The following is a 71802-nucleotide window of genomic DNA, read 5'->3' as shown; positions in this document are numbered from 1 at the left end:
TGATCGGAATGTGCCGCAAGGGGTTAAACGGTTGCCTTTTGTGGACCCCCACTGAATCAGTACTGGAATCCGGGTATCCCCACAGAATCGTACTGGAATCCAGGGGCCACTGGAGTAAGCAATTTCTATGATTTGAAGCTCAAATCAATACAAAAAAAATACACAAGCAAGTATAAACCAAACACATGCTCAAATATTGTAATAATTTGTGCAAATCACAATCAAATATACAAAACATTCAAAACATTTCAATTTTGCTTCTCTACTTGTATATCATTTATAAATATTAATGTTAAATTATTTAATTTTGTAAAACATTCGCAGAACCCCTCAGTAGACCTAACAGACCCCCTGGCGTCTTCGGCCCACAGGTTAAGAACCACTGGTTTAGAGTGATGCTAGTGCATTACATAGTGTTTCTAGTTTCAGGTACACTAAACAGAGTTCAAGGTAACTTTTTCAATTGTGTGTGAGTAAATAACAGTAGAGATTAATGTTTCCCTGTGCACATGGGACCTGCAATAGGTTGCGCACTTTACAGCTGACTTCCATGGGAGCGGTGTACCATGGTGGCACTTTCATCTCACAACCAGTTGTGGCTGCCTGGAGGGAAAATTGGTGAGGCAGCGTAGGGTACAACAATAAATAAATTGAAATTAAAACGTACCTGCCGCCTCGCTGCCTGCCGACTCTATGCTCTGTTCCTGATCACAGTCTCCCAGAACCCTGTGTCAATACAGATGCTGCTCTCATGCTGGTAAAACTATTACCCAAAATGAGAGGAGCGCCGGGATTGGGCAGTGCGGACTGATTTTACACCAGTGGCGTAACGAAACTTGAGGGGGCCCCCCTGCAAAGTACATGGAGGGGCCCCCCACGCTGTGAACCCATTCAGGAGCTCTCAGGCCAGGGGCCAGCCACTCATACGCAGTGCTGGAGGGGGCCCTCTGTAAGTTGGGCCCCACCGCACTACTGGGTGTACGAGGGCTATTGTTTTGTCACTGGTGAGAGGATAGGTGAATGAGTGGGTCTGGTAGCTCAGTGGACTAATCCGTCAACTGTGATGTCAAACTGTGTTTGACCTCATAGTCACAGATTCAAATCCCAGCAGGTCCACTCAGACTTTCATCCTTCTGGGGTCAATACAATGAATTCCATTGAGAGGGTAACAATAAACATCTGTTATTCAATGCCAAGATACCCTTCTGCTTGTACGTGTGCTTTAGAAATACATATGTTTTATGAGAGGATAGGTAAGTCAGAGGATAGATACATGGGTGGATGAAGGGTGACAGAGTAAAGGGAAATTTTAGAGGATGGATGGATGGCAGAGTTAATGGAAATCTGAGGAAGGGTAAATAGATAGTGGAGTAAATGACAATCTTAGAGGAGGGATGGATAAAATGGCCAATGGATGGAATGGTGAACGATTGAAAGTTGGATGAAATAATGAATGGATGACAGAATGTAAAGGTGAAATGATTGATAGCAGAAGGTGGATGGGAGGGAGAAAGGATGAATGAACAGTTGCGTGGATGGAAGAGACAGATGAGCACTTCTAGGGTGTTTTTGACTCGCTTGCTTGGTGCCATCAGAGCTTTTGTTCGAAGTGGTAGGATATTCTAATTTTCTGGCTACTGCGTTACACACAGGCATGTCTCTCACTGCATTCTCCCAGCCGTTCCTCTTCCCATGCATTCAGACAAACATGCCTCTCACCCTGCATTCACACAGTCACACACTCCCCCTGAACTCACATGACTCACCCTGTACTTAACCTCTTCGGCGCTCATGACGAGCTCAGCTCGTCATGAGTTACAACGCTCGTACGCTCATGACGAGCTGAGCTCGTCATGTAACGCGGCTTTTAAAAAAACGCAGCACACAGCGGGAAAACCGCTAGCGCGCATGCGGTTAAGCGAGCACACCTCCTACTTTGCACTCACGTGAGCACATGACTCACTCTGCACACACACACTGACGTGACTCACTCTCTGCTCACATAGGCACCCCTCTCACCCTGCACTCACATGGGTAGACCACTACTCACTCACAGAGGCACACCCCTCCTTGTGCACTCACATGGGAATATCCTCCCCCATGCACTCACCAAGGTTTATCTTTCATCGTGCATTTACAAGAGCTCAAATATCCCCCTGCATTCTCCGTTGTGCCCATGCATTTACAAGAGCTTAGATCTCACCATGCACTCACATAGGCTCACCTCTCACCATGCACTGTCACACACTCACCTTTCCCCATGCACTAACATAGGTACGCCTCGTCCCCCTTAATCCACACAGACTAATTTCGCACATAGGCATGTCACTCACCCTGCATGAACATCAGCTCACGTCTCAATCAGCACTCACAGAGGCACACCCTGCATTCACAAGGTCTGAAATACATTCACAGAGGCCCCCCTTTCACACTGCATTCACACGGCTCAGCTGTCACTCAGCACTAACATGGGCTAAAACTTCACTTGGCGCTCGGACAGGTACATCCAGGGCTTTTAGTGGGCCGGGTCTCACCAGTGCTGAGCACCAGCAGTTTTTTAAAGAAAGCCTCAAAATGGGTCTCTGTTTTGTGCCCTGGCGCAGGCGGGCTGCAGTGACAGCAGGCACATCTATGTGTGCGTGCTCACACTGCTCACTTCTTACTAGTGGAGAAGTTATGGCAGGGCTTTAAGTGGGATGAAAAAACTGGGGGGTCTCTCAAAGGGGCGTGGGCAATGTAATTAAGGGCGTGGCTTAAAAATACGTATGCTAAAAATCTGTTCTTAGCATAGTGTGTCAGCCGACTTTTATTTTGCTGTCTCTGTCATTGCATCCAGATATGTGATAGAACAAGTAACATCATACCTACAAGAAGTCAGGACTATTGCCTTTGTCAATGTTTGTTAGTTGCTTAAGATAAATAAGCAGCAACTATGACTTGTTGTTTTTAATATTGAAAAAGCTTCCACTTAAAGCCGTGGTGACACCATGGCAATGTTGCTGCTCCTGAGTTTCAAAAAGAGAAGGGAAATCCAGAGAGAAAATTACTCTCTTTAAAGGATTTCCCTTCCACTACAACGCTCACAGGGCATGGCGTCATGCCATAACTTCTCCACTAGTGAGAAGTGAGCAGTGTGAGCAGGGCACATTGATGTGCCTGCTGTCACTTCAGTCCAGAAAAAATCGCAACGCCTGTGCTAGAGCACAAAATAGAGCCCGGTAGAGACCTGTTTCGAGGCCCCCTTTAAAAAACTGCTGGTGCTCAGACCTGGTGAGACCCGGCCCACTTAAAGCCCTGAGTTACAGCATGACATCATGCCAGGGGAGCATTCATGGGGAAGCCAAATCCTTTGAAGTGCTGTGGAGCGCTGAGTGAGGCCGCTCTCACCAATCCTGGCGCTGCTGACATGCTGCATGTGATCAGCATCAGGATTGGGCAAGGGAGTGCCGGCATTCGGTTCCAGTAAAGAAGAGGTACAGAGCGAGGATGTCACGTCAGATATGTTTTATTTTAATTTTTTTATAATATTTTCTCTGCGTGTGCCCCGCTCCCCCTCCTCCTGGTAGATGCCTGACACCACTGGTGTCCTGCTGCAGCCCCGGCCCAACAGGTGCCACTGCAGCTTTAAATCGAAAAGAACTTTAGGGTTCCTAGCCACATATAGCTTGCAGATGCACCTGGCTCTGATGAGGACTGTGCTATTATCCCGAGTAGGCTGTCGAGATCAGGGACAGGTGCCTACCCTTAGGATCATCGGTTCACTCACTCGACAGCTGGTAGCAGGTAACTAACTGCATGTGATCTACGCACCACCGCTGTATGCAAGAGACGTTTCTGATCCTTGTAGCAAACTGTTGTTTTATCTCCCTCTATTGCAACCTCATTTTTTTAAAGTGCGCATTTCAGAAAGGAAAATTGTCTTACTTAAGAAATTCCAAATCGCAATTCCAGAAAAAAGCACAGAAAGTGTACGCAAATTTACCAGATTAAAGAACAACTATTCTGTTTGGATTATGGAAAAAAAGTTGGACATCCTGCATACGTGGCCAGTAGAGAGAGAGTGCATTAGCGTCTGTTTCATGCTTGCTATTGTTTACATAGTAGTTTTAGCTAAAACGAATGATATGAACGTATTTCTCGAAATATGACATGTCTGCCTGCTACACAGTGGTTCAGATGTGAAAAATAACTCGCCATGAGGCAACTTCGACGGAGGGCCCCCCTGGAAGTGCTGAAGGAGCCCCTCACGCTAACACCAGTAGGGGCTGAGGGGGGCCCCTCCAGTGTGGGTAAGACTGGGGGCCTCCCCGCACTGCGGGGGGCTGCGGGGGCCTTTGTTGCGGAGGGACTGGGAGTCTGGGCCTGCTGTTCTCCATGCAATAGCCTGGAAACATCTAAGTGTGCATGACGGTTTGGCCATCCTAAGACAGCCAGTCACACCGTCATGCGCATTTGCAGTGCCTACCACTGCAAGTGTCCTCCCTGCTTGCCTGTTAGAGGATGGCCAACACCCAAGACTCAGCTCGGCATCAGCTCTGGTCATGAAAAATAAAATGGTAATAAAACTGCTTCATTATCATTTTATTTTGCAAGTTTTTAACTGCTGGCTGTGGCAGTGGGGCAAGGCTCCTCTGCCATGACAGAGGAGCCGTCGCTGCTCACCACAACAGTCATTGCAGGGACCTGATCTTCCTCTTCTAGACACTTTTGCTTATTGCCACCTGCAGGCCGCCGCCCGGGTAATTCACAACTCCTTCCCAGAGGCTCCACCTACATTCCAAGTACTGGAGGCGACTCTTTCAAACCTCTCCCACGCAGGCTAGTCACAAGACTTTACGCTGGGATGCAGGAGGAGTGCGTGTTCCTGCCAGCCGGCTGGTGTGAGACGCAGATTTAGGGACCCTTCTCACTGACGGCTAATGAAAGTGCTCTCTGCCAGTTATGGAATGCGCTTAGTACATTTTAAATATCTACACAGACTACACCGAACCCCGGAAAAGATGGTCATAATGAATTTGATTGACAATGCGAGCTGGGTGCATTGCGCGGTGCCTCATGCTGACTTCATACACCTTGCGTGGGACTGCCCTGAAGTGCAGCACTTCTGGAGCACTGTCTTTGGGGCACTAGAGGAAATAACCGGGCATTTATCTGAACGCTGCATCTTAGGTTATGTGAAAGACATCCCCCCAGATGTGTGCAAATTGATTGTGCTTCTCCTTTTTAGGGCTCGGCCTACATCCCACGAAGTGGGTGTGGCTTGAGAGTCCTTTAGAGAGGACTTCGACAAGCTAACCTACGAATTCCAGAGAAACGCGTGAATTTTGTTCGTTATTTATGGCAGCTGCATGGCAATTGGCCCTCGCATGGCTGTGTTTTTACAAGCCAGCACGCAATAGGCCATAGTCTGTAGAGTTTCTCCACTTCCTGCATATTCCGTGCGGACACGCGCAGCAGAAGGCTATAATTCATCAATTACCAGCTGTCAGGAGCCGCGGTAATTGAAGCCAGACGCTGGGCGCGCATTCAGCACTCTCCAGTAAAAAAAATGTCAGCTGTGTGTGCGCGCATGCCAGCTCCCTGCCAAAGCTTGTGGACCCATGGTAATTGAAGCCAGATGCCGGGTGCGCATGCCCCATTCTCTGCTGTGTGCTCCTTCACCGTGCATTTTTTTAACAATAGCGATCGCGAAAGTGATCGCTTTCAATGCTGCTTTATTGCCGTCGCACGTATTTATTTATTTATTAACATGCCGGTACTTAGTAAAGTACATGTCAAAGGCTAAGAAAAGTAGGTTATTGCAGTGAACTATATTAATAATGGACGTTTCGCAGGAACAATTGCACAAGAAAACTGTTCCACCCTGTTATACAGTTTTTTTTCATTTATGCGTAACTATTGAATTGTGTCTACAATGGCACACAGGTACACGCTAAGCTGCTCTTGATTAGTTTTAGGCTCTGTAAAGAACGTCAGCCCGGATTTGTACAGGATCAACAAATCTTTGTAGTTTCAATGCCCCCTCCCTTCTCAGCCGGGACAAGCCCCTGCCCTCAGAGCACACTGTGTTCACTTTGTTGTGCGGCGTCCAAAGGGGCACTGAACCGCTGGTAACTGGCAGTGCTGGAGTGTATTAAACACACAAACCATTGGTTACAGGACATAAGGATTATTATAGTGTGAGTGCAGAGTGCAGAGTGCGCAGAGTGCAGAGTGCGCAGAGTGCAGATTGTGAAGTAGTGAGTGCAGAGTGAGTGTGCAGAGTGTGAGTGCAGAGTGCAGAGTGCAGAGTGAGTGTGCAGAGTGAGTGTGCAGACTGAGTGTGCAGACTGAGTGGGCAGTGTGCAGAGTGAGTGTGCTGAGTAGTGAGTGCAGAGTGAGTGTGCAGAGTAGTGAGTGCAGAGTGAATTTCCAGAGTGCAGAGTAGTGAGTGCAGAGTAGTGAGTGCAGAGTGCAGAGTAGTGAGTGCAGAGTAGTGAGTGCAGAGTAGTGAGTGCAGAGTAGTGAGTGCAGAGTGGTGAGTGCAGAGTAGTGAGTGCAGAGTAGCGAGTGCAGAGTAGCGAGTGCAGAGTAGTGATTGCAGAGTAGTGAGTGCAAAGTAGTGAGTGCAGAGTAGCGAGTGCAGAGTAGTGAGTGCAGAGTAGTGCGTGCAGAGTGAGTGTTCAGAGTGTAGGGTAGTGAGTGCAGAGTGAGTGTGCAGAGTGCAGAGTAGTGAGTGCAGAGTGAGTTTCCAGAGTGCAGAGTAGTGAGTGCAGAGTGCAGAGTAGTGAGTGCAGAGTGCAGAGTAGTGAGTGCAGAGTAGTGAGTGCCGAGTAGTGAGTGCAGAGTAGTGAGTGCAGAGTTGTGAGTGCAGAGTTGTGAGTGCAGAGTAGTGAGTGCAGAGTAGTGAGTGCAGAGTAGTGCGTGCAGAGTGAGTGTTCAGAGTGTAGGGTAGTGAGTGCAGAGTGAGTGTGCAGAGTGCAGAGTAGTGAGTGCAGAGTGAATTTCCAGAGTGCAGAGTAGTGAGTGCAGAGTAGTGAGTGCAGAGTGCAGAGTAGTGAGTGCAGAGTAGTGAGTGCAGAGTAGTGAGTGCAGAGTAGTGAGTGCAGAGTGGTGAGTGCAGAGTAGTGAGTGCAGAGTAGCGAGTGCAGAGTAGCGAGTGCAGAGTAGTGAGTGCAGAGTAGTGAGTGCAAAGTAGTGAGTAGTGAGTGCAGAGTAGCGAGTGCAGAGTAGTGAGTGCAGAGTAGTGCGTGCAGAGTGAGTGTTCAGAGTGTAGGGTAGTGAGTGCAGAGTGAGTGTGCAGAGTGCAGAGTAGTGAGTGCAGAGTGAGTTTCCAGAGTGCAGAGTAGTGAGTGCAGAGTGCAGAGTAGTGAGTGCAGAGTGCAGAGTAGTGAGTGCAGAGTAGTGAGTGCCGAGTAGTGAGTGCAGAGTAGTGAGTGCAGAGTTGTGAGTGCAGAGTTGTGAGTGCAGAGTAGTGAGTGCAGAGTAGTGAGTGCAGAGTAGTGAGTGCAGAGTAGTGAGTGCAGAGTAGTGAGTGCAGAGTTGTGAGTGCAGAGTGCAGAGTGGTGAGTGCAGAGTGGTGAGTGCAGAGTGGTGAGTGCAGAGTGGTGAGTGCAGAGTAGTGAGTGCAGAGTAGTGAGTGCAGAGTGAGTGTTCAGAGTGTAGAGTAGTGAGTGCAGAGTGAGTGTGCAGAGTGAAGAGTAGTGAGTGCAGAGTGAGTTTCCAGAGTGCAGAGTAGTGAGTGCAGAGTGCAGAGTAGTGAGTGCAGAGTGAGTGTTCAGAGTGTAGAGTAGTGAGTGCAGAGTGAGTGTGCAGAGTGCAGAGTAGTGAGTTTCCAGAGTGCAGAGTAGGGAGTGCAGAGTGCAGAGTAGTGAGTGCAGAGTGCAGAGTAGTGAGTGCAGAGTGTGAGTGCAGAGTGCAGAGTAGTGAGTGCAGAGTGTGAGTGCAGAGTGCAGAGCGTGAGTGCAGAGTGAGTGTGCAGAGTGCAGAGTTGTGAGTGCAGAGTGAGTGTGCAGAGTGAGTGTGCAGAGTGTGAGTGCAGAGTGAGTGTGCAGAGTGAGTGTGCAGAGTGAGTGTGCAGAGTGAGTGTGCAGAGTGAGTGTGCAGAGTGCAGAGTGCGAGTGCAGAGTGCAGAGTGAGTGTGTAGAGTGAGTGTGCAGAGTTTTGAGTGCAGAGTTTTGAGTGCAGAGTTTTGAGTGCAGAGTTGTGAGTGCAGAGTTGTGAGTGCAGAGTGGTGAGTGCAGAGTGGTGAGTGCCGAGTGCCTGTTCCAGAGAGAGCAGGGTATGATTGTGCGCTTACACGGTGCACTGACACACAGGAGCTAAAACAAAGAACAGCTGAACACGTGGGAGCTTCATGGAGGCAGCCGGCCCTCTGTGAAGGGAGCAGCAAGGAGGGGGTGCCTCAACCAATCAAGCGCAGCTACTCACAACCTACTGTATGATTACAACACAGGCCAAAGGGCAGAGCTAGGTCTTTTCGCATTACGCAGGGTGAGCAGTGTGTGAGTGTGTAGGGTGAGCAGTGTGTGAGCGTGCAGGGTGAGCAGTGTGTGAGCATGCAGGGTTAACATTGTGTGAGCGTGCAGGGTGAGCAGTTTGTGAGAGTGTAGGGTGAGCAGTGTGTGAGTGTGTAGGGTGAGCAGTGTGTGAGTGTGTAGGGTGAGCAGTGTGTGAGTCTGCAGGGTTTGCAGTGTGTGAGCCTGCAGGGTGAGCAGTGTGTGAGCGTGTAGGGTGAGCAGTGTGAGTGTGCAGGGTTAACAGTGTGTGAGTGTGCAGGGTGAACAGTGTGTGAGTGTGCAGGGTGAACAGTGTGTGAGTGTGCAGGGTGAACAATTCCAATCCAAACCACATAATTCCATTACACACCACATGCATACACTCCATAACACATGGCTAAAAGGCATTGCCATTTACAATGCCATTAGCTCTAACTCAAATAAATCCGAGACCTATTGCTTTTCCAATGCTTGTTTTAGCAAAGCAACGAGTGGGAATACATTGGGGTTGGTGCCCGGTGCCACAGAAAGCTGGACAGCTTAGGAATGAATGCGACTTACTGCCAAGAACAACTGAATGCCCACTGGGAGTCGATGCAGTTGAAATCCCACCCCAGGGGTTTCTGGTCCCCCTTGGAGTTATAGCTCAGCTCCCAGACAGGAGAGGAAAAGATTTTGACTGTTGCTGGGCGTGACCTCCTGACGAACCCTCCTGCCATGTGGATTTTGACTCTTTAGGCATTCTAGTCCGGCTGCAGTGTGATGCGTCTGCCGCCATGCACTAGCATACATACTATGAAGCTCCCCTTTTTGAGGCTTAATATTTTCTCCCTTTGCTGAGTGGTCCTCCTCCAGTTGTTTGTCGGAGCCAAGCAGCCATTTACAACGCCTGCCTTAACAATGTGGTCCGAACCACAAATGCATCTTTACAACGCATTCCTTTACCATCCAAGTCATTAAAATGACTTGCCTTAGAGAAAGCACTGGACTTTGGAATAGTATAATTTACTATTGCAACTCCAGTCTGCGCAACAATAGGGAAAATGTTGGACTTAAAGTCAACATCAGTAATACAAAGCTTTCCTCAAGGCAAGTCATTATAACGACTTGTGTGGTATAGGAATGCGTTGTAAAGAAACATTTACGTCAGTAGATAGCTTTTTGTGCCTTTTTTTCCTTTCTGTGCCCTTGCTGCTGCTCGTCCCCCATGGCCTTATCCCTTCCATTGCCGTTTTCCCACTTTACAGCTGTCCAGCCCTCCCCAAACACTACTTAATGACGGCTGCTGCACGGTGAAGGAGCAATCTTACTGACCTTGTCAGTAAATTTCTTCTCTTGTTGCACAGCTCCACCTGGTAGTTTCTTCTCCCTGAACATTTGTGGTCCTAAGTCCGAGGCCCTCCTCCGCCCGCAGGCACCCACCTGCGCCTCATCCCTGGTGGTCCAGTAGGGAGCCTCTCTGCTCTCTGCCCACTGTTTTTCTGGTTTCTGCCTTTGTGCTCCTCTGCTCTTTTTTCACCTTCCTTTCTATCTATTATTGCTTCTTTTCAGTTTCTCCACTTGTTTGCGCGATTTTCCCCTTTCCATGCCCTCGAAGCTGCACGTCCCCTGCGGCCCATGCCCTCCTCCAGCACAGGTTTCGCACTTTGTGTCTCCCAGCTGTCCAACCCTCCCCTAACACTACTTAATGGCGGCTGCTGCGTGGCAGTGTAGCAGGTGTGCCAAAGGCAAGTCCGTCTGCGCCTTTACAGCACCCAGCGACACAGACCATGGTTCTCGGACCATCCACCACTACGACTCCAGCACCCACCATGCACTCAACCCCAATTGTCCACCTCCTGCCACCTTGGGCACCTGCTGCAACAGCATCTTCTCTTCCCTCCTCCCTCCGCCCTCTGCACACTAGACACACTGACTGCACAACCTTCAAGAACCGGATCTGACCACATCAGATGCATCCTATTCAAAATCCGCTCCCTCATAAGACACGGCATGGAGATCTGGGACCTGCTTGACTCCATCTCCCCCGATGTCGCCTTCTTTATGTAAACCTGGATGAACCCCACCCCATCCTCAGACATCGCAACCTCCATCCCGACAGCTACAAAATCATCCACAAAGATCGCATCAGCAGACCGGGAGGAGGCATCACCATCATACACAAAAACATCCTCTGCTTCACAACTAGCTCTGATGACTGCATGGAGCACCTCCACTTCCAGATCCAGACCAATACAAACGCCACCCTCTGCTGCACCCCCATCTACAGACCTCCCAGACCCCGTCACCCTTCAGCAAAGTCATAGTCGACTTCATCTCACACCACGCTCTCACCTCTACGGGCCACATCTTCCTCTTCGACCTCAATTTCCACCTGGACAACCTCAAAAACCACAACACCTCATTCCTACTGGAGAGCCTCGCCACCATCGGACTCAAACAACTGGTCCTAACTCCAACCCACTCAGCAGGACACATGCTCGACCCCATCTTCTCCACAAGCAACAACATCTCCATCAGCCATACCTCCAGGCCACACTGGACTGACCACCACTGCATCCACTTCTCCCTCACCAAATCCACCATATGCCACCATACGACCCGATTCTCGCAGAAGCTGGAACAAGGTTACTGAAGATCAGATCACCACCTCCCTCAGCAAAACTCCACCACCAACATCCACAGACGCCAACACTTCAGCCCGCAACCTCCACTGCTTAATCTCCGACTGCGCCAATATATTGACTCCCTTCAGGAAACCCTGCTGCAAGAAGCCCTCCAAGAAAGCCAGGTAGGTTTCCCCGCACTTCAAGAGTCCAAGCACACCTGCAGACAGCTCGAGAAAAGATGGAGGAGCAGCAAGATTATGGCAGACCACGCAGCCTTCAAACCCACCATCACTGCACACCACCACCTCATCTAGGAACACATCAATGCCTATGCACACAACAGCAAAGTAACTTCGCCGTGGTCAAAGAATTTGCCAAACCCAGCAAGAACACTGCAGATATTCCCCCTCTCAAGACCTCTAAGACAACCTCGCCACCATCTTCCACTGCAAGAGCATGGAGCTTGCAACCAAAGATCCACCCACCACACCCGCAACCACTGCACCCAACAGCTCCAGACCCCAGCAGACCTTGCCAACATGGAACACCCTCACCTCTGACGATACCCTCAGGATCATGAAGAGCATCCACTCCGGAGCCCCCTCTGATTCCTGCCCTTACCACATCTTCAACAGAGCCGGCACCTCCATCGCACCCAAATTCTGCTGCACCATTAACTGCTCCATCGAGTCCGCCACCTTCCTGGAAAACTGAAAGCACGCAGACATCAATCCCCTGCTGGAGAAACCCTCTGCCTACCCAACAGACCTCAAGAACTACAGTCCCATTTCTCTGCTCCCCTTCTCAGGCAAAGTTACCAAGAAACCCTTCAATGCTCTGAGTTCATCGAAACAAACCACATCCTGGACCTTTCCCAATCGGGCTTCAGAAACAACCACAGTACTGAGACCACTCTCCTCGCCGCTACAGAGGACATCCTCACCCTCCTCGACTGAGGCAAAACTACTGTCCTCATCCTCCTGAACCTCTCAGCTGCCTTTGACACCATCTCCCACCTCATCCTATGCCCAACACTCCACAATGCTGGCATCCACGACAAAGCCCTAGAATGAATCCGCTGTTTCCTCACCAGTCAAACACAGCGAGTCAGACTTCTACCATTAAACTCAGAACCCACAGAGATCAGCTGCACTCCGGAGTGCCTCAGGGATTTTCCCTGAGTCCCCCCTCTTCAACATCTACATGGCCCACTTTCAGACATGGTCAGAAGCCACGGACTCAACATTGTCTCCTATGCTGATGACACACAGCTGATTATCTCCCTCACAGACAAACCCACTGCAGCCAAGAGTAACTTCCACATCAGGATGAAGACAGTAGCCACCTGGAAAGACAGCTGCCTCAAGCTTTACTCAGACAAGACCTCATCCTTGGCTCCACCCCTCCTCCTGGGATGACTCCTGCTAGCCATAAGTGCTCGGAGCCCCCCACACCCACGGACCATGCACGAAACCTAGGCCTCATCCTGGACTCCCAGCTCTCAATGAACCGCCAAATCAACGATGTTTCATCGTCCTGCTTCCACGCGCTCTGCCTCCTTTGTAAGATCTTCAAGTGGATCCCCACACAGTCCAGGAAAAGGGTCACCCAAGTGCTCGTCAGGAGCAAACTCAACTACGGCAACACACTCTACGCTGGCACCACCCAGAAACATCGAAAGAAACTGCAGAACATCCAGAACGCCTCCGCCAGACTCATCCTGAACATCCCACGCCACAGCCACATCACCAGCCACCTGAGAGACCTTCACTGGCTACCTATCAACAAAAAATTACCTTGAAGCTCCTAACGCATGCCTACAAAGCACTCCACAACACTGGACCAACATACCTACACCACTGCCTCTCCTTCTACATACACTCCCACCAGACATCTCTGATCCGCCCAACTGGCCATGGTCACCATCCCATGGATCTGCAAGACCAAGGTTGGAGAAAGATCCTTCTCCCACCTTGCTGCGAAGACCTGGAACTCCCTGCCGCTGCACCTCAGGAAATCACCATCGCTGCCTCAATTCTCGAAGGACCTCAAGACCTGGCTCTTTGACTGAACCGCCGACCCACCCCCCTCTGAGCACCTCTGGACCATTACTTGTGAGTAGTCTTGCTTTATAAGAAACCTGATTGATTTATTCGTGGTCCAGACAGCATTGTTAAGGCACAGCATGTTTCAAGCCGCAATTTACAGGCTGCCCCCCTCCTTTGCTTCCCTCTCCCCCAACATTTAGAAATGTAAGCGACAGTGCAATAAATGCAGATATCATTTGATGAATATGTGGTATTGCTTGTCAGTCAGTAGGAGTTCAAAAGATAATGGGTGGGGCCAGGAGCAGCATGCACATCATGTACCCAGAAGATACCTTCAAGCAGGAACTTCCTGTGGTAGCTCTTGATTTAGTGCATTGCTCAGGGTCTTTCCAGGTTTTGGTCTGAGGGATTCATGGTTCCAATCCTGACCATAAACTAGGTTTGGTGAACCAAACTCCTGTCCCCATTTTAAGAGCTGCACAATGAGTGCGGAAACTTTTTGTATTTAGTGTGCATAGGTGAACTATCAGAATTCCATGTTTTGGCAGCATTGAAGTAATTGAGCCCCTTCCACCCCCACACCTTTATTGTAACAGAGTACACTTAGTGCCTGATTACAACTGGGTGGCTAATTCTAACCTATGCGTAAACTCTTCTTTACGCATGGGTCAGAATTATGAGTTTGAAAGTATTTAATACAGCAAAGATTATTGGATGCATTAAATAACTCAACCTTCTTTACATTTCGGTAGGTCAAACCTACACAAATGTAACTGGGGAAAAGTATACAGAATTTACTGTATCATGTGGATCTGGGTGCGTTAAACATCAAAATCTGCATGTTATTCCCCACAAACTCTTATAGGTGTTATTTATTGTACATGCTGCACCAATTGAAGCTGCGTCCCAACATTCTTTCCTTCTTTTTCTCCATTTGGGACTTTTTTTTACTAAGACTGGCTTCCCATCTCTGACCATTTAACTTTCTTTGTGTTTTAAAAGGATTTTTTTTGCAGAGCTGCAGACACCACAGGCTCATAAAAAAGTATAGGTGTTAACACCACCCCTTCTTAAGCTGTGAATGTGGGGGCTTCACAACGCCATTGGCCCTTCTGACTGGATGCAAGCCTCCTGCCTTGGTTGACAGAACCTGTTCCATAGAGCTGGTCGCACATTGACGGGTCTCACACACTAGGTGTGATTTTCACTTCATGGAACACAATGACACATAGGTCTTGGAGCACACTATTACTCACTAGGTTTGAGTCTGTTGTTTTCCTGCTCAGTTTCTCTCATTTAATGAGTCACACTTCATGGAGAACATTCTCATTTTTAGGTCGAGCATTCAAGATCTCTTGTAGATACTTTAGTATATACTTATATGTGTATGTAGTTTGTGGGCTCTGGAGATCAGCCCTAGGACTTTTCTGCTTCCGCTTAGGGACTTTTTTCTGTTCAACTGCCACTATATAACTGTCTTGATAGAAAACGACCAGTAGAGGTCAGTAAAATACCAAAATTGCTTTCTGCTGAGGGACTTTCTTTTTTTAAAATGTTCTGCCAACTCTCTCTATGTAACTTTCTTGATAGAAAAACGACCAGCAGAGTTCAGTAAAATACCAGAATCACTTTAGCCTTCTCTATATTCCAGTCCATAGAAATTGTTTTCCACAAGCACCCACGGACAATAATATTTGTGATATGACCACCGAAGGCCCTGATTTTATATTAAAAACAGAGATTTGAACTATACCATTTCCCGCTGAAAGTCAATATTTCTCGCCATGTGTTCCCATACCTGGCGTGTCGCACAGTTTGGTGCTTACTTTCCCTCCATGTTAAAGAACAGTAGATGTTTCAGCACCCAGGCTAATGTGCTGCATAGCTAAATACATATAAGAACCCAAAGACAAGACCAATTGCATTGCAAATGCTTGTTTACCATTCTCACTGTTACCATTGACTTTAATGAGGCCTGCACCATCGATTTTAATCCAACCCAGGACCCTCAAATCTCACTCTTGGCCTCGAGCTATCGGCTGAGGCAATGCCTAGGGGGCACAGGTGGTGTTTAGCGATGGAACACAATGAGTTCAAGCTACTAAAGGACCAGGGCAAGAATGAAAAAGACACCTTCTTGAAACAATCTGTAAAAAGTACAAAAGGTTTAAAATATCCTGTTGAGAATGTGTTCATAGCCGTGCTTTCTGTTAGTGCTTGATGGGTGTGAACCATAATAGGAGAGAGACAGACAGACAGACAGACAGACAGACAGAAAGAGGAAGACTAAGAAGAAGAAACAGAGCAGGAACATTGGAAGGAGAGTGGAAAGAGTCAAGAAGGAACAAAGGAGGAATGAAAAAATGAAAAAATGAAAAAGACAGTGAGAGAGCAGAGAATTGACAATGTAGCAAATACACATTCAGCACGCATGTCACAAAACTGCCTGAGGCACAGGTAGCAGGCTGCTACAGAGTAAGTGGTTGGTATTGGGTGTAGCATCAGCTTGCGCTATGCAGGGAAACTTACCCAGGCTTCTAGTACTCTGTTCACTGAGATCTATCCATAACTATCATGTGGGAAGTGGCTGAAAAGTTGCACCAGGAAGGCTTTCATGTCAATAATTATACCAGCACACCTCAAGATCTCTACTTGGAAGAACATGCCCACAGCTGTGTTTAATTGACTATATGTATTCTCAGACTGTTCAAACCAAAATATATGCTTATAAAATCTTACATGGAACTAGTTCTAACTAGATAATGATTGCTGTAGTATTGAAGGTTGCTGCTTCCTGTTTACAGGATCCAGGAAAAGTGACCTCATCACTCTTAGACTCAAGGATCTCTACTGGTTTCCACTCACAGCCACAATTCAATTCAAGGCTCTGTGCATGTGCACTTGTTACAGTAATGAGAGGGTAATGGGCTCTAGAAAATCCATAGCAATTTGAAGGCAATTATTTGAAAAGAAAAAGTGTCAGATTAAACACCAGGACCAAAGCCTGATCTCCCTCTGACTCGCATCTTGGCTAATCAGTGCCAAGCATCTTCCCGTTCTTCTGGATTTGGCCTCCTGTCCTCTCCTGGGATTTGTGGCAGCCAGGCGCTAAAGTCGCTTTCCTGCCCTTTATCCCTTAAATGTAATCCTAGTGGCGGAAATATCCAACTCTCTCATGTCCAGATAATACTTCCCAGCTATGTGCTTATATATCCACATCTAAATCACCCAGCCTAATCTGTTTCTTTAAGAAAAACAAAAAACAGATGGGTTGAATTCTTGAATTCATCTCAGCCAAAATAAATTACCTTAGGTCCCATTGCAGTGCATCATTTTGTTTGCCTACTATGTCACTCTAGGCAGAGATCAGCCATAATCTAATCAGCCTTGGTACTGCTCCAATAGGAACAGTCCAGTCTGTATTGCCGGGCTACGTCCCCACCAGCTAAGATCAAAAGCAACTTCAGACTGGGATTGGCCAATTTAGGCCTCATCAGTGAGGTATAGCTTGAAGCCTATTGCACAGTGAGAAGTGTCCCCTTGACTGGTTAATCCTTACTCCCTCCTTACATGCTCATTCTAGCCTAAAAAGGACAGTGTTGACACATCAAGCCAGACTTGTAAGAACATCATCTTATACCCATTGTTTGTATAGACCACTACTGTTTTCAAATGGTACTCCCTGTGAACCATTTTTTACTTCCTAAATTAAGATCCACAATAAATTAACGCCAAATAATATTCAGTACTGATTTGAAAAGTACTATGGGAAAGAGATTAATGCAAATAAATGATGACAAAACTAAAGGCATGTCTAGAAAGAGACCAGAACATATATGTTAATGTTTAATCATTTTATTTATTTATTTTATTTGAAAAGTTTTATAAAGCGCAAACATGACCTAAAACGGGTATTAGAGCGCTGTACAAAGGAAGGTACATGGCAAGAGGTAAAAACATGAGTACAGAACAAAATAGAATACAAGAAGTCCCTAAGAAAAGTTGTAGCAAGCAGTACATTACAAAGGACCTGTGAAGAGAAACATAATAAATTTTGAGCAAAAGGTATAAAAGTCTTTCAAGCAGGTGATGGAAGAAGATTGAGATGGCATCAGGGCTATGTTGTTTCCAGAGGTTCTAAGCACAGATCATGAAATAGGAAGAAACCCAGCTAGGTAGCATTCCCAGGTAACTATCAGGGATTGGGTTTTACGGTTTCAGCCAGAATCTGCTCCCCCATGATAATCAGCATTTCATTTGTATTCCTTTGTTATTGAACTCCTATCAAAAGTTTCAATTTGCTTGTTATTTGAAATTCGGCCTGTAGAGGATGTGAAAGGACAACATGTCTTTCAAGAGTGACACACCTCTCCATCTAGCATTAACAAGGACTTCTGTATTTTTTTTACATGTCAGTGGCATGAGTCCTGCACTTCACTAGGCGGGAGAATTACAGTACCTGGTCCGATTAAAACTGGTTTCTGACACTTCAGAGGAAGGTGCTCACCTGCCTGTATGTCTCAAATTTAGGGTCCTCTCCCAGTTCCCAAGCTAGACATATGACTGGGAAATTCTGGTGCATGAATAAGAAGCTTAGCCTGGGGAATGCATATATAGCCGAAACACATCAGTATGTAGGTTACAGGATGTAGGTTACAGTATGTAGGTAGCACACCTGCATTCTTGCATTGAACATGACCTGAACATTGTAATGTTTCTCTCATTGAAATCATTAGCTTCTTAAACAACAAACGTCGAAAAAAATAATGCTAAATGAATCCCTGGTGGCGCCATTCGTAGATGTTGATGTTGATGTTGAAAGTATTTGTAAAGCGCTCTGTGACCAAGCGGTTTCGTACGAGCTCAAAGATAGGTTGGGACTGATTCCTGCAGCACTCCTGATGCAGACTGCCTTATCGTGGCACCTTGCTCCATCGCTCATCTATGGTTAAGCTGAAAAACATAGACATTGGGTATGGTTAAGACCCTGAAGTTATTTTTAGAAACAGCGCCCCATTGGGGTCAGCAAAAGGTGCAGCTGCGCCCTAAAGCCAGCCCTTTGAGGACATTTCAGTGGCGTAACGCAAAATAATGGCGCCCCCTGCAGGATGTGATGAGGAGCCCCTGAGTCTCTCATATCTCACAAATATTCATTAGCCTTTGGCTGAATGGGGCCCACCTGAATGTTTGAGGCCCCCTGAAGATCAGACCCACCTTGCGGAAGGACCTGCAGGGGCTTCTGTTATGCCCATGGGACATTTAGGGCGCCACCGTTCAGTTACTCCCATAAGCCAATGTGGAGCAGAAACTCATTAAAAATGTTTGGAAGACAATAATTAAATAGACCAGAATAAAAACTAGATTGTAGCATATGGTAAATAACATTTTAGTGGACCTCTTGATTAAGTTATAGACCTAATTACAAGCATAGGTGCTATTTATCACACCTGGTAATTAACAATATCCTGGGGTTCATTATTTATCAGGTGCATTAAACAGCACCTATTATGAGTTTTTGGGGAATCACATGCAGATTTTGGTGTTTAGAAAACTAAATCCGCATGGTCTGTAAATACTGTACATATTTCCCCTGTTAAGTTTCGTCAGGCTTGACCTGCCGAAATGTAATGAATGGTGGGTTAGTTTATGCATTCGACAATTATCGGATGTGTTACATAAAACTAAACTCATAATTCTGTCCCCTGCGTAAACAGGGGTGTACATACGGGATGGAATTAACCACCCAACTTGTATTGAGGGCCATAGTATTGTGCAGTTGGATATCTTGTGATTTCTCCCCCTGCCTAAAATGGTCTAATCTTGACATCATTTTGGGGTTCTGGTGACATGTACAAATCATCTAGCCTTTCGCCTGTGGGATATGATTTCCATAGAACCCTTTGATGGCAAAATTGTACCATATTGCACAGCTTCCCAATATGTGAGGGACCTCATAGACCGTTTTCCTCCACCCTTGTAATGACACAAGATTGCCTTACAATACTTTGGCAGATTTTGTTACAGTCAAAAACTACTCTCATTCATCTCCATATCTATACAGTCACTATCTGAGGACTTTCTCACCATTAAGTTGTACAATAAAAACATTTACTGTGGGTGGGGGCAGATAATTCCCAATATTTCCAACAAGGAAGGTTGTTTTCTTGCATTTTATGGTAAACTATTTTTATCTAAGTGAGACTTTCTCTCCTTGTTGAAGTTACCATGTACAGCAAATGGTAATTTTTAAGAGGACCTTACACAGGATACAGGGGTAGTTTAGGAGATAATGGGGACTATGGCTTGGTTGTGAGTTCTTGCTTATGAGATCCAAGCAGGCTTCTGATGGCCATGCAAGTGCATCCATTGACCCAGTTACTTAGGCCTCTGCTTTTAAGCCGAGTACTTACCCGTGAGAATATGAAACTGGTCCGCTGACTCGCAGAAACCTGGAGGCAAGATAAAAGGTGACATTGTTAATCCTAGAATTTAATTGAGATTCCAATCTTCAGCAAGAGGGATTTCAACATTGCTATAGCATTTCACCTTTAGGACAGGATATCTCAGGGAGCGGCACAAGCAGATATCATTTCGCTATTGGCCAAGAGTGGATCAGAGGTCTGGAACCAGGACGCAGAAACCCCCAGTTTATTGGCAAGATATCCCAGAGGTTTGGCACTGACGAGTACAATTCTTTCATCTCCATGATTCAACATCTAAGGGATTTGTACAGCTCTACAGGGCCTGTCAGGTACTGACTGGAATGGCTCAGCACATGGGCCTAAGGATACCAATATTTAAGCACTCATGCATTGAAGGATGTGGGATTTGCACCAGGATGCAAAGCTTTTCGGAGACAGTGCTAGGTAATTGATGGCACCATCAAGGTGACACTACACCTTTGTCCTCTCTGGTTACCCCATTCCTATCTCCTCCAGGGTTAGCCCATAGATATCAACTATGTCAGGTATTGGTTTGGATGTAATGGAGGTGGTATGGTAAAATAGAGCTTTCCTAAGCAGCAGGGTGCCAGAGAATGGCACATGGTTCAAAAACCTTTAATATCGACTGTCTAAGAGGAATGACATTGGGGCACATAGATATTAATATTTGAGGGGTTGATTACGAGCCAGTCAAAGCAGTATCCTGGGGTTGGGGGTAGCTCCAGCTGTTTTTAGGTGGCCCAGTGTCCTTGCACCTGAAGTTACCGGGTGTAGGAACACTGAGCCCAGTTTGACTGTAAGTGAATCTGCAGCCAGGAAAACCATCTGCGGGTGTGTTTTAGTCATAGGCCACAGGCACAGCCTGACTTCATTACACCCTCCTATAACGCTCCACCCCAGCAACCCCCTAGCCTGCCCTGTCCCAGACCCCCCAGACCCCCAGTAACTCAAGTACCCCTGCATCTTGGAATGTGTAATAGCCTCATTAGGTGTAGATAACCTTTGAGGATTGCCACTTGGATAAAAAGGTTCCTATTCTTACCATCAGGGATTTTGCAAATCCTCTGAGAGTAAGGAATTGACACATTGCTTTGGTTTCCAGCGCTTCAAATCCCCTACGCCTGTTTTCGTCTTTTGATTTTGACGCATCCCAGGTACTTTGTGACAAAAGTGACCCATCCATAGTTTCCTATGACCTTTACTATAATGAACCTTTTAAAAGTGATATCTTGAGTTGCGTATGTTGGATTTTTGTCATTTTGTTCTTGTTTTATTCAGATAAATATTGGTTATTTTTCTAAACTGGTGTGGTGTCCATTTGTAGTGTTTTCACTGTGTTATTGTGTGTGTTTTGCACACATGCTTTACACATTGCCTCTGAGATAAGCCTGACTACTCTTGCCAAGCTACTAAGGGGGTGATCAGGGGTTATTTTAGCTGTGTGACTCTTTTACCATGACTAGAATAAGGGTCCATGCTTGGACAGGGTGCACACCTCTGCCAACTAGAGACCTCTATTTCTAACACTTGCTTTAAAACCTAGGTCAAATACTACTACTAAAATTTTTATTTTGACTTAATTTTACTCATTTGGTAGTATGCCTGCCTTATATCTGTCACCTGGACTACTTGACTCTTTTGGTGTCAGTGCACACAGTGCGCTGCTGCCCCTGTGGTTGGGTTGGCACTTCAGTGCTAAATTTGTATTTTTAAAAAAGTAAGTGCCAGGGCCGTTCTCAGGAGGCCACTGCAGCCTGAACCACCCACTGCCCCTGCCAGCACTGCCAACAGCAGTACCAATTGAACTACTAACCATCGCATTCCTACAATGACAAGACAATTCAGCCTTCTTTAGATCATCCAAAGCTATAATGATGGCATGAGTGGCAGGTAATGTTCTTTTTCATTCTACATTGACTTATTAAACCCTGTTGCTTTTCTCAGCATACAGCGCCATCATGTGGTGGACAATCACTAGAGCCGGTGCTGACATTTAAGTGCCTGTGTCAAGCACCCTGAACCACTGGCTCAAATTAAGCACTGCACTATGTAGATGCTTAATATGTAGTTCAATCAAAACTGTTAATTTAAATTGGTATCTGGTATTTTGCTTCAGATTCCTCCTTCTCTTGTTTCAGAGTGGACACTGCCATGGCTTTCAAAACAGAATCCTTAACTGAATCCAGGTCGACTGAAGAAGTTTAGTGAACCGCAGTTAAAAAAAGTAAAATACATCTGATAACAAGTCTTTATAACCTGAGCCTTAGACTTTGCCGAGCTGGTAAATTCTAAAGATCTCTTGAAGTGTCTGAGGAACTTCTAAGATAGCCATATGTAGGCTGTTAGGTGTCTCGCCTACAGATGAACTTCAGCAAACCGTAACTGTCCTTATTCATTGGAAAAAATTCAGTTGCGCAAACGTTTTAGAAAGTCCTAGAGAAAACGCTTCTCCAATTTTCAGAGCCTTCCCTGATCATATCCTATTGCTAAAATATTTTAAGCCATCTTTCTTAGCTTAGTGGCAGACTGCACCTTATTTACTTGTTCCTTTCTTCCCTCTACCTTCACTACACCCCTCTCTGGTCTTTCTTTGCTGTCCATGATACAGAGCCCTCTGGTCCTGGATTCCCTCTTTCCTTTTGGTGACTCCCTATGACCACCACCAACATCTTAATACAATTTATTAATTTGGACTTTTGTTGAACACAAGGAAGCCTTTCAGGGCTGGCAGTCGTTATGATTATTATTATGATTAATATTATTAATATTATTATTATTAGTAGTAGTAGTAGTAGTAGTAGAAGTAGTAGTAATAGTAGTAATATTGCTATCAAACATGTATGTCTGAAATACAACTTTACTATATAGGCATGTGTAATTACCCTATGTGTATGTTCATGTATGTTTTCGGAATTATATTATTTATCAGTTTTTACAGTTGCAGTTGCCATTGACATTTGTAGTCTCAACGCATGATCAATGTGTAACTCGAAAATTGCCTCATTTAAAGAGGAACCTATTCACATTTTTATTGTTGGCATCCAGTTCTCCAGCAATTACCGTAGAAAAAAGGGTTAAATAGGTGTTTTGTGAGAGGAACACTCCTTGGTGGGTGCTGTTAAATGGAAGCAGGGCCTCGTTAAAATTGGGAGGCAAAAATTTGTAAATTGAGCACTCTCTAATTTGTGATTGGGTGGGGTTTGCAAACTAGCGAGTATGCAATTAGCAGCGGATTATAATTGTACTACCTTGGAATGGGGAATAACCTGTTAATTGTATGTGTTATTGCCCGTTCCATGTTGCACAAACAGCACATATTCATTATTTGCTCCCACGATGTTCATCAAGCTTGCCTTCCGCGAACACCCATGACTTGTATACAAGTTATAATCTTATTGTTGGCACAAACAGGAGTTTGAGCACAAAACAGGATTCCCTGGCCCGCCTAGTTGTGATCGGAGCCTAAAGGCGTCATTCAGGGTTTTGCTGAGCACTAGTATCATGTAGGTCAGCAGGTCCCACACTGCACAGAGCCTGTGGTTCTCTCACCTCCTTCAGAGTCCCCAAAGTAGAGCCAGATGCGTTTATGGTTTTCTAAATATGTTGTGAGGGCAGGCAAGAGAAATGTAGTGAGGACAGCGACTAGGTGAGGGTTGCATGTAGCAAGCATCATGTGTTAGGTCATTGTTGTTCGTTTACAGCCCCCCGTGGCCTTAAAATGGTGCTTTCTTTATTCACTTTTTCTGCACTGTCAATTCTTCCAATGGTTCCTAGTAGGGAGGAAGTGATGTGCCGGCGGCTCCCAACAGGGACCTAACAGGGTCGTGCTTCACAAGTATTTACGGCCTCGTCATCATATGGAGTAGGTCTTTTAGCTATAGCCGCCCTGTTATCCACTCGTTTCTGAGGCTCTGGAGGCACGCGTTTTGTCTGAAATTTCCAGATTCTCAGTACTTTGGGAAATTCCCGGAACATAGCCTTTGTTTCTGTGGGATTTTGAATACCTTACAGAAGGGCACATATTTGTCGAAACCTCTTGTAACATGATTGCCACATAACATTTAGCAGATACCTGTTCATTGGTTCTTACCAGGGGCACAAGGAGATCAGATGGCATAAGTCCTGCTTGGGTTTAGTTTGCATTGGCAGCTATTCCTGGCCCTCTGGTACCATCTGTGCTCTGGTTCTGCCAGAGGAAGAATATTTGCTTTTGCTGTTGTAAATTTCTGTAAATTCTTGTTGGCTTTTAGTAACTATGGTTTTATATCCCAGTGATCTCAAAAACAATGAGTCACGGAATAAGTTACAAGTGGTTTATTTTTCAAATCATTCTGCTTTTTCCCCAAAGCGCTTTATCGTTCACCATCCAGTCGGGTTTTCATTGGTATTAGCATGGCTTATGTTTTTTGCCAAGTTAAGATCTGCAGACCAAAACCGCGGTGTCCACTGCTCAAGTGCACATGCGGTTTTGGATTGCTCCCTCAGCGTCATCAATTACAGATGTGTTTTTAAATATTCTTGAGCACTCTCGCGCCCCCAGCCCTGATTATCTGTCTCATTCAACTTAAAATTAAATTTGCCCTGTGCATTATATGCTACCAGGCCTTTCCAATTACCTGCCCTCTAGACGCTACTATTTCCATTACATTGGTAATGAGACATTCCTCTACTACACCATGGCACTTTGCGCATCTCAGACGCCTAGTTATATTGGTCCCGATGAAGACCTTAATATCTGTAAAGGATTGAAACATCATCAACATTTCATACTGACCCTTTTTGTATATAAGAATAATGGAAACTGATTGGACTGTATTGCTATTACTTAGATTGTGACATAAATAATACAGTCTTAAGTCACACGTATCACTCTTGCTTGCCTGACACACGTATCACTCTTGCTTGCCTGAGCACACCGTCACGTTGCGTTTGCTTCACTACCCACTATTATGGATGTCAAAGAAAGTGTATTTGTATATTTAAATATTAATAGATTGTTTTAATCTTACTTTTGTTATCCAAGTCTGATTCTTTATTACGTAGGGGCCCCTGTTTCCTGAAAGCATTATTTACCCCAGTTCTCTATGTACCCGTGGGTCTCCCTTGTGTCTTGTAACATGTTCACACATGTACATCCAAAAGGTAAGGTCAATCAGTCCTTTAATTTTTAACCTATTTTTTTTTGGTTTTCCATTTAATCGTTTGATTGTCATTACATACTTATGCAGGAAATATTTTACAAAACATTGCACGCTTGCCAAAACTTTGCTCACTTGCCAAGGCCAGGGCTACTGGCTTTGCCAATGCCTGTCTCCTGTTTGTTACCATGCTGGCTGGCTGAAGTCTATGGTGATGTGACCTATCTTAGTGTTGGCATGGCCCATTTGTGATTCCACAGTAAGTAACGGTGGTGGGAGTTTCGTTTTTTTATGGCATAAGTGATATTCGACGGCCGCAGATGATGTTGGCAGCGACTATCAAACATCTTTGCTTATTCTGCCTTGTGAAGATGCACAGACAGTCGTAGTTGACGAGAGAAGTCTAGCATCAAGAGAGTAACTGCACATACACAGGACAGCAGCCACATACTCTCTTCCGCACTTTGGTTTCCCTGGAACTGCCTTTTCTACCCTTGGACTCAGGGACCGTGAAAGCAGAGGAGGCAAATAGGAGGATCAGGGTGTGGCAAGGAGACAACACTACGCTGCCAAGGGCATTAAAGTATTAACAATGTAAGTTCTGCTATCTTTAGAACTTTGGTGAATTGTTTTCAGTGGCCACATACAGTGCTTAATTCTGGCCTGGACCTTCTCAACGTCGTACACATATAATCAAGCCTAGAAGTGATAGCTTGTGCCGCTGGGCAACAAACAGAATCAGCCTGAAGACACTGAAGTGCTTTAGGTAGGAACAACAGACGACCCTTCATTCTATCCTTCTCTGAAACCAATGGAAAGTTTAAGAGGACATTAATGCACATTAATGCAGTTGCTGACCTCGAGGAAGTATGTTAATCATCTACGGATATTCCAAAGCCCTCTATGAAATCTCTGAAAACTTCTGTTGAAGCTTTTTAATATTAGTGGAAATCCAGCTTCTCAAAAGGAAAACAAAGGACCATCCAAATTCGACCGTTTCCATAGAGGGATCAGTTCTATAGAAAGTGCTTTTAGCTGCAAACATAGGGCCAAATGTACGACCATGTTATTTTGCGAGTCGCAAATTGCGCTCAATAGCGAATCGCGATTTGCGACTCGCAAAATGACATGTTCAACATGGGGTCGCAAATTGCATGCCTCATCAATATTCATGAGCCACTCGCAATTTGCGACCCCATTGAGAATGGCTGGCCCTCCCAGGTATGGTGGGCTGCTGGGCTCAGCAGACCTCCATGTCTGGGACTGCTTTTAAATATAGCTGTTTTTTTTAAATGCAGCCCGTTTTCCTTAAAGGAAAATGGGATGCATTTAAAAAAAAAAGAAAATGAAAAGTTTTCATTTAATTTTTTAAGGGCAGGTAGTGGTCCTTGGGACCACTGCCTGCCCCTAAAAAATAGTTTACTCTGCATTTGAAAAGGGGAAGGGGTCCCCTGGGGACTCCTTCCCTTTTGCGATTGCATTACCACCCTCTTGAACAGGGTGGTAAATTGCGAGTGTTTTGCGACCGCAATTGCGGTCGCAAAACATTCTTACGTAGGGTAGCAAGTCGCATTTACGAAGGAAACCCCTTGGAAGGCCCCTTCCTAATTGCGAGTCACAAATTCTATTTAGTGAGTAGCAAATAAATTGTGACTCGCTAAATAGCGTTTGTACATGGCCCTTTAGATTTTTGCATGCACAAACGGGTCGCAAACCCGTTTAAGCATGCAAAAACGGGTCGTACGTCTAGCCCTTAAGCAGTAGCGTTTTTTTTAAACAAGAGACATTAGAGGGGCCATCAACTATAGCGAATAAAACAGTTCTCTGTACAGTTATCTAAGGACCACCGACTGTGGGCATTCTTGAATTTTCCTCTGTTGGAGGGTGTCTGCGTGAGTTCTGAGACGTATTGTGACATCATTCAGCGAATGGCCCCTTTCATTTGATCAAGAAATAAAGCCTAAATATTCTGCACAAAATACACATTGGGAAAGAGAACTCAAAAATTCCAATCACCAGAGTGACTTGCTTAGAGCTTCTACATGTCACCGCAAAAGCAGCTTGCTGTGCTGGCCCTCAAGGAGCTTGGTATACTTGGCATTAAACAGTAGATGTTTTTCCACACTACAAAAGCCCTGCAGTTCTCCAGTCATGGAAAGACTAGTGCCCAGCCCTGTCCTGCCTTTCATGCTTTGTCAGATCATCGGTCTGTTCCAACAGAGCCATGAACCCGGAGAATTAAATTCAACTCAACTTGGGACTCACCGTATTTGGGAAAGTAGTAGATGAAATCCTCTTCTATGCCCTGCTCTTTGGCGCGTTGTTCGTATTTCTCGATGATGAGGCTTGCAACGGTAGCGCTTCTTGCTGTTGAAATCATCAAAGAATGTGAAAATTAGGCGGGTCTGCGCAATGTTGGAAGTACTGAGACAGGGATGGTAGCACAAGTGTACCTGAGCTAGATACATCCTTTTCAGCCCCTTCCAGTCATTTCTATGGCTTCAAATGCGCTCAGTGATCAAGGTTGGTCTAAGAGCTTCAGATTTTGAGGATATGCATATAAAATAACTTTACATACAATGAACTAAAAGTTGCTCAGTCAGCATTAATTTTGAACATCTGTGGTGGCTGCTCACTCATACTCCAACACGAGCAACTATAAGGATTTTAGTTTGCATATCAGTGTATTGTGTGCATTCATGTACAAAATCTTTTAGATTATCCAAGATTACAAATCATAAAATGTCATGCTTGTATCTATTGCTATTTTTGTTTTTTCAATGTGTCATTGTAATGTCAGGGTTTCTCCGGTAGAAAACATAAATGTATAGGTGCAGAGCTGACATCTTTAAGGACAGACACAATCACATTGGAGCATACATAAGCCCACATACAGAAGAGTGTCATACTTACAGAGACCTTATTGGGGATCAGCGTTTTTGACATTTGACTCCACCCAGGTTCAAATAATGTATGGAGGGAGGGGAGAAGTAGATGGGAGGGGAGGGAGAAGTTATCTTCTCACTTACTGCTAAAAAAGGACCAGTGAAGGGCGTACATGAGTAGTTTGGATTCAGGGACTTCGTAAGGATTTTGGGGGCTCTGGACCAAATGTATTTTGGGTGTCCCTGTTCAGAACAGCTTTGCATTTATGATCCATTTTCAACTCTTTCATGCCCCCTTGGCCAGGTCTCTGACAGTGGACAGGCACACTGGTCCAAATTCTAAATGTGTTTAAATCTAATATGTAAAGATGGTGAGGTATGTTTTCAATATTGTAACACAGCAGCAGTTCACTAATATCACTGCAAATAATCTCTGGGACATATGAATATGTGAGGCCTTGCTTTGATCTTAAAGAATGAAATATAAACACAACATTTATCTGCAAAATGTTGGTTTCAAATACCTTTTTCATTTCATTTATTTTGAATATGGGTGATGTGTGAGAGTCTAGTATAATCTGTGTAAGAATTGTTCAGGGTCATTAGGGTAAGACTCTCTGCAGAGCCGAGCTGGCTCTCTCAGGTGGCCCTCTGAAAGGCTGGGGCCCTGGGCCAGAGCCCACTTAGCCCATGCCGTAAAACGTCTCTGTTTGAATTGTCAATTTTTATTTTTAAATGAAAAGCTATGAAGCAGTGACCAGGCAGGCAGACATGAGACAGGGTAGGTACCCTGTGATGTGTTGATGGTCCCTGTATACTTTACCCATGGCAGGTGGGGAGACAGAAAACAGACAGAGAGGCTAAAGGATGAAAATGCATACCCTGATTGGTCCTGGATATCAGAAGGAATGCTCTAGGAGGAGTAGACCAATCAGCTGTGATTCTGGTCTAGCGGCTAAGTAAGGTGGCAATCTCCATCTCTCTCCACAGCCACCACCCCAGGTGTCTGAGTGAAGGCTGTGGCGACTTACTTGTCTCGCCACATTCGCTCCTGGACCTTGACTACAAAATCATAATTCATAGGAGGCCTACACTCAAAGGGCGTGCTGAAAGGTCAACGCGAGTCACCACACTGAAGAGGACAGGTGTCTGATCTCTAAGAGTGTATATTTGGGTCGTGCAGTGTTTAAGAATTGAAATGTCAGGGATCTAACAAGTTCTATGTTGTTTTCCACATTAAGTTTGCCTGTGATGCCTTTTATTTTTGCTTCATTAGTGATGCTCGTTCTTTTTAATGACTTTTGTTGCTTTGGATGGTATCTATATATTGTAGATTGTTGGGAAAACATACATGTGCTTTGATTATTTGGCATGCTGGATTTCTGGTACTGAAGATTGCACTAACGGTGTCAAAACATTTGGTTGTATTAATGTGGACCAATTGTTTATCAAAATAAATCAGTTATTAATAAAGGAAATGCATGTTTTTTGTAATAAAAGTCGAATGCAGCTGTTTTCCAGCTATATGGGAACCCCACCAGTTATGTAGAATAATTCTGATGACTTAACTGAATATTTTCTCTTTATGGAACATCTAGGTCGAATTATTTATTGATAATTGCTATCTAGCTTTCGCCTATGTAAAAAGGGGACATGTGATACATTTTTAAGTTTAGATGTTTTCCTATTCAGTTTACGCTGCTTTTCCTATGTAGGGAACATCCTGATAAAAAAACACAAACTATTCACACAAACTACTTTTGTTAGCCAAAATAACGTTTATAAGTGACAATGTTGATTCGCACTTTGTCTGCATGCCTTTCACAACCATCTCCACCTTTCTCACTGTCCTCTATACTTACCACTAACCCTTCATGCTCACATATCGAACTGCCCGCATATGTAGCAAACTCAGAATTGCTTTCAACAAGCCGTTTACATCAATCACATTCCCAACCCTGAAAAATTATACTCTACTTCTTGAGCATTTGGGAACCACCTTGGCCCCAGTTACGAGTCTGGAGGTCCACATACTGCCAGACACAGCCATTGAAACATCTTATCTGGCTGGAAGTTGCGTGCTCCAATAGCGCAGCTCATGCAAATGCCTGGTTGCACGCCCTTTCTGAAGCCTTGGTGCAAATATGCTCAAGAGAGCTGTGGAACTTAAAATTACCACACCTTCAGTTTAAAACAGCCCTGCATAGAAAGTTAGCCTGGGCGTAGCTCGCGTAGTAGCGCTACGCTTAGCCACGCGAAGTGCACTTCGCACTACGTGAGCTACGTGAACTGCATAGTGCACTGTGCAAAATGCTGTTCACACTGATTGCACAGTGCCGGATGCTTGTGCACACTGTGCAATCAGTGCAAACAGCATCTTCCACAGTGCAAGCGGTCGTTTTACGCCGCTCGAGTAGATTTCTACTCGAGCGGCAGCTTTCTCAATGCAGACTGGTAGTTTCTCATCGCGAGCAGTCGCAAGCATACGCGACCATTTGCAATGAGAAACCTGACCTCCCCGTGTTGAGCATCTCGCCGGGAGGTTTATTTTCCACGCTCGCAATCGGCAACTTGATGTTGCTAATTGCGAACGAGGAAAAAGTCTCGCCGGGATGTCATTTTGCTCGCTCGCGATCGCCAACTTGGTGTTGAGGACCGCGAGCAAGCAAAAAATGACCGCTGCACTACGCTATGCTACGCGTGTTTGCACTGTGCTACGTGCAATTCGTGTAGTGCGAAGTAGCGCAAACTTTGCAAACTACGCGAGCGCAGCGTAGTACTTCGCCAGGGTTAATAGAAAGGTAAAAAGTATATCTCTTAAATCTGTCCGAATACCATTTGCTAGAAGAGAACATGCCCATTTGGTCCTCAGCAGCTATGACAGAAGAGGTCCACAAAAATATATCAACGTGTCATTCTCTTCATATTATAAAATGAAATTCCTGCAGCTTCCTGCAGCTTCGGATGGGCTCTTTTGCGTCCTTAGACCTGTGGCCAGCATGGGCGGTTAAACCAGAGTCAAAAATATGCAGTTTGTGCTGTGTATTCCCGGAGTCAATAACTCACCTGCTTTGTATATGCCCTATACTCCTGGAAGACCGCAGAAGATTGCTTCGGCTCCTGTGGGCTAAGCAGGTGACACGGACATTGCCATCTGTCATCAGCTTCCTACTGAATAACGAGCAGCCGCAAGTGATCACCAAACTGGTAAAAATTTTGGGGAGTATGGTGAATCAATTAAGAATAAACTCAGAACCCCAAAGCGAAGAAGGGGAGGAACTTTGAAGTTCAGTAGTCTCAAAAGATTCCCCTTAAACAGACAGATAGTATTCTTTTTTTTAACCAAATTTAATTTATTACGGCAACAGTTGTCTATTGAATTGTATTTTTAACTGTTTAACTGCTGAGGAAACTTGCAGATGAACTACGGGTTATTTGTTATATTATTGACACTTACGAGAAACTGTGACAATAGCTATTATTTTAATTGTTCCTGGCACTCATACACTTTGACAGACTTCATTGTCTAAATAAAGTATTTTTGAATTTGAAAAATTTGCCAGACTTGCAGGTGCGTGGCAGTGGCGGTCTCCAGACCGCCCTATTACAATATAGGTGGTCAGACTGCCACACTTCTACTGTGGCCGCCAGGGAACCGCTATTCCTTGTAGTGATGCAGCAGTCAGGAGGCAGTAATATGATTGGCGGGACTGCCGTAGTCCTGCAAGTATATTACAAGTTTCCCCTCCGTCACGGTTTTCGTGGTGGTTCCACCATCATTAAACCATGGCGGAGAGGAAACAAAGGGGGCCCTACAGGGTTACTTATTACGTCACACCTTGTGGATGCACACATAGGGGCACAACATGTGCCCCCCTGTGTAGATGCATACCAGTTCCTGCACTGCATGAACTTTACTGTCCATGCTGTGCAGGAACTGTTTTTCTATTCCAATTGCAGTGCCCATTTTCAGGGCACCGCAGTGGGAACTTCAAAATCAAAGCCCGCCAGACAGGAGGAAACTCCTAATCTTTAGGGCGGTCTGACCATGGCTTTGGTGGTGCGGCAGTAGGGCATACACGGCGCAGCACCGCCAAAGTCGTAATGAGACCCCCATCTGATCAATGTTCCTACTGAACATTCTTCTAAAACACAGTTCCTCATTCCACTGCCTTGACCATGGACTCACTGCCCTCGGAACACCTCCTTATCCTAGACTGACTTGACCCAAACAAACAGCAATAAATCGTCTTTGCCCACTAAATCTCTAATCAGTTCCCCTCCGCACACTCATCCATGGACCACACAACCCATCCACTCTCCTAAGACTAAAATTTAGACATGCATTTGAAAACGGAGAATGGCCTAGGGTACATGGAAATCAACAAGTAGGCCGTAAATGCCCCGGCTTGGGAACTGCAAGTCTGACCAGGAATCTAGACATCATTCCCTTACTTCAATCTCACCATCTATTCCACATACTTCCCAGGATCTCCCAGCATGCTGGCCATTCTTCTTCTCCTCTAGTCTCTTCTACGTCCAAACAATCAAGGCCTTTGAGTTCTGCCCCAGTGTACTGTTGTTCCTCTTCAGCTTAATAATCTCCTTTCTGGCTTCTGCCACATGTTTTTTCACAACGGCTAACCCCACAATCCCTAACTCACACAGTCTACAGCTCATACAATCTACAAGCATTACTGTTATCCTGCCCCCTTCTGCTGAAAAAAAGTTTAGCTGCTAGCTCATGACCTACTCAAACATCTACAACTTCTATCCTCCTAGCTCCACTTCACCCAAACTGCTTTCAAGCAAGTGCCCAACTTCTTCACCACTATCACTCTCAACCATATCTCCCTATCCTTACCTCCTTGACCTCCTATTAACATTAGACACAGTGGAGCAGCCACAAAGGTCCTGAAGCTCACTGTGCCACAGATGTCAACCAGTACCAAACTGATGATGCTCAAAGGCAAAACGAAGTCTGGGCTTGCTTGCGCTCCTGCTCAGAGGGGATGTGGCCTAGCATGATGGATTTTTCATATTGGAACTGGAGGAAGGTTGATATGCACATGGTTGATTTCCATATCTTGTGGTGCAGCGGGCAACAAAGTATGGTTTACTGATGAGGCCCAGAGTTCTGTTTGAGATTAATTCGAGCATTCCACTTGTCATTTTTTGTTTTCATCACTCATACATTGAGCATCTCCAACAAGGACCTGATAGCAAAAGCTTATATTGCATTTCAGTATTGCAAACACCCTCTACATTCAGACCATGCTTGACATAGAAACAGAGAGTGAATACATCTTCACATAGTTGTCATTACCTTTTGGCACAAACCTTACTTACCGTAGAGCTTGACGGTGATAGTCCGCTGTTTCTGGAAGTATAGCACGGCATATGTGGAGTAGTCTGTCTCACCTACTACCACATCAACATTACTTTTATAGCCTCGCACTGTAAGTATACAAACAAACATATTAAATTGAGAAATCAATGAATTACACATGAGAAAAAGAGAAAAGAGATTTTGTATGCTACAAAAAAGTCTGGACTGTATTTGGAAACAATGGAAATCCCTGGTATACTAGGGATCAGGGACCTGCTTTTACTCTGCAATGGGTAGAAGGCTTTCTAGCCCAAGTTTCCTAAAGGCATGATTTTCTGATTTGTCAAAGTAATGTTGGATGTTGTACTGATTTAGGCTTTGAAATATTGCAATATTTCTACTTCGTAACGTTCTCTTCGAAGTTGTCTGTAAAACCTTTGATATTTTAGTCAACATAACTGGAATATTGTGCAGTAAAAAGATAAGTTCAGACACATTTTTAAACAGATCCTTAGGGGCATGAACCACCATTCACAAACCATATAGAGTGGGTAAACTCACAGTCTGACATCCAAGCCTCACGCTCAGAAAATACAATGTCCTACTGCTATTAAAACAAGCATTGGCAAAGCCAATAGGTCTCGCCTACGCTAGAGCTATTCGTTTTGGCAATGTGTTTTTTGCCATGTTATACACCAGAGTGGCTGCTGCTCAACACGGCTCAACGTTTGTGATGTGGGGTGTAGCAGGGGAGATTGTAGTGGGGTAGATTGGAGTGAAGTGGGTGGGGTTGGGCAGATTGGAGTGGGGAGATTGGAGTTAGGTAGAGTGGATTGGGGTAGATGAGGATGGAGTGGGGTAGATTGGAGTGGAGCAGGGAAGAGTGCAGTGAGGTAGACTGGGGTGGAGTGGGGAAGAATGGAGTGGGGTAGATTGGCGGAGAGTGGGGTAGATTGGGTAACATTTGAGTGGAGTGCGGTAAATTGGAGAGGAGTGGGGTAGATTGGAGTGGGATTGTTTGGAGTAGGGTTGATTGGGGGTATATTGGCATATTGTGGTGTGAGGTGGATTGGGGAGAGCGGAGTGGAGTGAGGGAGATTGGAGTGGAGTTGGGTAGATTGGGTGAAGTGATGTAGATTGGGAGGGTTGAACAGGGGTAGATTGGAGTGGAGTGGGGTAAATTGAAGTGGGGTGGAGTACAGTGGAGTAGATTGGAGTGGGGTAGATTGGAGAGGGGTGGATTGTAGAGGAGTGAGATAGGTTGGAGACGGGTGGATTGGGGTAGAGTGGAGTCAGGTAGATTAGAGTGGAGTGGCGTGGGGTAGATTGGTGTGGAGTGGGCTAGATTGGGGTAGATATGAGTGTGCTAGATTGTGTTAGATTGGAGTGGGATTTAGGTAGTAGTGTTCCTAGAGGAAACGTCCCCACTATTCATCATTTGAAATTGTATTACATACACAGTATAAAGCGTGACAAATTTAGTTAATGCAAGAAATATGTAGAAGGCAGGTGCTAAATAGGCCTCAAGCACCTACTACCTCAAGGTGCTGTAGGTACACATAGAAGTGAAACCGAACTAAGAGTACTGAATTGAGGCTTAACCAAAGCACACCTTATAAGTTCTATCTTTTAAGTGGTTGCTTATTTAGAGATCTATCTACCCTCTATAGACAATAGAGCAAAAAATACAACAATCATCAACTCCAAGAATGAAGATCCAAGTAGTCCACAGTAAATGCAATGTCAATCTTCTTCTGATTTCATCAATTCTTTATTAGTGTTCAAAAATTTCATATAAGATCTCCCAGCACGTAATTTGCAGACACGTGTTTCGTCTTGCACTAAGACTTTGTCAAGGCATAAATACTGTTGGTGAGTAATAGTATCCCAATGTCCGCTTGAGGTGCGCAGGACCACGAGTCTATCCTAAAGCAATGAACCAGGGTCAAGAAATCCTCATAAGATCCAAACATACGATCCAGATATGCAATTATAGACGTGGATATTGTCCTCACAAAATGCCATTATCGGACAGACAGAACGTCACAATCAGCACACAGCCCCAACAGTTGTATCACCTGGCCAAAGGTTACTTATAATTGCATAAAGTTGGATAAGGGTTGAAGACGTGGTCCTACGTACGCGACGAATAATCAGGTATCTCAGACCCGAGGAATCAGTGAAAATCCCCAGGTGCCGATATAGAAAAACACAATAAAATGCAGGGTCGCTAAATGTTGAACCCAATAATTAAAGCCTCCCAGATGTCACAACCATGGTACGTTGCGATCCGGATAGTTGAGGAAAGTATCAGCAAAACGATCTGTCACCTCCAATTGTTTTATTGTGTTTTTCTATATCGGAACCTGGGGATTTTCGCTGATTCCTCGTAGAGAAAATAGTAGAACTGGTCATCAATACAGTGCAAGAAGATCTAGTAATGGAAACCATTTAAAATCTAAATTTGCAATTTCTTTTGGAAGGATTGCAGTGAAGAAGCGAAGTATACAGCCAGTGGCAGTAAGGAAACTTTGATTTGGGGACCACTACAAAACTGATTTAATTTAACTTAACGGTCTGGGCGACCAGATCTTGCAATCATGCACTGGCGTCATATATCTACCCCTTTCTATTCCTTTTGAAGACAATCTTTTTGCTATTGTACAATGTACACCATTCATTGCCATAGTTAAGTTTTAAATATAGCTAAGCACTAGCAAACGAAAATTTACTTTCATATGGTAAATATGGTGAAACATTCTTCAGAAAAAAATAGATTCTAGAAAGCTGAGGTCATTCTGGCACCAATCCGCAGGTCTATACTTAATAAGCAATAATAAGGATCCAGAAATGTGCTGCCCTGACTTTTGTCATGAACTACAGAACCAGAAATCTAGGGAGCTCCAGTTTTTACAAAAGATATTTAAACATCCCTTTTGAGAAAATGGGTTGTTGGCTGACTGGGGTGTGAGCCAAGTTCAAGCAACAGCCCCAATCCCTGGCAGGGTGAACCACAGCACAACCAGTTGCTATATTAGCCTGTGCATAATTTTAGGTAGCTTGGCTCAAAAAGCGGTCAGGCATAACTTAGAGGCAATGTGTAAAGTATTTATGTAGCACACAAACACTAATAAAGTGAAAACACAACACAAGAAAAATACTAACTCAATTTAGAAAAATAGAATACATTGTAATAAATGATTTTAACCCAAAGCAACAAAAATCCAATCAGTACAACCGGAGTTATGAATTTTGAATTTTTTTTTTTTAAAACTAGAGCCTGTACGATCAAAGCACCAACCGCAGACATCTAATCAGGTTTAAGTCGAAAAATAGGGGTGACCAAAATGGAGCTTGGGTCAAATACAAGAAGTAGATTGGACCAGGTTGGCGCTTACCTTCGGACTTAGAAGAATTTTTATGAAAAATGTCCTGAGAAAGTAAAGTTCAGTGGGTTAAGGCTGCAGGTTGTGTCTGAAGAGGAAGCGTAGTTGTCGGGGCAAAGTCGCGGTGAAGATTTCTACGTTAGTACTTAGTCCCTTTTTTGGGAGTCGATAATCTACAGCAGGACAAGGTAGGACGCTGTACTCAAAGACAGTTTCAGGAGTTTGGATACCATTTTGGCAAAGGACCACTGAACAGGATTTGATGTTGCAGAGAAGAACGTAGCGGGAACAGCCGTGAAGTCAGGCTGACCAGCGATGCACTTTGATCAGATCAATGTGGTCCCAGTCTTCCCTCAGTTCTCAGAGCAGTTTTTAGCCAAAATGTTTGTGTTCAAAGTTTTGGATTTTGGCTACTGGGGCACCCTTAGCACCACAACCAAGGGTCCAGGCTGGTGGGACACCACTGGGCGATCAGCATTCACTCAGGCTGGGTCCAGGTGTTGGTACAAGATGGTGGGAGCCTTTTATGTCCCTGTGGCTCTGAACTGGAGGCCAGCAAACTAGCCCTTGAAGTCACTCTGGTACTGCTGGGTTCAGGTGAGATTCTGAGGGTTCAAGGCACTCTCCAGGCAACAAAGCAGTCCTTCCACGTGCACCAAAGCAGCCTTGTGGAGTACACAGTAGGCCACAGCACAAGGCAGTCCTCATGGAGTCCTTCTGCAGTTCCAGTAAATGAACTGAAGAGTGGGTGTGAGGGCCCAATTTTTATACCTGTTGCCTCTTTTGAAGTTGGGAGGAGTTTCTAGAGGTTTCTCTTTGAAGAGCTTGGGCTTTCCTTATTCCTCTTCCCTGGCTCCAAGCTGGCTGCAGAGACTGTGCGGAGGTGACAAGCCCTTTGTGTGAAGGCAGAGCATGGCCTATTCAGTCGTAAATGGGGCTGTGCCCAGCCCCGTCCCCAATCCTCCTAGTAGATATTCCATTCAGACACACATAATCCCTCTATTTTGTGACTGTCTGGGAACAATTCCCAGAAACAAAAAAAAAACAAAAAAAACCCCTGTGATTCTGGGCAAATCACTTAATCTCCCCGTGCCTAAAAATGAAAGTGTCCTCATGTAACGTAACTGGTGCTATGTAAAGCGCTCTGATAACTGATTCGGTTCGGTTCTAGTTCGCGCTATATAAAAAACTCTGCAACAATTCCTCAAAGTCTAACTGTCAGTTACACCCACTCATGTGTAACAGAGGAGGCTGCAGGCTCCCCTTCCAAATGGCTAAGGAAAGGAAAATGCCAACTTTCTAAAGGTTTCATTTTCAAAATTGCAATTTAAAATCCAGCTTTACCATCCAAGAGAATTTTTCATTACGATTTCATAGATACAAAACATGGAATCCTTACGTGGTCCCAATCAAATGTAAGTACTTATTAAATGTAATAAGGCAACCCATTGTTAACCTATGGGGCAAGTAGGTCTCACAGTAGTGAAAAACAAATGTAAGAAAAAATGTGACTCTTGTATTTCTTATTCAGAAAAAGGGGTTGTTGTCATGTCTCAAAAAGAGAAGGCAGGCCAATCAGTATAAAGTAAGTTGTGAAAGTAGAGAAGTGGAGAGACCAGAAGAACACATTCTCACATGGAATGGGAAGTGAGACATTCTTGGAAACATTTGTTAACCATGAGTAGACTTCCTAATATTTAACTTGAGGAAATAAACATCTTTATCTCTAGAGCTCTTGCTTGCATGCTCCTCCTATTAAGGTTACATGGGCCTGCAGCAACCCCAGTATGCCAGAAACCGGTCCTCGGAATCTTGTTTCCGGTCCAGGGAAGACATGGCTTGGCAGTTCGGGCTGGATGTTCCCATGAGGCACAGGGTCAGACCCATTTGCATATAGCCATGTCTGAACTGGGGTGGCAGAGTGGGCTAAAGAACGGTGATGGATTAAACCCAGTTCTTTTGACTGGGTGTGAGTGTTTGACTGATTCAGATGCTCCGTCCATCACCACCCCCTTTTGTACCGCTTTTGGCCGCCATAAGGGTGGCAGGGTATGCTCAGACGCGAGTCCCTTGCTCACTTTGCCACTGGATTCAAGCAAGCCGGGCTGAAGACGGCTGGAATGCCAGAAACCGATCCTCGGAAGCTTGTTTCCGGTCCAGGGAAGACATGGCTTGGCAGTTCCGGCTGGACTGATCCCATGAGGCACAGGGTCAGACTGATTTGCATATAGCCATGTCTGAACTGGGGTGGCAGAGTGGGCTAAAGAACAGTGATGGATTAAACCCAGTTCTTTTGACTGGGTGTGAGTGTTTGACTGATTCAGATGCTCCGTCCATCACCACCCCCTTTTGTACCGCTTTTGGCCGCCATAAGGGTGGCAGGGTATGCTCAGACGCGAGTCCCTTGCTCACTTTGCCACTGGATTCAAGCAAGCCGGGCTGAAGACGGCTGGAATGCCAGAAACCGATCCTCGGAAGCTTGTTTCCGGTCCAGGGAAGACATGGCTTGGCAGTTCCGGCTGGACTGATCCCATGAGGCACAGGGTCAGACTGATTTGCATATAGCCATGTCTGAACTGGGGTGGCAGAGTGGGCTAAAGAACGGTGATGGATTAAACCCAGATCTTTTGACTGGGTGTGAGTGTTTGATTGATTCAGATGCTCCGTCCATCACCACCCCCTTTTGTACCAGCAACCCCAGTATTAAGCACCAAATTTCATCTAGAAGAAGCATGTTGGGCCCATTGACCCAGTTGGGATGTTGTAAGATTCAACTTATATATCTTTCAGTAAATCCATGCCCTACTTGCAGCCGATTCACATTGATAACAGTGATCTTTAGAGATTCACCAGTATGACTGGGTTTTGCTTTAAGCAAACATACGGCATGAGAAGCCTTGTGCCCAAACTGAGATTTAAATATTGAGGTATTGCATTTTAAGATAAGAGTGTAATGGAATGCAAATACATTTCTATTATCCTTATGAGATTCGTTCTCATGTTTGGCAGAAGCTAGACTCAGATATCTTCTGCTTCAGTATGGGATAGTACCTGGATTCAACACGTTTTTAATATTTGAAGCAGAGTGTGGTGACGGGACTAAAGGTCTTAAACATCTCTTTGATGAATACACTATAAGCTGTGTTTGTGATGGCATTTGGGTGGGTGTTTGTGTGTGTTCATGGATTTGTGTGTGTCTGTGTGTGTTTAGGCAGGTGTTCATTCAATGGATTTGTGTGTGTCTGTGTGTGTTTAGGCAGGTGTTCATTCAATGGATTTGTGTGTATCTGTGTGTGTTTAGGCAGGTGTTCATTCAATAGTAATTGTGAACATTGGAGATCAGTCAACTCTCAGCAATATGAAATGATCTTACTGTTTTCTACAGTTTTATTATATTCACTGATGATGCAGTAACATGTCTTGGTTATCACACATGTGCGTAGAGAAGCTACTACCCTTGCATTTTCTACTTTTAAAGATGTGAATTACAAGACAGCATCTTAAACAATGATCACATAAGCAAATTTTCAGGCAAGGATGCGAATGCCAAAATAATGTACCCACCTTTCAGGGAATATCTCCCGGGAGCACCAGTTTGCTGATACTTATGTCTAATATCCCAGCAGATCCCATCCCTAAGGTATAAAGAAAACACAGTTGAGTTGGATTTGTTTAGCCAATAGGCAGATTTTTCACGTATCAACCAAGTACATTACTGGACATTCACAAGCAATGAGACTATCAAAGAGAAACCTGATGCTCCATGATGTATTTGATGTGTAAAGTATGGTAATGCAGAACTACTTCTGAGCTGTAATACTAACAGTGCCCCAGAGGAGCCACAATTGAGTGCCCAATTTTCACACCGCCGGGGTACTGAAGGTTGCGCAGATGCTTGTGCCGCCCATTCCGTGATGCAGAGAGCGTGGGACTAACTTAAGAGGGCCTTCCCTCATTTGTATGAAGGCGTGTCCCCATGTTATGAAGTCCTATTCGTCTCCTGGACTCGTATGGAACTTCAGAATCAAGACAGAAGAGTCTATATTAGATCGAATTACCTGTTATACATAGTAAAATAGACATGTTATGATCAGTGGAGAGGGTAAATTGGAAATGATTAAATCAGGGGAGTTGTTAGCATCACTTACTCCATCACCTCTGCCTCCATCCCTGAAGAATGGAAACACGTAGTAGTCAAACCTCTTCTCAAGAAATCATCCGCCGTACCAGCAAACTCAAGAACTATCATCCCATCTCTCAGCTCCTCTTCCCCGCCAAAGTCCTCGAGAAGGCCATCAACCGCCATCTCATTCAACACCGGGAGAACAACAATCTTTTGGACACCTCCCAATCCAGATTCCGCTCCAACCACAGCACCGAAACCACCTTGACTGAGGAGAAATGGCGGCCCTGATCCTCCTCAACCTCTCTGCTGCATTTGACACCTTATCCCACCATAACCTTATCAAGAGGCTTCACCACATTGGAATCTAGGAAGACACCCTCAAAACCCAGAGAATCCACCTACCTCCTTTTACCTCATAACCTAAGAACATCATCTGCGGGGTCCCTCAAAGCTCGTTTCTTAGCCCTACACTGTTCAACACCTACATGACCCCCTTAGCCAACGTCATCAACACGCATGGACTAAACATCATATCCTACGCCTACGACACCCAGCTCATCCTCTCACTATCAGAAAACCCATCCACCACAATGACCAACTTCTTCAGATGCATGAAAAGCATTACCAACTGGATGAAGGCCAAGTGCCTAAAAGACAAAACAGAAGTATTAATCTTCAGGAACAACACCTCCCCATGGAATGACTCTTGGTGGCCTTCCAAACTAGGATCCTCTCCAACAGACCATGCCCGTAACCTTGGCATCAACCTGGACATCAATCTCACCATGAAAAACCAGGCAAAAGCAGTCTCCTCCGCCTGCTTCCTCACCCTTCGCATGCTTCGTACGATCTTCCAATGGTTCCCCGTCAACGCCAGACAAACTTCACTCAAGTCTTAGTCACCAGCCAGCTTTACTACCTCAACGCACTCTACATAGGAATCACATCACACCTCCAGAAAAGACTGCAGACCATACAGAATTCAGCCGCCAGACTCATCCTCGACCTCCCCAAGCGGACCGACACCACAAGTCATCTAAAGAAGCTCCATTGGCTCCCCATTCAGGAGAGATGTCAATTCAAGATGCTGATCCACACCTACAAAGCCCTACACAATCAAGGACCAGCATATATCAACCACCGCCTGACCTTCCACCATCCCTCCAGACACCAGCGCTCCGCCTCCCTCTCCCTCCCTCGCTGAAGCAATAGTGGAGAGCATTCCTTCTCCTACCTTGCTGTGAAGTCCTGGAACGACCTCCCCCATCACCTCTGCACCTCATCCTCTGCTGGGATTCAGGAAAGGACTCAAGACCTGGATGTTCAACTAACCGCCCAGCAGCAGCAGGGTTCTTAAATGCCTGGATACCCTCTCAGACGATTAGCTACGCTAACAAGTCCTGATTGATTGATTGATTGATTGACTTGAGATTTACCTTTCCCTATTTTACTCACCTCTGAATCACTGACCTTTAGTCCAAGTTTAGTTCTGATTCCCAATTAGATTCTTGACCCCCACATTTTCAAAAGCGATCAACTTCTGTCCTACCCACTTCACTGAATTTCTTAATTCAGTTCTGCACTAAGCTGGTTTTCCTCCTTTCTGACCAACTGTAGTTAGTCGGGTACTCTCTCCTCCTATCAATTGTCCCTCTTGTGCAGAGTTCTGCAAGACTCTTCAATGGGCCCTGAACATTGCAATATCTAGGGCTCCCATGTAGCAACATCTACACCTGTGGTAAGATGTTATCTGAAAATCAAAGTAATTTTCCATTCCGGATTAGGAGGGCATGTTTTTATTACGTAAGCCATAGAGACTGGAACACCATTCCACGTTACCTTTCTTTTCAAAGTACCCACCTCCTAATCGATACATTTCAGAAAACAATTGTCTTTATGTCTTCACCTTCCTCTCCATTTTTCTCTGCTGAGCTAGTGCCAGGAGTCCCATGACACCCCATCGGGGTTATCGCACACTCTGTAGAACTCAATCATCATCATCATATTCAACCCACCCAATGAACACCCTCTTGGACTTCAATACTATAACTAGAAACCCTTGCAAAATAGGGGTGATGTAGCCCAGGGCTAATGAAATACTCAGATATTGAGATTGTATATATATATATATATATATACAAACCACCCTGGATTTCCCAATTTCTGAGGTACCAGCTGCACTTCAAGATGTAATGTTAAGCGGTGTTTAAGAATTGAAAACTGGAAATTTGCATCAGTGGTCAAGCTTCTGTGGTTTATGGTGAGGCTGATTCTACAGCCCACCTTCAATTTTCCCATAAGGGGCATTATTTCATCCATTTTTTAGACTGTGGTGCTTCACTATTTTGAACATACAGATCACATTTACTACAGGATTCTATATATCCAGGGTTCCCAACAGGTCCCCCGTATAAGCCCCTTTACTTTACTCTTGTAAACCATGTGTGCTGGAGTGCACCATTTTGTGTTTCCTTCATGTTCATCAGGTGTCCCATTCATTCTATGTTCCTGATGAGACCGCATATCTTATAGAGGGTTGAAACGTCGTCGACAGTGGCAAATGAACCTTATAACTCGTCCCTGTGATTGATAAGAGAGTTGACTGATACACATATGTTTACCTGTATAGGTCGTATGTTGAATAATTTTGGAAACCTCTATCTTTTCTTCTTTCTTATTTGTATACTGAGGTTACTGTACTATTTGTTGTTTGTGTAGCTTTGTTTCTTAAAGGAGGGTTTGTCTTTCATTGGACGTTTAACTCATTTGGAGGGGATATTCTAAAAGCTATGGCCAATACTTTTCTGACATCAAGGTGAGCTAAGGTCTAATGTACATAGTGATCTGCTATAGAACCCAAACTAATGCTTATCGAGATTGGGAGACGCACGCCAGATTCATTCAGTCATTGAACAGAGGCTCTATAATATCTTCCATGGTTGAATGTGGAAAACACATATTTGATTTTAGGGGTGCCAATACACAGAGGAGGAGTGTAGGGCAGCAGATAAAGGTGAGGTGCAGCGGGCCCATGAATCATCTAGGCAGCAGTAACACTGAACCTGATGCACTAATGATAGCCACCCCCTGCTTGAGCATCGCATAAACAATCAATGTATTTTGTATCAACTTCTGCTGCTCCTCAAAATCTTTTACAGTGAACACGCAGTATGCAAGTGTAAAACAGAAATGTGGGCATGGAACGAAGCAAAGCTAATCTGTGCTAAAGGAAGCATGAATCCTAGGATTTGGTACAACTTAAGATTTTTGGGGCCAGCAGTTTGTGCCATTCTAGAATTTTGGGATGGTGGAAATTATAATTTACGACACTCATTTTTCAATTTTGTCAGATATTTACAGGTGAATGTTGACGGAAAACAAAAGGCCCTAATTCACAAGGGAATCCAAAGTCTGTTCTCATAAAAGTACCCCTATGCACTAATGCAGATTTGCTATTTTCCGAGTTTACATACTTTCCCTGTATTATGTCTGCAAAGCTAAGCCAACCCCTGCTTTCCAGGCACACCACCTGCGCAATCAGTCAAAGGCATTGCTGCTTCTTTAGTGCAGGATTGAATGATTTTATGTGTTGGAAAGGCAGTCCCTCTGTCCAATTGCACATTTCTTTTCTCCACATCGAAAACATTTGTATCTATGGATAAACTACTTTGCTGACACCCTTACGAATGTTGGGGGTTATCTTACCCTTAACACCTTCAGGGTGGTCAGGATAGGGTAAGTCCTAAGCAGGAGCACATGTCTGGCCTTTCCCAAAGTGAGAAATAGCTGAGATAAGTTTGTTATAGCCAAAAAACTGAAATGTTTGTGCACACTCTCAAACTGACAAGGAAAACTACGCCTAGTAATACCAACTTATTCTGTGTAGGGTGGAAGAAACGCCTACCAATCACACACAGTCGATGCGCACATAAAGCATGATCAAATGGATGTACTCCTGAGTCCTGCGAGATTTAGTACTACAGCGCTAAAGTCTACGCTAAAACATTAGACGAGTAAAGTGTATTATTATATATGTCTCCTTATAGTGCTTATTACATAGAACATCCAAGTAGGACTGTATATTTGTTCTTAATACAAACATATTTCTTGCATATTTATTTTGTAACTATACCACAAAATAAAAAATAGACACCTATTAAGAAGAAATAAATATGGATAAATACCATAAAACTCGGGGCACTAAATGTAACCAGCCACTTACAGCTTCCTGAAGGTGCTGATGGGCAACGATTTGGCATCCTTGGGGTCTGGAGTTACCACAATTGTGGTTGCTTCCACCCGAAAGTTGTTTTCTTTCAGATACTCACACTTGGAGGCCACTCCAATCAGGAACCACTTGCCTGCAAACTAAAGTACAAACATTTTAATCAGCAGGGAGTAAATGCTGGTTCTGCTGATGTCCCCTAGATTTGACAAAAATAAACCATTTTCCTGTATGGGTCTACTTCGGTGTTCTTAATGGTAGGTTTTTTGTTTCTTTTTTCTTTTCAAAGAACTTGATTTTCTTTTTTTTTTTTTTTTCAAAAGCTTTTATTGGCATCAGCAAGAATAAAGAACCATACAAAAATATATATATAGGTGGAGTATACATTGGTGGTTTTTTCTATCTACAGTCCATTTGTGGATGCGCGCTCTTTCCGTTCGTTTTCCCCCAAGTAAGAGGAGGGAGAAAAAGGAGAAAGAGGGAGAGAGAGAGGGAGGGGGGGGGGTCGTTGTCCTTTACTGGGTTTTCCTCAGGTGCTCGTCGAGTGGGCCCCACATGTGTACTTTGGCGTTGTGTTCTTTCGAGAAATTGCCTGTGATGTTGTCTGCCCCTCTCAGGAAGGTGACCCAATTAATCCATGTTTTAAAGTTTGCTTTGGCTGTGTTCTTCCAGTTAGTCAGGATTATTTTAAGGGCTGCTGTGAGGAGTAAGTCTAGTAGTTCTCTCTCTTCTCTACTTCTTAGGTTCGCGGTCAGGTGTTCTGTCGCCAGGCTTACGAAGCTGATTGTTAGGTCTGCTTTGAGCATGTCGTTTATGAAGGCGTTGATCTGTGTCCAGAACCTCTTGACTTTCGCACAGTTGAAGATGAGGTGTTCGAGGGTGCCTTCTTCTTTCTGGCAGTTCCAGCATTTGCCCGACTCTGCGATGCCGACCTTGTGGAGCTTGGACGGTGTCCAGTAGGCCCTGTGGAGGAGCCAAAACTTAGTTTGTGCTAGTTGTGGGGTGACTTTGTTTGTTGTCGCTGAGCTCCACATTTTTGCCCGTTCTTTTTCATTTAGTTGCCTGCCCAGGAGCGTTTCCCATGTGTTGGTTGTTTTCTTGTTCTGCGCCAGTGTGGAGGGGCTCAGGAGCTTGTAGATCTTTGCAGTTTGGTGGCCTGCTGAGTTGAGGATTTGCATGTATTTGATGATGCTTGGTTCCTCTTTATGTAAGTTCGCTTTCGTTATAGCGGTCTTGATCTTGAGGAAGTTGTAGAGCTCTTGGTTCGGGAGGTCGTGTAGCTGCTGTAGGTTTTGGAACGTCAGCGGTCCTCGCTTGGTTTCCATCTGTTTGGGGAGGCTAATTCCTTTCTCGATCCATAGGTCGTTGTGCATTGTCGCGCCGTGATAGGTTACTTTTGTATTGAACCAGATAGATTCCCATGCTGTACCTTTCAACTTCTGCGCCATGCGTCTGTCTATCTTCATCAGCGCTTCCCTCGTGTGTTTCAGTATAGGGTTGGTCCTTTCGGGGTGTCTGTTTGCTGTTAGAAGGGCTACTGGCTTGAGCCCTCCCAGGATGTCTTTCTCTACCTCTAGCCAGACTGGTTTGTATGTTTGTGTATCGTCTATCCAGGCAGTACCCTGTCTCGCCAGGCAGGCCGTTTGGTATGTTTTGAAGTTCGCCAGATTGAGGCCTCTAAGGTCCTTTGTCCGTCTTAGTTTATGCAGGCTTATCCTAGGTTTTTTGTTTTTCCATAGGAAGACGTTGATGAGTTGGTCTAGTTTCTTGTGGAAAGCTTCTGTCATTGGGAGTGGTAGCATTGTTAGCGTGTAATTTATCGCTGGCGTTATCATCATTTTGATGGTTTCTATTCTTCCCCACCAGCTTATGTATTTTGGCGACCATAGTTCTAGCCTTTCTTTTATTTTTTTCAGTGTGAGGTCCTCGTTGTGCGTGAGCGTTGATGTGAGGTCCCTTCCAAAGTGCAGTCCTAAGTATTTTAGTGGTTTCGTCTGCCATGCCAGTCCGGAATCTCCTAGGACCTCTCTTGTGGTGTGGACATTCATTGGCTTGCACTCAGATTTATCTTTGTTGAGTTTGTAGCCTGAGGCTTCCGCGTACTCTCCTATTGTGACCATGAGCGCTTTTATTGACGGGGAGGGGTTTGCTGTTGTGATTAGGATGTCATCTGCATACGCCGCTAGTTTGACTGTCTTCTCTTTGATCTTGACGCCTGTTATACCTGTGTTGTCTCTTATTCTGGCTAGAAGGGGTTCTAGAGCCAGCAGGAAGAGGCCGGGGGAGAGGGGGCATCCTTGTCTGGTGCCTCTTCCCAGCGTGAGCGTTTCGGATGCACTTCCGTTCACCACTATTTTTGCTTTTGGTTTGTTGTAGAGGGCCATAACCATTGCTATGTATTTTTCCCCCAGTCCGAATCTCCCCATGCAGTTCCTTAGGAAGGGCCACGAGACTCTGTCAAAGGCTTTTTCCGCGTCTAGCGCTATCATGACTGCTTGTTCATTGCTCCGTGTTGTGTGATTGATCAGATGGCACAGTAGCCTTGTGTTGTCCTGCGATAGCCTGTTTTTGATGTATCCCACTTGTGAGGTGTGGATGATGTCTGGGAGAACTTTGTTTAGTCTGTTGGCCAGGATCTTTGCGTAGACTTTGCAGTCAACATTTATTAGCGAGATTGGTCTGTAGTTTTGGGGATATTGTGGGTCTTTCCCCTCCTTGGGGATTATGGTGATGTTGGCCTCGCTCATGGACTCCGTCATCCTACCGTTCTGGATGCATGTCGAGTACGTTTGTGCCAGTAGCGTTTTTATGTGTTGGCCGAAAGTTTTGTAGAACGTTGTGGAGTATCCATCTGGTCCTGGCGCTTTGTTCTGTTTTAGCTGGCTTATTGCTGTTTCAATCTCTTTTTCTGTTATATCGGCTTCGAGGGGCTCCCTCTCCTCCTCTTTGAGTTCTGGCAGATTGGTGTCATTGAGCCGAGTTAGTCCTGCGTCTTTGCTCAGGATCTTATCCTCGGCGTATAGTTCTTGGTAGAATTGTCTGAAGACTTCTAGTATTCCTTTGTTCGTTGTTTGGGACTTGTTCGTTCGGTCTGTTATCGCTGCGATCGTGTGCTGCCTTTGTTTTGCCTTTAGGTAGGATGCCAGCTGTTTCCCTGCTTTGTTTGCTGCGCACAGGTTGACTGATTTGAATTTTGTTAACCAGGACCCTGCTCTCTCGCTTAAAATCTTGTTCAGTTCGTATTTCTTTTTCGTGAGCAGGGTGAGTGTGTTCTTGTCCGTTATGTTTGCGCAGTGACCTCTCTCCAGTGCTATTATCTCCTCCTCTATTTCGGAGATTTTCTTGTTTCTGCCTCTGTTCATCCTGGATTTGATGTTGATTAGTTTCCCCCTTAGTGTTGCTTTGAGGGCGTCCCATATGATGTCCTTCCCTACTTCGCCATTGTCATTGTGCTTGAGGTAATCTTTTATTGCGTCTTCAATTTCTTTCACGTTTTCTCTGTTCTGGAGGATATCATCGTTAAGTCTCCATCTTCTCGTTGGGCTTTCGTTGTGTTTGCCGCTTAGAGTGAGTGTTATGTGAGCGTGGTCCGAGATAGTTATTGGAGCTATCTCCGTTTCTTCTATAAGGTGCGTGTGGGTGTTGGACAGCAGTATGTAGTCAATCCTGCTACAGGAGTTGTGTGGGTGTGAGTAGAACGTGTACTTCCGCGCCGTTGGGTGCTGTAGCCTCCATGGGTCAGCTAGATGCTGTTTGATGCACAGGTCTTTCAGGGTGCTGTTGTTGTTGTTGGAGTTATGGCTTGGTCTGTTTGGGTGCCTGTCTGTTGCCTGGTCCATTGTCTTGTTCATGTCCCCTGCTATGACCAGGAGGTCTTCTTGGGGTAAGCCGGATAGTTTTCTGTCCACTTCCTGCCAGAATTGTTTATTTTCAGAGTTTGGGCCGTATATGTTGACCACATGTATTCTATCGCTCCCTCTCTGGACGCTTGTTATTAGCATGCGGCCATCCTCGTCTACGTCCGTTTTTTGTGTTATTAGGTTGGCCCTCTTGCTCAGGATCGTTATTACTCCTCTTTTCTTCCCTTTTGCCGGTGAGCAGAGCACTTCCCCTATCCATCTAGCCTTGAGTTGCTTTGCTTCTTCCTCTGAGAGTTTGGTCTCTTGCAGCGTGTATACGTCTCCCTTTAGTTTGGCCAGGTGCTCTAATACTTTCCTTCGTTTGACCGGGTGGTTCAGTCCTTTAACGTTCATGGATACCACCTTCAGGTCAGTAGACAGGCCAGCTTTTGTTGGGTCTGTCACGGTGGGCCGGTGTTGTCGCTGATGCTTGTTCTTTCCGTACGTTCAGGCGCTGGCCTATATGTCCGTTCTCCATGGTGCGTCTTGTGGCCCCCCCAGGGGTTTGGATGGGAATAGAGAGAGGGAAGAAGTAAAGGATGTAAACAGAAAAAAGAAAAAGTAAAAGGATTTTTTTTGTTACACAAATGATGGCTGTGTCATCTACTGTCTTGTCCACCTGCCCCGCTTCACCCCCCTGTCCGCCCCCCTCCCCCCGTCAGTAGTAACTCGGGTGTGCGACAGCAAGGGTCCTCACACTCCCCCCCCAAGTCCTTGCATAGTCTCTACTGTTGAGTTGGGCCCTCGCCACAAGGGTCCCTTCGTAGAGATGGGAGAGGCCAGGTAATAAGACGTTAAATAAAAGGATATGGCTGTTGTTGTTCTCCCCCTTCTTCCCGTAGTTGTGGTGGCACTGCTGAGGTAGCTGCGGTTGCTTTTGTGTGTGATTGTCTGAGGTAGATTAGTTTGTTTAAGTTCGAGTTGCACGTGTAGTTTAACAACGATTCCCCTTCCTATTCCTCCCCTTCATTCGTTTCAGCCGAGGATGCTCTTCGCTTTGCCCCGGGGCTTGGTAGTTCCATTTCTTCTGGTTCCGGGCCTTGAAGGTATCTGTGTAGGTCGTTGGGGTCATCGAAGATTCTGCTTCCGTGCCTGTCTGTTACTCTCATTTTGGACGGACCCGCAAAAGTGAAGGCGATGTTCTTTTTGCGCAGGTGTTCCCTCTGGGCTAGGAAGCCTTTCCTCACTTCGACTGTTAGCCTGGAGAAGTCTTGGGTGATTGTTACCTTGCTTCCGTTTATCAGCATCGGGCGGCCCTTCCTGGCTACGGAGAAGATCGCGTCGGTGTGATTGTCTCTTAACGGTCTACATATTATAGGCCTGGGGGCGTTACTATTCGCTTGCTTTCTGGCCGGTATGCGATACGCTTTGGTGATTTCGAGCGGTTTGTCGAAGCTGAGTCCGGTGAGCTTGGGTATTAGAGTTTTCAGCATTAGGGCGCATGCCCCCGGTGTGTCTTCCTCCTCCTCGGGCACTCCCAAGAGTCTTATGTTGCCTTTGCGGCTTCTGTCCTCCTGCTCCGCCATGGCTTTTTGTAGTGCTGTGGTTCTCTTTATCACCAACCCCAGGTCTTTGTGTGTTATGTTGGCATTGTCCTCCAGCTGGCCTATCCTTTTCTCTGCCTCGTCTATTCTGCCATTGGCTTTGCTTTGCTCCGCTCTAATCGCTATTAGTTCCATCTGGATGCTGTCCACTGTTTTTTTCGTGGCTTTTGCCAGCTCGTTTCCCTCCGTTATTTTCTTCAGGAGAGTGTCAAGTGTGATAGTCCCGTCGCCCTGGCCGCTGCGCTCTTTGCTCGGTGAGGCGGGGGTCTCATTCTTGCTCTTTTTCAGGTCGTTTGTGCCTTGTTTTCCGTCCCTCCCTGACATGGCGTCGGTGCCTCCTCTGGCCTGGTGCGTTTTGGGTTTACCTTCTATTAGCTGTTGTTTCGTGATGGCCTTGTTTTGCCCCTTTTCTTCCTTGTTTCTCAGGGTGCTTATTGCCGTTAGGGGGTTGTCCCTGAACCTGGGTGGCCACTTGACCACTCTAGTTTTTGTCCTGTACTCCGCCAGCCTCTTGCGGTGTCCCCCCTTGTCTTGCCTTTTTTCCGCTCTTTCAGGCTCTGTCACTCGTCACTCTGCTCCCTCTGCTGCTTCTGCTGTGGGGTCGACTGGTTGGCTGGGGGTGTGGGCCTTGGTATGGCTTGGTGTTTCCACGACTGGTGGCAGTTCTGGCTCCCTAAGACCCCTGAGTGCTTCCCACCCTGCCCGGGGTTGGCCTGCCGCCCTTCGCGCTTCCGGCGTGTGGGTTATTTCAGTACACGTCTCCTTAGGCACCCCCCCTTTCGCACCTTGTTCCGTGCGTGCTTGCTGCCTTGCGACTGCCGGCTGCACACTGCCACTCCCACTGCCTCTGCCGTTTGGGGTTGATCACTCTCTGGGTGGTTCGCTGCTGCTTCCCCCGGGTGCGTGTATGGTGCTGCTGGGTGTGCACGCTGCCTCTGCTCGCTTTTTTTTTTTTTAACTCTCCGCTTCGCCTTCTCCAAAATGGCCGCTCGCTCGCTTCAGCACCTTACGTAAGATGGCCGCCCCCTTCTGTGCCTCTCCCTCGTACTTCGAGTGAGCGTTTTTTTTTTCGTTTTTTTCCCCGTTTCCCTTTCCTTCAAACTATTTGTTTATTTTCCCCTCTGCTGTGCGTCGGCACTTGCCTTTCACTGGCGAGTTTCACTTCAGCCCAGAGCGCTCTCACTTGCAGGCGACTTAGTGGTGAGCTCTGCACCCCCCGGCTGCAGCTTCTCCTCGGACCTCTTGAGCCCCTTCCTTGTTTGTACTCGTCTCCGCCGATCGCGCTCTCGCCTTGCGGTCCCTCCTTGCGCCCTGGAGTGTCCCGCTCGGGTGTACGAGCCCACCTCGTGGTTTGGCCGCCCCTCGCTTCCTTCCTCACCCAAGATGGCCGCCTTGTTTGCCTCGTCAGTGGGCTGGGGGGGAGAGGGGGGGGTTCTGCTCGCCGCTTCACATACGGTGTCGGTAGCGGGATGCTTCTCCTCCCTTCTATGGGCCTCTGGGGGGTCTGCGCCTAGGATCCGTTTACTCCCTCTCTGGTACGTCCGCCATCTTGCGCCTCCTCTTTCTCCTCCCGGCTGGCTTCTTTCCACTTTTTTTTCCTGCTTCTTGGTGGACGCAACTCGACTTGGCTCAGCTCTGGTGATGCCCCTTATGTTCATGCACCTTCTCTTTCAACTGCTGTCGCGTTTCTCCGTGTTTCGCCTCTCTTGCTCGCCGTTCTTTGACTTGGGGGTCGGGAGCTCCGGACTTAGGTCTGCTTCCTCCTTGCCATCCAAGCAACTTGATTTTCAATGGGAAATCTTTTCGCCCACTCCTGCCCCAAACCACTTGAAAATGTGTAATTTTTCACGCTCAACAAAACTTAGCATATGGCTCGCATACAGACAAGACGTGTTTGGGAGTGTGTGTTAGGCTTGGCAAACGTTTGTCACCTCCCCACAAAGTCTGGGAAAGTATGACAAACACACATAATTATATGAATTACTGTCAACGTGCGGGGAAGTGCGTGATAAGCCCAGCAAATGCGTGTTAATTGCCCACAAAGGATGAGGAAATGTGAAACAGGCAGAGCAAATGTTTGTGAGAAAGCCACAGAGTTTGGTAACATGTGTAACAGACGCATCAAAAGTTAGCAAATTCCCCTCTAAGACTGGGGGCCTATATGACAGACGCAGGAGAGGTCCGTGAATTGCCCACAGGGTTCAGGGACCTATGTGACAGACCCAGCAAATGCTGGTGAATTGCCACAAAGTTTGGGGAAATGTGTAACCAGTACAGCAAATGTTTGTGAACTGGCCACAGAGTTTGGAGCCTGTGTGACATGCACAGCAAATGTAAGTGAATTCCCCCTAATACTGGGGACGACGTGGTAGGCACAGCAAAAGTCTGTGAATTCCGCACAAAGTTTGGATACCTATGTGACAGGCACAGCAAATGTTTGTGAATTCCCCACAAACATTGGGGACCTATGCGGAGAGGCACAACTATAGCCAAATTTCTGACGGGGCTAAAAAAAAATTCTTGGGGTGCTAATTCTTCCAGCAATATGCAGAGTGGAAATGCAGGGGCTCTAAGAAGGGTTGAAAACACAACAAAGCCTGGTTAACAAGTAAATTGTCTTTCACAGACCTGTGAAGTACTCGGGTGCGGCTGCAATTAGACTGTGCCCAGCCCAGGAAGCTGTCTCACTCTGAGCTGACACCCACAATGGGGGGGCTGAAGCCCTTTGAGCCCAATGTGCGTTGCGACAGACACAACAAAAGTCTGTGGATTCCCCACAAAGTTTGGGGACCAATGTGACAGGCACAGCAAATATTTGTAATCTGTCCACAAAGTTTGGGGAAATGTGTAACAGGTGCAGCAAATGTTTGTGAATTGGCCACACATTTTAAGGAATGTGTAACAGGCACAGCAAATGTTAGTGAATGGCCCACATGGTATGGGGACATATGTGAGAGACACAGCAAACAAATGATGGACGGAATGCTGACAATGCAAACATTCTCCCCCTGTCAAAAGATCTGGGTTAAATCCATCGTTCTTTTGCCCACTACACCACCCCAGTTTGGACCCAGTCATATGCAAATCATTCTTGACCCTCTGCCCATGGGAACAGTCCAGATCGAACTGCCAGGCCAGGTCCTCCCAGGACCGGAAACAAGCCTCCTGGGACCGGTTTCAGGGTTTCACCCTTCATCAGCCAGGATAGCTTGACTCCAGTGGCATGGAGAGCACGGGGCCCACGTCTGGGCATACCCGTCTCGCTCGGGGTGACAAATGCAAAAAGAACAAGTGATGGACAGAATGCAGAACAATGTCATACAGTTATATAATTTTAAATGATCATGGTATCCCTAAAGCGGGCGATGCGCTCATTATGCAAATACCCAAAAAAGCACCCGCCATTGTCCCCATCAGTGACAATAATAACAAAAATAGTGCTCACTTACTACATAAAGTAGTTCGTGTAACGTACCAAGTAAAAGGTCCAGTCCTTATAGGCAGTAACAAATGGCAACAAGGCAGTAACAAGGAGGGACTAACAAGCCTCATAATGAATCAGAAGCCATCATTTACCAAGGACAATGACACCATCCAATGAAAAATATTGGAGGAGAGTGGGAGAGGGTTCCACAGCATACTCTACTACAGCATCCCTCACAGAGCGAGCAGCGCATGCACGCTGCCGCTAGGCTCGACCTAAAAAGCTGGGTTGGCTTCCTTGTGATACAGCCTGTAAAACTGGGTTACCTACAGATCTCAGCAGTAAGCACACAGCTCCCTGAGCTAACTAACCAGACCAGAAAACTTTTAAAAAAAACACTGATAAAACGGGCCTCTACTCCTACCTTGCACCCTTCTTGGCCACCTTTCTCCAAAAAGGGGAGGATAAAATCAGTGACAATGAGGGTGTCTGCTACGTGAAGAAAACACAGCTCCGGGACAAGTCACTTTCTACAAGAACTCACTCTAAGGAGAGCACGGAACAATATCGGTGCATGGTTGCATGAATTAGAAGTGGGGGAGCCTGGTTCAGGCCTGGATCGAGCCTCATGTCCAACTCTGCATGAGGTCAGCTGGAGTCAGCGAGTCGAGCCAAGGATTCCTAGTCGCTGATTACCGGTTCCCTCTGCACGTTATCACACTGTTCTCAAAGCCCAGCTGGATGCAGTCCTGGAGGGGCTGGTCAGAGCTGCTTCTTTCCACAATCAAAATGCAAAAAACTCATGACCCTGGCCTGCAAGTGGGTAGCCAAAATATTAAGACATCCCACACTTGAATCATACATTTAAACACACCAAGTAAGCAAAGCAAGCAAACCCAACTCCACTTCCTCCTTCCATCCTTTATCCATCAGTCTTTTTACGCCTTTGCCCATTCATCCATTCATCTGTCCGTCCCTTCACCTATCCATCTATTCACCCTCCTATTCACCCATCTGCCCATCACTTCACATTTACATCCATACATCCAATCCATGCACTCATCCATCATTTCAGCCTTTAATATATCCTTTCGCTCTACCCCATCTGTCCATTCTTCATCCTTCCATCCATTCATCATTTCACCTGTCAATCCTTTCACTTCTCCATGCATTCTTCCCCTTCCATCTATCCATCCTTTTACTCAATCCCGTCACCCTTCCATCCATTCTTTCCCCCTCCATCATACCCCTCACCGTTTCTTTCTTATTTCCTTTCACGGCCCCTTTCTTTCTTTCACCCTTCCTTTCTCCTTCCATTATTTGTTCCCTCTTTCTATATACCTATATTTTGTCTCTCATTCTTCTTTTTCTTTCTTCCCTTTCTGTCTCATGTATACTTTCTATTTCTTCTTCTTTTTGTGTTTCCCCTATTGCCATCCGTCCATCATTTATTTTTCTCTGCTTTCTTTGCTGTGCATGTCTGCCCACGACCCACTCACCTGTCATGGTATTCACTAATTACCGTTATATTTGTATCCAGTTCACCGGCTTAGTGGGCCTAGTGGCAACCACTGCTTGAGCTGATTAAGTGAGGGAGGGGTCACTACTCCACGGCGGGCCAGCCCCTCCCCAGATGCATCTGGGGGGACTACTTGTAGAATGGTGTGATTGTGCGCAGAGGGACCGGGGAGGGGGTCAGAAAGGAAGGACTTGGGGCAAGAGGGCTGGTAACTGAGTTTAGAACATGGAGACATAAAGTTAGAACAAGAAAGACAGAAGGAGAAACAAAGAAAGAGTGGAAGAAAGGCAGAGTATAATTGAGAGTTAATGGACCATCAAGCGTGGATGAAAGTGAGAGATGGCGAAAAAAATAAAATAAAGGGAGAGGTGGAAGAGGGGAAAGGTGACGGAGCGAAAAGAGAGAAAAAGTAGGACCCGAAGGATACGGACGAGAGAGTGAGAGAGAAAAAGACACTGAGGGAGGAATAAATGAAGGTGGAGAAACAGCTAGCAAGAGACAGAAGGCGAGAGAAAGAGAACTATGAGATAGTGAGACGTGGCGAGAATTAGAGAAGTGAGAGAGCCATGAGCCAATGACTTTCTTTCCAGTTCTGCTCATGTTTTGGGCCTGAAAGCCAAGCTGGACCTCTGGGTCACCTGTGGCTCATCTCTTCCCATGAATTATGTATATCTATTAAATCTCCAAAACTTTGTTGCTTTTGGACCTCCCGGAATAATATTGACTTTTACCTAAGCCTTCGGACACCCCAATGTATATTAGACACTGAACTGCAACATATGCCTTATATATTTAATAAATGAACTGTTGTATAATCTCTATTTTTCTTTGTACAGTGCTCTGACATCCCTTGAGGGGTAACAGGCTGCGCTACATAAAAACCTCAAATAAATAAAATGCATTGGAAATTGAAGAGGTTACTGGAAAGGGATGAACCTAGCTAGAGAGCAGAGTAGAGCGGAAGCCCTGAGTACCACCGATGGTCACTTACAGTGAAGCAGGATGCCCGTGGAAGGGGATCCTACTGAGTGGAACAGCAGTGGTACCCCTGATCATTAGCCCCTTCTGGAAGCTACTTGTGCTCAGCATATTTGCTGATGAGATTATATTCATGTGCCATTGAGACTTCTTATGCTGAAACAACATGAAGGAGAGCAGACTCTGGGCTACTAAGGTAGTCCTGGGTTATTGGCTCTCATATCAACTAGAGCGAACCAGAAACATATTCTCTTTGGGCCACTCAGGCTATTTTCATGCTGCTTTTCTCTGCTGCAGTAGGGTAAATGGAAGGCACCCTAGGAATTCCTAGTGGTTGATATCACGTCTCCACTGCTTCACTACTCTCTTAGGTCATTCTATATCAATATGCTTATGTGGCGCCGCCAGGTGGCTGCCGGCGGGAGTGGAGGGAGGGGGGGGGGGGTGGAGGCATGCACCACATTGATCCTTGATTAGAACATTGTTTATGAAGGGGAAGGGGCGTACAACCAGTGGCGTAATAAAGGTCCCCCGTGGTGAGGGGGACTCAGAGCTCCAAGGGCCCCCCTCAGCACAGTACCCTGCCATGAGTGAGTCCGGAGGGATGGCCTTCCGTGCAGTTTGCAGGGGGGCCCGCAAGTTTCGTTACGCTATAGCTCTGTGCATCAGGGCAGCAAAAATCACCAATTTCAGTTACCCCCGTCCAGTCTCCCCGGAGCTGGCTTTCCCGGCACCCGCAACTGTTTCTCTTACCTGGGCAGGACTGAAGTTGTCCTTGGCTTGGACTTTCTCGATCGGGTTTTCGGGTTTTTTGGGGTTCTTGGCCCCCCTCTTCTGGCCACATGACCCTGAGATCTGCAGAAGGAGCAGGAGTAGAGCGCCTGTGGACGGCCGCATGGTCCCGGGGCTTCGAGGCGACGGGCGCCTGTTATCTGTGCCTGCTTTGCTGTCTGTCTGTCTTTGCTTCAGTGTCCGATGCTGCTCTCTGGGCCTGGACTTTGTCCCGTGCTGGCCTTGTGCCTGATGTTACTCTGCATGCTTGTACTGTCACCTGTCCTCGTGTATGCGCCTGCTCTGTTCTTGATGCTGCTGTGTGCCTGTGTCCGGTGCTGCTTCTTCTGTCTGAGGCCTGTGCTGTGTCCTGTACTATGGTGTTCTTGTGCACTGTGCGACGTGGCTCTGTGTGGCTGTTCTACCACCTCTTCTGCTTTAAATGCCCTCTCGGGCCTGGTGATGAGATGCGTGTTAGCCCTTAAGCTGCTAGTACTGTGTCCTGTGCTCACCTACAGAACTGCCCTATGCCAGAAGCTGCTATGTGTTTCTGTAGTATGGTGTAATATCTCCTGTCCTTCTCTAGGTACCTGTACTGTGTCCTGTGTTGATCTATGCTCCTGTGCTGCGACCCGTGCTACTCTATGTTTCTATGAACTGTACTGCCCAAGTTCCTTTCGGGGTTGTACTGTGCCCCCTGCTGCTCCGTGTTCCCGTATTGTGTCCTGCCCTGGTTCCTCCAGGAATGCACTGTCCCCTCTGCTGCTCTGTGTCCCTGTATTGTATCCTGTTCTGGTTCCTCCAGGGATGCACTGTGCCCTCTGCTGATCTGTGTTCCTGTAGTGTGTCCTGCCCTGGTTCCTCCAGGGATGCACTGTGCCCTCTGCTGATCTGTGTTCCTGTATTGTGTCCTGCCCTAGTTCCTTTGGGGACATGCTGTGCCCTCTGCTGGTCTGTGTTCCTGTATTGTATCCTGTTCTGGTTCCTTCAGGGACTGTACTGTGCCCTCTGCTGCTGTGTTCCTGTATTGTGTCCTGCCCGGGTTCCTCCAGGGATGCACTGTGCGCTCTGCTGATCTGTGTCCCTGTATTGTGTCCTGCCCGGGTTCCTTCAGTGATGTACTGTGTCCTCTGTTGTTCTGTGTTTCTTTATTGTGTCCTGCCCTGGTTCCTCCAGGGATGCACTGTTCCCTCTGCTTATCTGTGTTGCTGTATTGTGTCCTGCCCTGGTTCCTCCAGGGATGCACTGTGCCCTCTGCTGATCTGTGTCCCTGTATTGTGTCCTGCCCTGGTTCCTCCAGGGATGCACTGTGCCCACTGCTGATCTGTGTCCCTGTATTTTGTCCTGCCCGGGTTCCTTCAGTGATGTACTGTGTCCTCTGCTGTTCTGTGTTTCTTTATTGTGTCCTGCCCGGGTTCCTCCAGGGATGCACTGTGCCCTCTGCTGATCTGTGTCCCTGTATTGTGTCCTGCCCTGGTTCCACCAGGGATGCACTGTGCCCTCTGCTGATCTGTGTCCCTGTATTGTGTCCTGCCCTGGTTCCTCCAGGGATGCACTGTTCCATCTGCTTATCTGTGTTGCTGTGTTGTGTCCTGCCCTGGTTCCTCCAGGAATGCACTGTGCCCTCTGCTGATCTATCTCCCTGTATTGTGTCCTGCCCTGGTTCCTCCAGGGATGCACTGTTCCCTCTGCTTATCTGTGTTGCTGTATTGTGTCCTGCCCTGGTTCCTCCAGGGATGCACTGTGCCCACTGCTGATCTGTGTCCCTGTATTGTGTCCTGCCCTGGTTCCTTCAGTGATATACTGTGTCCTCTGCTGCTCTGTGTTCCTGTATGGTGTCCTGCCCTGGTTCCTCCAGGGATGCACTTTGCCCTCTGCTGATCTGTGTCCCTGTATTGTGTCCTGCCCTGGTTCCTCCAGGGATGCACTGTGTCCTCCGCTGTTCTGTGTCCCTGTATTGTGTCAGCCCTGGTTCCTCCAGAGATGCACTGTGCCCTCTGCTGATCTGTGTTCCTGTATTGTGTCCTGCCCTGGTTCCTCCAGGGATGCACTGTGCCCTCTGCTGATCTGTGTTCCTGTATTTTGTCCTGTTCTGGTTCCTTCAGGGACTGTACTGTGCCCTCTGCTGCTGTGTTCCTGTATTGTGTCCTGCCCGGGTTCATCCAGGGATGCACTGTGCGCTCTGCTGATCTGTGTTCCTGTATTGTGTCCTGCCCGGGTTCCTTCAGTGATGTACTGTGTCCTCTGCTGCTCTGTGTTCCTGTATTGTGTCCTGCCCGGGTTCCTTCAGTGATGTACTGTGTCCTCTGCTGCTCTGTGTTCCTGTATTGTGTCCTGCCCGGGTTCCTTCAGGGACTGTACTGTTCCCTCTGCTTATCTGTGTTGCTGTATTGTGTCCTGCCGTGGTTCCTCCAGGGATGCACTGTTCCCTCTGCTTATCTGTGTTGCTGTATTGTGTCCTGCCCTGGTTCCTCCAGGGATGCACTGTGCCCTCTGCTGATCTGTGTCCCTGTATTGTGTCCTGCCCTGGTTCCTCCAGGAATGCACTGTGCCCTCTGCTGATCTGTCTCCCTGTATTGTGTCCTGCCCTGGTTCCTCCAGGGATGCACTGTGCCCTCTGCTGATCTGTGTCCCTGTATTGTGTCCTGCCCTGGTTCCTCCAGGGATGCACTGTGCCCACTGCTGATCTGTGTCCCTGTATTGTGTCCTGCCCTGGTTCCTTCAGTGATATACTGTGTCTGCTGCTCTGTGTTCCTGTATTGTGTCCTGCCCGTGTTCCTTCAGTGATGTACTGTGTCCTCTGCTGCTCTGTGTTCCTGTATTGTGTCCTGCCCGGGTTCCTTCAGTGATGTACTGTGTCCTCTGCTGCTCTGTGTTCCTGTATTGTGTCCTGCCCGGGTTCCTTCAGTGATGTACTGTGTCCTCTGCTATTCTGTGTTTCTTTATTGTGTCCTGCCCTGGTTCCTCCAGGGATGCACTGTGCCCACTGCTGATCTGTGTTCCTGTATTGTGTCCTGCCCGGGTTCCTTCAGTGATGTACTGTGTCCTCTGCTATTCTGTGTTTCTTTATTGTGTCCTGCCCTGGTTCCTCCAGGGATGCACTGTGCCCACTGCTGATCTGTGTTCCTGTATTGTGTCCTGCCCTCATTCATTCAGGTATGTACTGTGCACTCTGCTGTTCTAAGTGCATGCACGAGGAAGGTCAGCGACCTCAGGATAGTTTGCTCTGTGGCTTCAAGGCCTCCTGGGTGGAGCAGTTTGGTTGGATATTGGGCAATGCTGCTGCCTTTACTGGAAGCCCAAAGAATGGCTCGGTGATAAGAGGGGTTGATCTCTTCGTGTTTGTGTTGCTCAACGTTTGTTCAAAGGTGCCACCAACCAACAGGCATCTGTGACCACTAAGGCAAAACCTCTGAAGCAACCGCCTGGAGTTAAGTGTTATCAGTGACCAAATACAGAGGCCCCGGGGCAGTCCGAGTAGGTGTATGCAGTGCAAGCATGGCTGGCAGACCTGCTTATCAGCCCAAATACACGTCAGCTTAGCAAACAAACTTGAAACAGACCTCGCAGGGGCTCGGTGCAAACCCTGCTGTGGGGTTCCCCGAATGTTTTTTAATTATTTTCTTTAAAATGTTTCTCACAGTTTCATATAGCGCGGTATCAGAGCGCTTTACAGGAGCACCACTTGCATTACAGGCTGACACATTCATTTTAGGCACGGGGAAATTAAGTGATTTTCCCGGAATCACAGGGTGCTTGAGCCTCCCGCTAGGCTCGAACCTGGTGCCCCATCGTGGATACCAGGCAAGGGCCGCCCACTGCCCCACCTCACCCTGCGGTAGCACAAAAGTAGTGTTAGTGAAAAGTGATCTAATGGCCGACCTTGGCTCTATTCCCCTCTTTAGCATCTGGCTGAAAGTTCACACGAATCTGAGCAAATCACGATTTCCAGAAACACCGTAAAATATAAATATTTGAAATGCAATTACAGATGTGTAAACCCCTCTTGTTGTATATGATCTTGGCCTGTTTCCCAGGCCTCCCCGATAGATGTGCAGCCCCTTGTCTCCCCCTGACAGATTTATAACATATAGACGCATGGAGGCAAAACCCATGTGGATGCCCCGCTAGGTCCCCATTTCCATCCAGCTCGACAGACTAGAGCTCTGCATCCTTACCTGGCCGTAGAACCTTACTAGCCACTTCCTCTTCACTGCCTCACAAACTGTTATGATGATGTACCTGTAGACAGGTACGATGTTGCCTTGTGATTAAATTGTATATACACGCTATCTTGGCAATGGTGCGCAAGCAAAATCATTCCATACAATCGCAACCACCTATAGGCTGGTATGGATGCAGGACGGTGACGAAGAAGATAGTAACCCAGTGTAATTTAGAATGACAAGCAATTTGTGCATTGGAATTGTGTGTAATGTGCTAGGGTGATTTAAGGCATATTTTTTTCGCACAGTTTGCGACCTTTTAGGTCGAGCCTGGGCAGCGCATGCGCTTGGTCTGCGAGGCATGCTGTATTCTGGTAGGGACTTGAAGCTCCGCCCACGCTCCACCCATATTTTTCATTGGCTTGTGTCATTGTCCACTATAAACTGTGGCTGTTCATTACTGAATAGGCTTAGTAGGCCCTCTTTAGTACCGCCTTGTCTCATTTTGTTACCGCCCATGACGACACCCCCTGTTACGAATGTTGTTACTCGGTATGCTTTAATTACAGCCTCCAAGCACAATTTTTTCAATGAGCAGTTGGCCTCACATTTGAGAGAGTTCAAGCTATTGGCATTGTAAATCACAATGCCTTTCATTTATCTGTTTTAAGAACAACAAATAAATAAAAGGCATTGTCATTGACAATTAGGATGACCAACCGTTCGTAAATTTCACAGACTGCCCGTAATTTGGGCCTCTTGTCCGTGAGGATTTCTTCCACGGGCGCCATTTGTTCGTAATTTCAGACATTGGAGGGAGCTGCCCCCTGCAAGCAGCCTGAGTAAGTCTCACTGCAGGAGCCAGCTCTTGCTCCTGCTGTGATCAGTGGCCTGCAGCATCCCCTCCCCGACCTGGCACAGGCTGCTGTCAGCCCATTATCATTCTGTATGTCGGCCTAATTATCACATGCAGAATGATAATGGGCCTCTCTATGCAGTGACAGCATTTGCTGGGCCTCCTCCTGCCTGAGCCCAGGGCATGGCAAACTGCTTTTGTTTATGGGCTCCTGTCACCTCACCAAGGGCCAAGCTCTGGGGAGGTGGAGGTTTCATTTTGGCGCATGTTACCCAGGTGCATCCACTGTTAGCCTTTTAAACTGTCACACAAGCAGTGATAATGGAACAAATACAATTGTCCTTTATTATTTATTTATTTTTCCCCAATAGTGCACATTTTCTGCTTTTGTGCTGTTATTAGTTTCATGTTTACCGTGGCCCACCGAGCCCCCTTAGCTTTTACACATCACAGCCCCTTGGGATGATTGATCAGATTTGTTTTCCAATGGGGGAGAGGGGGCATGTAAGATCTGTGAAGCCTTCAGCTTTGATCTTTTTCTTATTTTTTTTTAAATATGCAAATGCAGGTGTTTAAGTTTCACTCGCACACACAACAGATGCAGTGCAATGTTCTCTCAACCTAATATACAATTATTTTGACTTGTGCTTGTGTTGGTTATCTATTTACTTATGTAATCTTGTGTGACCCCCTCTGATGTGTCTGTAAAATGTACCTTTTGTTCAGAATTTTTGTACTGAATTCTGACCTTCTGTCCTGAATTTTGACTAAGCATGGGCTGAAAATTCGTTCAGCTCGCGAAATTTGTGGATTTTTGGCATTTTCGCGTTCCGCGAATTGCGCGAAATTGCCAAACAATCTGCAATTTGCAAGTTTGCAATTTTTTTTTGCTTGCTCGCGCTTCAAAAATACAATCTCGCGCGTGCTGCGTTGACTTACCTTGATTCTGAGTTTGCCGAGTTGTTTTCCTCCTGCGAACAAGATGGTCGCGCCCAAAAACGACTGCATGGGTAAGTTCGCGGTAGCCGCGCTGAAAAAAAAACCAGCGAACACGCCAAAATAAAAAATTTCGCAAGTTCAATCAATCAATCAATCAATCAATCACAAAATTTGTATAGCGCGCTACTCAGATGACTTAGGTGGCCGCGGATCAGAACGGGGGGAGGCGGACTCTCTGGGTCCTTCCGGCGAGGAACGAGATGATCCACTCCAGGGCAGCTCCTTGGATTCCGGTGTTGCTGAGGCGCTGTATCAGGGTGCGGTGGCAGACGGTGTCGAAGGCTGCTGAGAGGTCCAGGAGGATGAGGGCAGCCGTTTCCCCGTTGTCGAGCAGGGACCTGATGTCGTCGGTGGCTGCGATGAGGGCGGTCTCGGTGCTGTGGTTTGCTCGGAAGCCGGACTGTGAGGGGTTGAGGGATCCGTTGGTCTCGAGGAAGGTGGAGAGTTGTCTGTTGACGGTCTTCTCGATGACTTTGGCTGGAAAGGGGAGGAGCGAGATGGGGCGGAAGTTCTTCAGGTCTGTGGGTTCCGCGGTGGGTTTCTTGAGGAGGGCGCTCAGCTCTGCATGTTTCCAGCTCTCCAGGAAGGTGGCGGATGCAAAGGAGCTGTTGATGATGTTCCGGAGTTGTGGTGCGATGGTGGAGTCGGCTTTGTTGAAGATGTGGTGTGGGCAGGGGTCAGTGAGGGAGCCGTAGTGGATGGTGTTCATCATGCGGGTGGTGTCTTCGGTGCTGACAGGGGTCCAGGTGCAGTGGGTGGTGGTTGGGGGCGCTGGTTCGGCGGTTGGGTGCGTGGTTTGTGCGCCGAAGCTGTTGTGAATGTCGGCGATCTTGCGGTTGAAGAACGAGGCAAGAAAGTCGCAGAGGTCTTGCGAGGGAGTGATGTCGGTGTTGCAGGCGCTGGGATTTGAGAGCTCTTTGACGATGTTGAAGAGCTCCTTCCTGTTGTGTGTGTTGTTGTCCAGTCTTTCTTTGAATGCTGTCTTCTTGGTGCTTCGGATCAGCTGGTGGTGTTTGCGGGTGGCGTTCTTGAGGGCGATCATGTTCTCTGCTGTCTGGTCGTGGCGCCAGGCTTTCTCGAGGGTGTGGCAGGTTTTCTTGGAGCTTTTGAGGTCGATAGTAAACCACGAGGCTTTCCTGCTGCCGGGTCTGCTGGGAGGATTCTTCAGTGGTGCGAGTTCGTCGGCGCAGTTGGTGAACCACTGTGTGAGGTTACAGGCTGCTTCGTTGGGGTCCGTCGTGTTGATGGGCGGGTTCCGGTTGAGGGCGGTGGTGAGCTGGTCGGCGGTGATCTTGCTCCAGCTTCTGCGGGGAACCTGTTGCGGGTGGTGGTGGGTCGTGGTTCTCCTGAAGTTGAAGTGGACGCAGCTGTGGTCTGTCCAGTGTAGTCCGGTGGAGTGGCTGAAGGAGATGTGCTTGCTGGAGGAGAAGACGGGGTCAAGCGTGTGTCCGGCATTGGGGGGTGGGGTGTTCACCAGTTGCTTGAGTCCGAGGTTGGCGAGGTTGTCCAGCAGGGCGGTGGTGTTGCAGTCCTTGTTGTTCTCCAGGTGGAAGTTGAGGTCCCCTAGGAGGATGTAGTCTGTGGAGGTGAGGGCGTGTGGATTGACGAAGTCTGCGATGGCTTCGCTGAATTGTGTGCGTGGTCCCGGAGGTCTGTAGATGAGGGTGCCTCTGAGGGTGGTCTTGGAGTCGGTGTGTATCTGCAAGTGAAGGTGCTCGGCGGCGGTGAGGGTGTCGTCGGAGTTGGTCGTGATGCAGATGGTGTTCCTGTGGACGATGGCGATGCCGCCTCCGGTTTGGTTGATGCGGTCCCTCCGGGTGATCTTGTAGCCGTCCGGGATGGCTATGGCGATATCGGGGGCTGAGGAGGCGTTCATCCAGGTTTCCGTGAGGAAGGCGACGTCTGGTGAGGTTGTGTCGAGGAGGTTCCAGAGTTCCACGGCGTGCCTGTTGATGGAGCGGATGTTAAGCAGGATGCACTTGAGGTGGTTGTTGCTGGTGCTTGGCTTGGTGGGTGCGGTGCAGGTCCGGAGGCAGGTGAATCGGCAGGCTTGGCAGGTGAAGGGTCCATGGGTGCGTTTCGGGGTGGCTCAGTAGCAGGCGGGGTTCTGGCCGGCATTGAGTGCGTGGAGGGTGGCGGCGTCGTAGGTCCGTTGGGTGCGCTGGCATCGTCGGGGACCAGGGGTCCTGGCGCTGGGGGCGGTCCAGGCGCAGACGGGCATAGACGGGCTTGCCTTTGGCGCGCAATCGGCGCGCCTGCTGCGCGTACGTGCGGACTCTGCCATTAATGGAGAGTGGGAGGGAGGAGGGAGGGAGGCGCAGCTGGGAGGCGGGAGCGGGGTGGTGAATGGGAAGGGGAGAGGGTACCGAGGAAGAAGGGGGCGGGGCCGCAGGGGAGCAGCGGCAGGGAGTGGGGAGCGAGGAAAACCAGTGGGAAAGAAGGCGGCAGACAATCACAATATCAGGAACAAAACAGGGGCACAACAGTGACAAAAATAAAATAAAATAGAAACAAGAATGGCAGAAAAAGACAGAAGACCGGACCAGGAGGCACCTAAGCCGCAGGGGCAGCGGCGAGCAGGCGGCGGAGGCAAGGGGGCCGGCGCACTTGGGAGGAGCCACACGGCGGGTGGAGCGACCGGGTCTGACGAGGTCAGGTCAGGTCACAATTTCGCGCTTTTCGCGGACCGCGAATACGCTTTCGCGTGAATTCGCGGAACGCGAATTCCCAAATTTCGCCCATACTTAATTTTGACCCTTTGTCCTGCAGTTTTACACTCACTGTCTTGAATTTGCACCCATGCCAGTTTGCCACCCTATATACAATACCAATAGCTCAAACTCTCATAAATGCGAGCCCTATTGCATTGCAAATGCTTGTTGTAATCATGCTTGAAGTGCAAACTACTGTCGGAGCCCAAAATGGGATTCATTGTTTTACTGTAATCGAGGGCTAAAACCATAACGGGGGAAAAATAGTTTTGGGTTATGGGGTACAGGGGTAGTTTTAGGGTTTAGGGGTAGGTTTGGGTTTTGGGGTACAGGGGTATTTTAAGGGTTCAGGGCTAGGTTTGGGTTTTGGGGTACAGGGGTATTTTAGGGTTCAGGGGTAGGTTTGGGTTTTGGGCTACAGGGTTATTTTTAGGGTTCAGGGCTAGGTTTGGGTTTTGGGGTCCAGGGGTAATTCGTTGTAAATGCATGAATGGTAAAAGCATGTTTTTTTTAATGTTTGGATAAGGTAAGTATGGGTATAGGGGTATATGTTTTGGGGTACTGAGGTATATGTTTTGGGGTGTTTGGGTATTTTAAGGGTTTAGATATAGTTTTGGGTTATGGGGTACAGGGGTATTTTTAGGGTTCAGGGCTAGGTTTGGGTTTTGGGGTACAGGAGTATTTAGGGTTCAGGGGTAGGTTTGGGTTTTGGGGTACCGGGTTATTTTTAGGGTTCAGGGCTAGGTTTGGGTTTTGGGGTATAGGGGTATCTTTAGGGTTCAGGGGTAGGTTTGGGTTTTGGGGTACAGGGGTATTTTAAGGGTTCAGGGCTAGGTTTGGGTTTTGGGTTACAGGGGTATTTTAGGGTTCAGGGGTAGGTTTGGGTTTTGGGGTACGGTGGTATTTTTAGGGTTCAGGGCTAGGTTTGGGTTTTGGGGTACAGGGGTATTTTTATGGTTCAGTGGTATTTTGGGGTTTTGAGGTACAGGAGTATTTATAGGGTTCAGGGCTAGGTTTGTGTTTTGGGGTACAGGGGTATTTTTAGGGTTTAGGGATAGGTTTGGGTTTTGGGGTACAGGGTATATTTATAGGGTTAAAATGGGAAAGTGTTTAAGGCTGTTGGGGTATTTTAAGGAGTAAGGGTGGGTTATGATTATGGGGTGCAGGGGTATTTAAAGGGAGCAGGGTGGGATTAGCACACGATATGAGACATGGCATGAAGGGTGGAACGTACCACACGCCCCCAGCGTTTGTCATGCCCCCAGCACACGCCCACAGCACAACGCAGACACGCCCACAAGGGACTACTTTGCTGGCACGGTTCTTTTACCTTTTAAATGTATATGGTGGGCGTCTGCATAGCCTATGTCCTTCTGCTGCAACTGCCCTTTCCAACGCTGTATTGGGTGTTGTGATTGGTGCTGTGGTTCCTGAGATTACCCGCCTCAAAGGTTTGGGCTCTCTCTTTATTATATTAGTATGGATATATATATTATATATATATATATATATTCACTGAAAAAAACATAGGTTTCTCACACTTTATAGTTAGGAATTAGCATTTAAAAAACCTTGCAAATTCATTGAAAAAACCATAGCTTTCACACATGTTATAGCTAGCTGGACATTTCACTCATACAAAACCTTTGAAATTCGCCTGTTATAGTTAGTAACTATAACCCACGCGCCCGCAATGCACTGCTGCTGACGTCACATATTACATCACTCATGACATGGTCAGTGACATCACTCATGACATCTCAAATGACATCACTGATGACATCATCCAGTGAATGTGTGTCTTTCTGAAAAATAAATATTTCTTATATATGTATATCTAAAGGTCGATGGAAGAATAAATGGGTAAATAAGTGTCTAAATGGATGTTTTTTTTGTAAAATTGATTGGTTAACTGACTTATTAAGTGTATCTTAGTGAATACATATATTAGCGAGTAATGTTTAAATATTTAAATATATGTATCAGTGTCTCACTTTGTGTATAAGTGGCTGCATGGGTTGGTGAGTAGCTACATGAGTGTGTATATGGGTTATTAGTTGTTTTTTTGAGTATCAGTATGAGTGTCTGTATGGTTTGGTGGGGGGTATTACTTAGCGCATAGATGCATGAATGACTGACTCACTGTTTGTATGTGTTTTGAAGACAGCATGTGTGCAGGACTGTATGGGTGGATGAGTGTGTGTATGGGTGTGTTACTGAGTGAATGACTGTCTCAATAGTATCTTTATGAGTAACTACATATGTTCTAATCTAGTATATGTGAGTATTGATGTATATAAGTGAGTATATGTGAGAGTGAGAGATTGGAAGAGTTCCTGTTTAAATAAGTATGTGTTTCTATAAGTGATTGTTTAAGAGAGTAAGTATGTGTAAGTTTCCGTAGAAGTAAGTGTGGTAGTGTGTGTATAGCTGTATATGCAAATAAATGGATGTTTGATAGTTTATTTCCATGTGTGAGTATGTGTGTGAGTAACTCTATGGATGACTGTCGGTGTGTAACAGGATGTATAGGTGTATCAGTACATATGATGAGTGAGTACATGTATGAGTGACTATATAGAACTGTTTGTGAATGAGTGGATGTGTATATAGATGGTGGAATTACTGAATAGGTTGTTGTAACTGGTATTGGTATCTCCATTTTTTTTAAAATTTTAGTTTCTATTTTTGAATGTGTGTATCAAAGGTTATATTACGCTGAGAGGAGCTCTGCCACTCTTTCACAAGGATGATGTCATCAGTGATGTCATCAGTGATGTCATTTGAGATGTCATCAGTGATGTCATGAGTGATGTCACTGACCATGTCATGAGTGATGTAATATGTGACGTCATCAGCAGTGCATTGCGGGCGCGCGAGTTATAGTTAGTTGAACTAACTATAACGGGGGGATTTCAAAGGTTTTGTATGAGTGAAATGTCCAGCTAACTATAACATGTGTGAAACCTGTGTTTTTTTCAATGAATTTGCAAGGTTTTTTAAATGCTAATTCCTAACTATAACGGGTTTTTTGAAAAACAAATTGGGGCCTTGGGGGTCCGTGTGGGACCACCTGAGCAGGCCTAGGGGGTCAGGGTGTTCCTACCCTGCCCCCTTCTTGCGTTCTACACGTTTGTTTTTCTGCTTTCTTGTGCCTTGGTCTACCAAGCACAAGATGGCTGCCAAAACTTCCTGGTTTGGAGTGTTGAAAGCCAATGAGCATGCAGCTCGTGCTCGGAAAGGTACGCGTACCGTACTCGTACCGAACGCGTACCCCGCAAATTTCTGTCAAAAAACAAATTGTGGCGGGCCTTGGGGGTCCTTGTGGGACCCCCTGAGCAGGCCTAGGGGGTCAGGGTGCTTCTAACCTGCCCCCTTTTTGAGTTCTAAATGTTTGTTTTTCTGCTTTCTTGTGCCTCAGTCTTCCGAGGCACAAGATGGCTGCCAACAATTTCTGGTTTGGAGTGTTGACAGACAGTTGACAGCCAATCAGCATGCAGCTCGTGCTCGGGAAGGTACGCGCACGGTACGCTTACGGTACGCGTACCGTACGCGCGCCTAGATATATATATTTTATTTCTTTTGATTTTTTCAGGAACTACTGGAGGGATTTACACCATTGGAGCTAAAGCGTGATCTGCGAATCAGACTCTACCATTTTGCCAAATTTCTTGTAATTCCGTTCAGCAGTTCGGGCTGTAGCCGTGTCTAATCGTCCTATGGAAAATAACATGTGGAAAACATGTTTTTGGGACCCCCCCTTTTTTCTCAGCCCCCACTTGACAAATCCCCCCAAAACTTTCAGGGAAGGAGCGGAGCAGAGCGGGCCATCTTCTTTGAGAAATTCGCGAAGATTCATCAACCGGCGGCAAAGTTATTCCCAATAGAATGTTGCGGATTTCCTATGGAAACTAGGTCATAACTATAACTACCTATATATATATTCTCTCCAGATCACACTTCTGTTTCCTGCCACTTAGAAGCACCATTTGCAGTTTGGGGTGTGGACCAAATTCAATAAATCCAAAGTCAGCACTCCTGCTCAACGCAACATACCACAAACTCTAGTTGCTTTTGGGAACGTTTAGTCTTTAGCACGCCAACACCCAAGCCGTCTCCTTGCCCACGGGTTACTCATGTTTTCAACTGTGATCCGGATGTTAGTCCTGTCTCTATTTACACTACATATAAAATATATGTTAGTGGTATCCACCCCCTAACCCGTGAGCAAGGAGGCAGCTGTCTCCGGAATGCGTTGGGTGTTGGAGTGTTGGAATGTTGATGAATAAACTTTCACAAGAGAAACTGGAGTTTGTGGTTTGTTGTGCTTAGGAGGGAGTTTGATTGAATTGGAGTGGGGTGGATTGGACTGGAGTGGGGTGGGGTGGGGTGTCGATTGGATGGGAGTGGGGTGGATTGGAGTGGCGTGGGGTGTATTGACTAGAGTGGGGTGAATTGGATTGGAGTGGGGTGGATTGGATTGGGGAGGATAGGAGTGTGGTGGGCTGGATGGATTGGTGACTTCTTCAAATGCTCAGAGAGATGGCTCCTAGTGCTCTGAAGAAGCAAGCATGGGTTCCAAGAGGTTATAGGGGTTGTAACCAGATGCGTATCTACCAGTGGTAAAGGTGGTGCATTTGCACAGGGGCCCAGAGGAATTGGGGGAGCTCCGTCTCCGCTGCATCTGCTGCAGTTAGCCTCCAGGGAGGGGGAAAGACTGGAAGAGGTGTTATACAGACATCTTCTGGCAGGCATTGGTGCAACCAAATCTGAACTCGAACAGTGTCCCAGACAGGCAGGTGCTACATTTACTGAGAGGCTGTAGGGGGAGGTCTCAGCTGTGAAGCCAGTGTGAACGAGGATGCACCCATTCTGCCCCTGAGCACTACCACATATGGCTACACCTGCGAGCCAAGGAGTCTGAACTTTGCTGCCCAGCCACTCATGCAGCCGTGCAGGAGGCACTAGCGCCATCTCTAGGCATGGACAGATTGATCACGACTAAGGGTCCCCTCACCAGAGCGCTACCTTTCCAAAAACCTTAGTATTAGGAGGCCCAAGGAGCAGCAGTGGTATAGTGCTGGGACCCCCTCCTCTGGGCCTCTCAGCCATTGGCTGAAACGTCTTCAGAAATCTAATTGCTGCATCGGCATGATAACAGAGATTAGATGAGTGCTTGATACTCCTTAGGTGTGACAAGAGCCAGGCCCCTGTGAGAAAGAAAAGCCGGGTGTCCTGCAGGGCTCACAACTACAGGATGAATCATTTCTCATCATTAATCGGCATTACTCACCCAGGATTGAGTAAAGAGAGACGTTGTACACACAAATCAACAAACACTGGCAAAACCAATAGGTCTTGCCTACACAAGGGCTATTGCCTTTGGAAATGTGGTTGTGCCATGTTGTACACCAGTGTGGTTGCTGTTCAGCATGGCTAAGAGTTAGTGGGGTGGAGTGTCCTAGAGTGGAGTGGGTTGGGTAGAGTGTAGTAGAGTGAATTTGATAGAGTAGAGTATTGTAGAATGGAGTAGTGGGAGCAGAGTGTCATAGAGTTGAGTAGAGGGGAGTAGAGTTCAGTGGTTTAGTGGCAGAGAGTGTCATAGAGTACTGTGTCATATAGTGGTGTGGCATAGAGTAGAGTGGCACAGAGTGGAGTGGCACAGAGTGGAGTAGGATGGAATAGGGTAGAGAACGTTGGAGAGGATTGAGGTAGTGAGGTGGATTGGACTGGAGTAGATTGGGATGGACTGAATTGGGGTAAAGTGGGTTGGATTGAGTGGAGTGGGATGGATTGGAGTGGGTGGACTGGGTGGTGTGGATTGGAGTGGGGTGGATTGAAATGGGGTGAGGTGGATTGGATTGGGGTGTATTAGATTGATTTTGGGAGAGGTGGATTGGATTGGAGTGGGATGGATGGGATTAGAGTATGGTGGTTTGGAGTGGGGTGAATTAGATTGGAGTGGAGGGGTTGGATTGATCTGAACTAGAGTAAGGTGGATTGAATTGTAGTGGGGTGGCTTGTATTGTAGTGGGGTGGATTGGAGTGGGGTGGATTGGACTGGACCGGGTGGGTTGGATTGGAGTGTGGTGGGCTGAATGGATTGGATTGAGTGGAGTGGACTGAACTGGGGTTGGGTGGATTGGATTGGGGTAAAGTGAGGTGGATTGGACCGGAGTGGGGATGGATTGGAGTGGGGTGGACTGGATGGGGTTTATTATATTGGAGTGGGGGAATGAAATGGGGTGATTGGGTGGATTGGATTGGGG

The 71802-nt window shown here is 46.6% G+C and overlaps 1 protein-coding gene across 1 annotated transcript; it reads right to left on the bottom strand.

Annotated features, from left to right (window-relative positions):
* Window positions 1-16973: 16973 nt before the first annotated feature.
* Window positions 16974-57023, bottom strand: C8G (complement C8 gamma chain). Its single transcript, XM_078642086.1, has 7 exons — window positions 56784-57023; window positions 44664-44809; window positions 39880-39950; window positions 32950-33057; window positions 26981-27082; window positions 19545-19583; window positions 16974-18087 (listed from the first exon to the last, which is right to left on the bottom strand). The coding sequence occupies exons 1-7, from the start codon at window positions 56925-56927 to the stop codon at window positions 18083-18085; spliced, it is 615 nt and encodes a 204-aa protein (XP_078498212.1). The 5' UTR covers window positions 56928-57023; the 3' UTR covers window positions 16974-18082.
* Between the last annotated feature and the right edge of the window lie 14779 nt (window positions 57024-71802).

Source organism: Lissotriton helveticus, chromosome 5_1 (genome assembly GCF_964261635.1).
Source record: "Lissotriton helveticus chromosome 5_1, aLisHel1.1, whole genome shotgun sequence".
NCBI lineage: Eukaryota > Metazoa > Chordata > Amphibia > Caudata > Salamandridae > Lissotriton > Lissotriton helveticus.
The sequence above is the reverse complement of the archived record's forward strand: the minus strand, read 5'-3'. Positions and strand labels throughout refer to the sequence as shown.

Coding starts and splice junctions, on each gene's coding strand:
- C8G (XM_078642086.1), bottom strand. CDS start 56,927: ATGCGGCCGTCCACAGGCGCTCTACTCCTGCTCCTTCTGCAGATCTCA. Junction 44,810..56,783: donor ACAACTTCAGTCCTGCCCAG/GTAAGAGAAACA, acceptor TTTGTACTTTAG/TTTGCAGGCAAGTGGTTCCT. Junction 39,951..44,663: donor ATCAGCACCTTCAGGAAGCT/GTAAGTGGCTGG, acceptor TTTATACCTTAG/GGATGGGATCTGCTGGGATA.